This window comes from Prionailurus viverrinus, chromosome C1 (assembly GCF_022837055.1).
Source record: "Prionailurus viverrinus isolate Anna chromosome C1, UM_Priviv_1.0, whole genome shotgun sequence".
Lineage (NCBI taxonomy): Eukaryota > Metazoa > Chordata > Mammalia > Carnivora > Felidae > Prionailurus > Prionailurus viverrinus.
In genome coordinates this window covers 30,784,863-30,856,951 of record NC_062568.1, presented here as the reverse complement: position 1 = coordinate 30,856,951, position 72,089 = coordinate 30,784,863, and the positions used below count along the sequence as shown (strand labels likewise).

Below are 72,089 nucleotides of genomic sequence, written 5' to 3'. Positions count from 1 at the left end.
ATGGAAGCAACCTAAGTGTACATCAATGGATGAATGGATGAAGAAAATGTGGCACATATATATAACAGAATATTATTCAGCCATAAAAAAGAAGGAAATCCTACCATTTGCAACAACATGGATGGATCTTGAGGGCATTATGCTAAGTAAAACAAGTCAGGCAGAAAAAGACAAATATCTCAGTTATATGTGGAATCTAAAAAAAAAAAATTGAAATCATAGATATAGAGAACAGATTGGTGACTGCCCAGAGATGGGGATTTGGGGGTAGGTGAAATGGGTAAAGCTGGTCAAAAGGTACAAACTTCCAGTTATAAAGTAAGTAAGTCCTGGTGATATTATGTCCAGCATGGTGACTATAGCTAATAATACTGTATTGTGTATTTGAAAGTTGCTAAGAGAATAGATTTCTCATTACAAGAAAAAAATTGTAACTATGAATGGCGATGGATGTTAACTAATTTTATTGTGGTGATCATTTCACAATATATACAAATATCAAATCATGATGTTGTGTACCTGAAGCTACTATAATGTTTATGTCAAGCATATCAATAAAAAAAGCAGACACACTTGAATGAGTTTAATCAACTGATCTGTTTTGTAGTCAGCAGTATACTATGGGATTAATATAATCCCATATATATGATAACATTATTATATCTGATAGCTCTTTATGCTAAATTTAAAACAAGTACCATGCCATGGTTCTTAAAATCCAAGGTAATGGAGTCAGACATGGACTTTTCTAGTTACCAGTTGAATGACCTTGGCTCAAACCTAGTTTCTCTACTATAACATGAATATAAGAACTATCTCAATGGATTTTTATAGAATTAAATCAATTAATAACATGTCTATGTAAAAATAGACCACAATACTGGACACACAATATATACACAAAAAGGATTAGTTCCTTCACTGTCTTAGGAAGCAAAGCTAAAATAGAGCAGTGGCTTTTTTCCTCTCTTTTTTTTTCTTTCCTTCATTCCTTCGTTCCTTCATTCCTTCCTTTCTTCTTTCCACTTCTTTCTACCTTTCTTTCTTCCTTTCTTTCTTCCTGCCTTCCTTCTTTCCTTCCTTCCTTCCTTCCTTCCTTGCCTAAGAATGACTTTGGGGTTGTTAAAAATGGAGATTTCTGGGCCTTATCTCCTGAATCTGAATCCTCAGGTCTAGAGCAAAAGAGCATGAAGATGACTTTTGATGCAGATGGTCCCTAGATCCCTCTTGAGAATAAAGTGGTTCGGGTGACAGTGCACCAGGTGTTGGTAGATGCGGGGCAGTTGATCTCTGATCACAGACTTAACATATGGCTTATGGCAAGATATTTCCTTTCTATACCTCCTTTGGCCATCTGTAAACTGTGGGTAATAAATACACCTTTATCATAAAATACTAAATGAGAATTTAGAGATCAAATCTATTGCTTGGTCCCAGGAGAAATTTTTGTAAGTTTCAAATAATAGAATAACTTTTGTGAGTTAATGACTTGTAAAGTTAAAATTTATAAAGTAATAACTTTTGTTAAGTTTTCAAATAATGGCCAAGAAAGGGAGAGTTAAAGTTTTAAAAGGAATAAAACCAAGAGAAAATGTGTTTGGCACAAGGCAGAAAAGTATGTTTGGAATGAGGCAGGACAAAAATTGAAAAGGGACTAGAGACAAGCAAAACAGAGATGCAGCAAAAATATGGGGCAGATTAGCAACCAAATACCAAATCTCATATGTTTATTTTGCAAATTGGAGAATTAATAGTTACACACTCAGAAAAGGGGAGGAGTTCAAAGGAAAAGTAGCGAAAGGTACAGGGAGAAAAAGAATGGATACACGAGGGAGGCAAACTGAAGGTCACACGCAAAAGGAAGGCAGGGGTGTTCTGAAATTTGTCTCTTGCCTAATTATTACTTTAAAATCCATAAAAGAAAATTCTGCCAAAGGAAAAAAACTATGCAGAATTTTTGAAGGGAAGAGCACAGAACTTAGAGCCTAAAGGGCAATTTGTAGTGGGGAGATTTTTGCTTTAAGTCAGCAAATACCCACACAAGGATTTCACTGAGGGAAATTTGATTATAAAGTCACTAGGGATGATTTAAGGCTCTTTCGTTGACTCAGATGCTGGGATGAAAGACTAACTTTCAGGAATAGACCAATTTAAAAAACATTTTGAAAAAATATGTGTGAGAGGAGAAAAGCTTCTGGCTGTTAATACTATTAAAATAGCATATGGCATTTTCAAATGAACATACTATTTATAACACTGATAGGAAGGGATCACATAAATGGTAAAAATCCTGAAAAAAATTGAATGGGGAAAAAGAAATTATAAAAGCGTAATGAAACATCTATAGCAGAGTAACTCAATTTATTAGTTTGTGCTTGTCCTCTCTCTATTTCCCTGTATTTTTCTCTCCCTCCATTTCAAGCAGACAGCTATGCTTTGGATCCCTTTTATCAGGGAAGTTTTGTAGCTACGGTTCCCTTTGTCAGGTGTGATTTAAAGGAAAAAGTTGCATGTATTCAAACTTCTTCCATCTTTTGTAAAAGCTAAAATTCATCAAAAATATTGTGGTAGGGACCCCATTGGGGAGTGGAGAAAGGGCAGCCAGAAAGAAAGGTATGGACTGGGCCAGGTGAGTTTTGAAATGTTCTAAAGTGTTCCTATGCGTGAAGAGGACCCCAGCACTTAACAACTGTTGTGCTTTTTATAGCAGCCAATTTATTCAAGTTGTAAATGTAAAACTAATTTTTCTTAAGCTTTGAGACACAATTTGGAAATCTAATAAATTCACTTTATTTTATTTTACTGTGAGTTTCTAAAATTATGGAGTAGTTCATGCTAACAAAAGAATATATGTATATATAAGTGCAAATACACACATATATAAAATGATACATATAAAATAATATATATGATTTAAAAAAAAATAAACATCCATATAGCTACCACCCAGTTTAAGAAAAGGAACATTACCTTTGAAATCCTTCCAGCCTCTGTGATTATCCTTATCACCTTTTCCAGAAGTAACTACCTATCTTATTATTTATAATTCCTTTTCTTTCCAAAATAGCTTTTAATATAAATGAGTGTGTATATTCCTGAATCACATTTAGTTTGATATGTCTTTGAACTTATATGATATCATACCTTATGTTTGTCTGTAATTTACTTTTTTACTAACATTATATTTCTGACAATCACCTAAGTTATTGCCTTTGGTTATAGTTTTCTTATGTTTCAATGTTGTATAATATTCCATAATTTGAATAAACAAGAATTTATATATCCATCCTTCTGTCAGTGGACATTTTGGAGTAGTGGTTATTTTAGTAGTAAACAGAATGAACCAATAACTTAAATCCAGTTTTCTGGAAGGCTCTCTGAAGCTTTTGTACGATTCTGGGATTGTACAATTTTGTATAATTATTAGGAGCCCCACTAATGATTGAGAATGAATTACTCTCCAGGTTTACTAATCTGAGGGTCAGAGTTAAATTTAAATTGGCTTTAACAAACAGTATGGTACTTTCTGCAGACCTGAGTTAGTGGATAAAGATTCACACTGGTCTCAGCTGGAGCTTTAATACTATTTGCTGATCCTCTTACTATTCCCCCTTTCATCCCACCTACCACCTCAAGCTGCTACTATAAACTTCTACCATTCTCCTCAGGGCCCCGACTCTTACATTTTCAACTGATGGTCTTGTTTCCTTCATGGATTTCCTGTCCATCTGTCTCCTAACATGATCTATGTCCATATGTATCCTTCCCTCCAGGGTCAGAGGAAGAAGTGTTCCTATGTTAGGAGGAGTTAGCTACTCCTCTGAAAGGCTGATTACCCTCCTGCCTCTTGTCTTCTGTAGCTACCTAGACTATCTGTACCATCAATTTCCCTGATATTCTCACCTATAAAACTGGTGAAATATATATTTTTTAATGTCTATTTATTTTAGAGACAGAGAGAGCACAAGTGGGGGAGGGGCAGAGAGAGAAGGAGACAGAATCTGAAGCAGGCTCCAGGCTCTGAGCTGTCGGCACAGAGCCTGATGTGGGGCTTGAACCCACAAACCATTAGATCATGACTTGAGCTGAAGTTGGACACTTAACCTACTGAGCCACCCAGGCGCCCCAAAACTGGTGAAATCTTTAGCAGCCTTCATACTAATTGTTTGGTCCTAAGTTCCCTTCTAGTCATTCTGCTTTACCTTTTTTTCATTGCCAACTTTCCAAAAATATTTATTCTAAATTGGTCCACATCTCTAGTTTAGTCTCCAAGGCACTGTATAATCTGGCTCTGACCCCCATACTTAATGCTAAAATTTCTCTTGCAAAGGTAACAAAGGTCCAGGCCCCAACTTTGGATTCCTTTTGATAGTTTTCAACACTGCTTTTGACACTGTAAACTAAACCTTCCTTAAAGATCTCCCCTCTTCACCTGTCTTAAGGAATTCCTATCTCTCTGACCATTCATTTTCAAGTTCCATCATTGAATTTCTCTTCCTGGAGATAATTCTTACAGACTCTTCAGAGTTTTGATCTTGGCCAACACTGTTTCCACTTATCCAACACTGTTTCCTTGGGCCATCTTATATGCCTCCATATGTCTAAATCCTAATTGGCATATACCTTCTCCTTTGAGATCCAGATCAATATATTCACGTCAAACTCCACAAGAGGCTGAGGTAAGAATAATGGGAGGACAACCACCTACCTTAAATAGTGAAGTCAGGGTAGACTTCTTTAGAGAAGTGTAAGTTGAAACTTGAAAAAATTAAGAGCTCACCAAAAAAAAAAAAAAAAAAAAGGCAGAAAAAAGAGTAAACCAGGTAGAGAAAGGCCACAATCAGTAAGGTTCAAAGAGTTGGTTTTTCTAGGAAATTAAAGACTGGTATGGCTGAAACACCAGGGGCAAAAGAGAAAACAGAAATGAGTTTCCTAATGCTGAACCTGCTCACCCAGAACTGTGCAGCACTGGTCCAGACCAGGCCTCTTCCCATCTTTGCCCAGGGAAAAGCCTGCCTTTAGAGCCTCTTTTTAGGCAGCCTTATCACCAAACGGACAAAGGAAAAATTGAGCTGAGCACAGCCAGTAAAGTCTTCCTAAATTTTCCAATCAGACAAGTTTCTCTACCTCTCCAGGCAGAATGAATAAAGAATCAAAGATAGGTATTCTCAAAGGAGTCATCATAATAATTGCCCATATAATTTAAGCCAGACACAAAAGGTAAAGGGCAAAGGGGATTGATTGATAATGAAAATGGGTGGGATCAGGGTCCTGGGAATCTCAATTAAATTGACAGATTGTGGCTGGGGGAGTTCTACAGGAAAAGAGTATAAAAGGATAAAAGGATAATGGCCCAAAGCCAGATATCAACAGCCCAGATTTCAGTGGTACCAAACTTTGGTTCTGATCGATTCAAAAAAATGACTGTGGTAGTATGGCTGTGATGTAATGGAGGAATAGTTGTTGGAGGTGAGAAGATCCAAAAACTGAGAAAGCAGGTGGATAATGAATTATCCACACGAATGACACAGTTCTAGGGATGGCAAAGAAGGAGATGAAGAGAAAAACTGAATCAACAGCTGAAGTCTTCAGTGGTTAAGATGGGAGGGAGAACATTAAATATTGGTGATGAGGGGAAGAAGTGGGAATGAGTTTTGAAGAAAGAAAAGAAGGGTGTGAAATGGTTCGAAAGAGGCCATGGATACAAAGCCATCTACTCCACCTCTTGGCCCGAGATGCTTTGGGTGTGCGAGATAAGACAGCTTCCACGTGGGCAGGCTGAAATAACAGCAAGGACTTCAGAATTGAGGCAGCTTTCAGTTGTGCAAGGAAGCATTCAAACAAGAAGTTGAGGTTGTAGGACAGTTTGCTGATCACAGAGTAAGACATTCTGGAGGGCATTTTGAAGATCACAGTGAAAGGATTTGGGAGTTAAGGAAGGGACAAGCAGGTCATCATTCATCTTGTACCCTGCGTCCTAGTCACATAGAATACAATGTAAATAGTACTCCCTGAGTCCTGCATCATGAGGGCCCTGGAGCTAGTAACTGAAGAAGTATAAGGGTGGGCGTTTGGGGGAAGCTTGTCCCCAATAGAGATAAACAGAGGTAAACAGAGAACTATTTCTTGCAGTCTGTTAAGAAGGGTGGGATTTTGATTCTAACTTTAAGTTCTTTAAGTTATCAATGTCTTTGTTGGTAATGCAGCTTTGGCAAGGGCTCATAATGGCTTTCCCAAAAGGTACTAAATCCTGATACTCTTACTTTCTAAATATTTCTCAAGTTAATCCTCTTTTCCCTCTCCCCACTTGTCACTGCCTTAGCTGAGGATCTTTTTCTTTTCCCTGGGTTTTTGCAGAAACCAGCATCATTATCAGCCCTGCCCCTATGGAGTCCTGTGTTTCCCCACCCTGTCAATGCATATGGCATTTTTCTACCCATGCTATGCTTTCTCGTCCCTTTGTATTTGCTCTCTTCTCCTGCATTGTCTTTTCTCTCCTCTATGGTTATTCATATTTTGAGACCTATTTTGAGTACCATTCTTTTAATTTTTTGTAATGTTTATTTATTTTTGAGACAGAGAGAGAGCATGAATGGGGGAGTGTCAGAGAGAGAGGGAGACACAGAATCTGAAGCAGGCTCCAGGCTCTGAGCTGTCAGCACACAGCCTGACGCAGGGCTCAAACTCACAGACTGTGATATCATGACCTGAGCTGAAGTCGGATACTTAACCGACTGAGCCACTCAGGTGCCCCAAGTACCATTTTTTAATGCCTTTCCTGACCACCCCCACTATGATCTCACAGACATTACTATTCCCGATTTGTGACTCTGATACCTTGCAGGACTAATTTCTATTTGTCTCCCCAGTTATGCTGTACATTCCTTGGGCCAAGAGTTATTTCTTATATCTATTTCTATCCATAGTGCTTCATACATAGTAAGTTGTCACTAAAAGTTTGTTGCATGGATGATATAATTCATCAAATAACCCATCCATCTACTATGTTTTATACCACAGGGTATCTCTCGATATTTTTCCTTTTTCTTCTTTCATTAACATCAAAGGAACGTGGTCCCCCACTTTCCTCTTATGTTCTGTCACAAAGCCCTACTCCCAGCTCTTTTATGCATCCAAAAGATGCTATCAGTTCTTTCATTCCCTCATTTATCTCCTCACTCTTTTTGAACTGGCTTTTTTCCCCTCTGCCATCAAGTATATTCAGGTTTTAATTATTCATCCCTGATATCACCACCTTTGCTATGCTACTCCTTGTAGACACTTTATTGTCACATCTTCCCACTAATGTGAGTTGCGAAAGTATCTATTTTTCTGCTTAAACAGCAGCAGCTAAGTGTCAAGATTGCACGCGCACACACACACACACACACACAAAACCCCACAAAAACAAAAAATAAAACCCTTAAGAAAGTAAATATTTTCCTAATATTCCATAATTTAGCAAGACTAATGAACAAAAGCGAAGCCAAATTTTAGAAATAACTATTCGTTTTGGCCCATTTAATATTTTAGATAAAGGTTACCTTCTTTTTCAGGCCATGACTTGGTATCTTTGTTGCTCAGAGTCACATAGATAAAGCCCAGAAGGATAGAGAGTTCTTAATCTTTGAATGATGACACTTTGAGAACCTGATAAAAGGTACATAGATCCCTACCCAAGAAAAATGCACGTTGTCATTTTTTGCTTAGTTTCAGAGGTTCACAGATTTTCTGAAGCCCAAACATGGACCTAGTTTTAAAATTCCAGTTTAAAATAGCAGTTATTAGAGATGGTTTAAAGGTTTCCTTTGTGTTCTTTATGTTCTAATTTTCCCAAAATGAAGATATTTTCTGTTGAGATATGTTTTCTAAAAAAAAAAAAAAAAATCCCATACTATCAGTATACTTAAAAAAATCTTGCAAAATAAATATATTAAGTAGTGAACTTGTCCCAGACTGACAGACTTTGAATTAGAAATGGTTGCCATAGGGGTGCCTGGGTGGCTCAGTTGGTTAGGCTTCTGACTTCATCTCGGGTCATGGTCTCACAGTTTGGGTTCGAGCCCCATGTTGGGCTCTATGCTGACAGCCCGGAGCTTGGAGACTGCTTCGGATTCTGTGTCTCCCTTTCTCTCTGCCCCTCCCTTGCTTGCACTCTGTTTCTCTCTCTCTCTCAAAAATAAATAAAAACATTAAAAAAAAAAAAAAAGAAATGGCTGCTATAGGAGGCACTCAGTTTTCCCATCTGTAAAATGGAGTAATTAACATTAATCAATCATTATGTTGTATAGATTAATACTTGCAAAATCCTAATAATTGTGATTTTTCTGTGCTCCCTCTGGGTAGTCTGTTATTTAGGTTGTAGTTTTCTTCTTTAGTCTGAAGCAGATATAATACCACAGCTGTTTCTTCAGCTATTCTGTTTTTTTGTGAAGGAACACCTGCTTAGAATGTACCTAAGGAGTTATTTCTTTGTTTTTTTGATAATTAAAGCACTGCTATGGTGATGGCTGACATCTGGATTCACTTTTAAAGACTTCACTGTGTTTTTCTGGCTCCTGGGAGATTCATGAACTATAATGCATTAGATGGAAATGTGGTGATGTGCTTCATTTTGCAACAGCAATTTTACTCTTGCTTTGTTATTTCCCCACTGCAATGAGTGAGAGCTGCCACTCTGTTACTGCTGCTAAGAGATTAAGGGAACTGAGTTGAGCTCCAGAAATTTAATATGCCATATAATGCCTGATTTATTTTGATTCTGGCTTTGACTCGAATTGATAAACTCACTTGGGACTGCTCTGCAGAATCGACATCCAGGGATTAAATGGGTTTGTTTGTTTGTTTGTTTAATAAACTGGTTCTGAAATAATTTCTTTGGGGGAGCATGAAAATCTAGGTCTCTTAACTATTTCCAACATAACAGAGAAAGAAAAACTTGGTAGAAGTATTCTAATATTATAATTTCCTCAAAAGCTATTCTTCAATCTCCACTCAATTATAGCTCATTACACTTTTCTAAGATTTGCTTTCTAGAACCATGTACTTTTGTTTAAGGTGGCTATACATTACATCATCACTGCTCTATCTTGACATTCTTCTTGGCCTGTTACTTACAGGTGGAAATACCAGTGAAGACACATAGATTAGTCAGGGCTCCCAGTTGTAAGAAACATAAGCTAATTCTGGCTGACAGAGCAGAAAAGAAGTTTAAGAGAAGGATTTAGAGAATGGCTGGGAGGCTGGAGGGACAGTGTGGAGCTGAGCTCCCAACAACAATGCCCACAACTGCTCCATGGAACTGGCCCAGTGAGGTCACAGCCACTACTAACTATTCCAACAAACACTAAAAGCAACTGCTGCCATTTCTACTGCCCACTAGGGCCACTTCTGCACTAGGAATTTAACCTTGCAAACACTCACACTCCCAAATGTCTGATGCCTTTGCCAGCAAATTGGTTTCCAAGCAGAATCTTTCCTTCCTCAAGCTACTAACTTCCAGTCAAGTCTTATGCAGGTGTGCTGGATGTTGAAGCCCAGGTCATATGTCTGCGCTCTAGCTGCGACAGTCTGGAAATTTCATTTTCAGAGCTTACCTTGGGGAAGCAGCACTTACATTAAGACTAGGAATTCCCTAAGCATAACAAGTAAATATTTAAAACAACCTGGGCACCCAGAGAATATGAAAATGTTTTCTACAGGAAAGAATTAGTATTTTGAGAGTGTATGCTAAGAGCCAAGTGCTTTAAATAGATGACACTATTTAATCTTCAACAAAATAGATGTTTTGACCCTGTTTTAATGATGGGAACATTGATGCTCAGAGAAGTTGTTAGTAGCCGCAGATCATTTTGTGGGTAAAATGGAGAACACAGATTCATGTTTAGGCTTTTTTCCTTCAGAATTTTTGTCTTACAACGTACCTTGAATTTCCATTTCCCAACTTCTAATTCATATATAAGCAGCACTGGACCAAGTAGTGAGGTGGAAGGAAGACTAGAAGCAGCAGCTTTAAGAGCAGGCAACAAGGGCTGCATTGGCTGCAAGAAAATTTAAAGATAATAATCAAGCAGGCTAAAAATAGGTCGACTTTATTATCATTAATATTATCATGTGACAGCAATTCCAAAGAATGTCACCAATAAAACATTCCTTCTTGCTGAGGTGAAATGTTCCCTACTCCTAGGTACACCAGTATCTATAAGGAGCCTTCAACTTATTTTTTTTTTAATGTTTTATTTATTTTCTGAGAGAGAGAGAGCATTGAGCAGGGGAGGGGCAGACAGAGAGGAGGACAGAGGATCCAAAGAGGGCTCTGTGCTGACAGGCTGACAGCAGCAAGCCCGATGTGGGGCTTGAGCTCACGAACCCTGGGATTACGACCTGAGCCAAAGTCAGATGCTCAACTGACTGAGCCACCCGGCACCCCAGATGCCTTCAACTTAATTTTCAAGGTTTTTTAAAAAGAAGGTTGTTTAGCAATTGTCATTGAAGTGCCATGAACAGTTATATGTTCCTGGAATAGACCATAAAGGGGCCATTTAACATGTGATGTACCTGAGTACCTATCTTTTAATATTATTCCTAAGACAAAATGAATTCTAATTTTAATTTTAGAAGTATATTTCTCCCAAGTGTGGCAGTGTGAGCAGAGGCTCCTTTACCTTCTGGTAGCACCAGAGGCTCTGATAAGGCAGAACCTTCTTGGAGAGTCCCTTTGGTAGCAGAAACTGTCTTGGCAAAGTTGTTCTTGGTGATAAGAAAGGAGATGGATCCCAGTAATTTATACAGTGGAAGAGGAAGCAGTACTTCTTCTTCTCCTTCTTCTTCTTCTTTTAGTTTTTTTAATGTTTATTTGTTTTTGAGAGAGAGAGAGAGAGAGAGAGAGAGAGAGAGAAAGTGGGGGAGGGGTAGTGACACAGAATCTGAAGCAGGCTCAGAGCTATTAGCACAGACCCCGACACGGGGCTCAAACTCACAAACTACCAGATCATGACCTGAGCCGAAGTCAGATGCTTAACCGACTGAGCCACCAAGGTGCCCCGGAAGCAGTACTTCTTTAAGTTGGCATGAGAAAGACACTGTTTAAATGAATCCCCAGGTGTACAGAATATGAGATCGTAAAGAATTCCTTTACCCCATCACCAAGTCTTATAAATTCTATCTCCTAAATATCTCGCAAATAAGTTCTCTCTTCACCTTGGCCTATTCAGATCCTATTTTATCTAGACTACTGTAGCATTCTGCTACCTGCTCTTCCTTCCTGACATTAGTTTCAGCTAATTCTAATCTTTTATGCACATATCTGTTGGAGTGATCCATCTAAGTATGAGTAAGGTCATGAAATTCCTTGCTTAAAACCTTACAATGACTTTCATGTCCCTCAGGAGATGCCATGCAAATTCCTTTGCAAGACTCAGAAATTTCTTTAAGATGTAGCTGTTCCCTACTTGTATGGTTTCATCCTTAGACATTCTTTAACTCAAACATTTCAGTATAGCTAATCTGAACTACTTGCACTCCAAATGTGATGCTCTCCTAGGCCTCTCTGCTTTTGAATATTCTGTCCATTCAGCAGCCTACCTCCTATTTGTTGACCTCTGATAAGTCTTCTCTTTCCCAGACTCACACTACATTAAGTACTCCATACTCTGTGCTCCATCCTACAGTACTGGAGGTTTACTTTCATATTAGAATGTAATTCACAGAAAAACAATTGTATTCTGGTCTGGCTTCTCCTACTAGACTAGTAGGGCTTTTGTTTGTTTGTTTGTTTTTAAAGTGCTGGCTACGTCTTTTATCTTGGCCATCCCAGCATTCAGTGAAGTTTTTGGTATAGATATATACTCAATCAAATTTTTAAAAAATACATGCCAGGCTCTACACAGTATACAAGCTGCAAAGGTGGTGGCTGTCTGGTAGTAAGAGTGAGTCAAATTCATATAACTAAAACATAAGGCATAAAATATGCCACAAGTGAAGTTTAAATAAAAAGCTGTGATGACTTTAAGGAGAGAGCTCCTAGTTCCAATTTTGAGGTGAGGTGGGGGTACAAAATTAAGAAGGGTCAAGGGAGAAGATGGCATTTGAGATGGATTCTGACAAGAGGAATTGTGATGTTTGGAGATGCAGCAAGTATAAGGAATATGTTAGGTCACATACTGATATAGTAAAGCAGAAGGTATAATACAAGATCACAGAGTAGTCTCACTGAACACGTAAGAGAATATAGGAAAAAAGCTGGAGAAGTAGTTTCGGCTTCAAATGCTAGCTAAGGAGTATTTAATTTAGAAGGCAACTATAGTGTAATTAAAGGCAGTAATTAGCAGAAGAAAACTATTAGAGCAATCATAATAGTCTGAGTGAGGAGTTAAAAGGTCATCTTTAACAGGCGGTATAATATAGACAGGCAGACAGACCTGGGTCACTTATTGGCGATATGATCTTGAACATGTTATTTAAATTCACAAACCCCAAATTTCCTCATTTATTTCAAAAGACTGTTGTGATTAAATTTATGTAAAGAGATTAGCACAGTACTTGGCATGTACTAAGTGCTTGAATTAATCAGTGATATTTCAGCTGCAACTGATAAAAATTCAACTCAAATCAGCATAAGCAAATAAGGGAGATTATTAAAAGGCTACTGACAAGATCAATGGAACAGAATAGAGAGCTCAGAAATAGAACCACACATAGATAATCAAATGATCTTTGACAAAGGAGCGAAGGCAATACAATGGACCAAAGAGTCTTTTTAATAAATGGTGCTAGAACAAGTGCACATCCATATGCAAAAAAAAAAAAAAAATCTAGACATAATTTTACACCCTACACAAAAATTAACTCAAAATGTATCGTAGACCTGGGACACCTAGATGGCTGAGTCAGTTAAGTGTCTGACTCTTGATTTTTGGCTCAGGTCATGATCTAACAGTTTGTGGCATCAAGTCCCATGTTGGGTTCCACGCTGACAGTGCAGAGCTGCTTGGGATTCTCTCTCTCCCTCTCTCTCTGCCCCTCCCCAACTCTCTCTCAAAATAAATAAATAAAATTAAAAATAATGTAAAATGCAAAACTAAAAAACCCCTAAAGATAACATACAAGAAAATCTAGGTGACCTTGGGCTTGGTGATGACTTTTTAGATACAACACCCAAAACACAATCCATGAAAGAAAAAATTGGTAAGTGGGACTTTATGAATATTAAAAAAATATAGAGCTTTGTGAAAAAAACTGAAGAGAATGGAATGACAATCCACAGTCTGGGAGAAAATCTTTGCAAAGCACATATCTGGTAAAGGATTGATATCTGAAATCTATTGAGAACTCTTAAAACTTAGCAATAAGACAACAAACAGTCCAATTTAAAAAGGACAAGAGAGGGGTGCCTGGGTGGCGCAGTCGGTTGAGCGTCCGACTTCAGCCAGGTCACGATCTCGCGGTCCGTGAGTTCGAGCCCCGCGTCGGGCTCTGGGCTGATGGCTCAGAGCCTGGAGCCTGTTTCCGATTCTGTGTCTCCCTCTCTCTCTGCCCCTCCCCAGTTCGTGCTCTGTCTCTCTCTGTCCCAAAAATAAATAAACGTTGAAAAAAAAAAAAAAAATTTAAAAAAAAAAAAAAATAAAAAGGACAAGAGATTTAAGCAGACATCTCAGCAGAAAACATATAGAGATGACAAATAAACTTATGAAAACATAGTCAACATTACACGTCAGCAGAAAAGTGTAAAATAAAATGAGATACCACTACACATCTATTAGAATGGCTGAAAGCCAAAACACTGACAACAAATGCTGGTTAGGACATGGAACAAGAACTCTCATTCACTGCTGGTGGGGATACAGAATGGTGCAGCCACTTTGGAAGACAGTTTGGCAGTTTCTTACCAAACTGAACATACTCTTACCATATGATCCAGCAATCACACTTCTTGGTATTTACCTAAATGACTTGAAAACTTATGTTCATACACACACATAAAAACAGCACACAAGTGTTTATAGTAGCTTTATTTATTATTGCCAAAATGTGGAAGCAACCAAGATGTCCTTCAATAGGTGAATGGATAAACAAACTGTGGTACGTCCATACAAGTCCATACAATGGAACATTATTCAGCAGTGAAAAGAAATGAGCTACTATACCATGAAAAGACACGAAGGAAACTCAAGAGCATATTGCTAAGTGAAAGAGGTCAGTCTGAAAAGCCCACATACTATAGTATTTCAACTATATGATGTTCTGAAAAGGGCAAAACTTGAGACAGTAAAAAGATCAGAGATTGCCAGGGGTTTGGGGTGGGGAGTGATGAAGGGATGAATATGTTGGAGCACAGGAGACGTTTAGGGCAAGGAATTTGTTCAGTATGATACTGTAATGGTCAGTACATGGCATTATACAGTTGACAAAATCCATAAAATGTAAAACACAAAAAGTGAGCCTTAATGTAAACAAACTATAAACTTTAGTTAATAATTATGTAACACTATTGGCTCATCAATGGTAACAAAGTTAGCACACTAATAGAAGATGTTAATACAGGGAAACTAAGGTGGGGAGATAGGGGAAATATGGGAACTCTTTGTACTTTCTATTCAATTTCTCTGTAAACCCGAAACTGTTCTAAAAATAAAGTTATAAATTTAAATTTTTTCTAAGCAGTATATGTAAAATTCATGTAATTGAATATAAATGAAAAGGTTGAGCTTTAAAAAAAAATGTTACTGAGGTGATTCCCAGAAACAAAGACAGCCCAGGGCTTTAGGGACTAGAACTGAGATTTTTTTTTCCAGGATTTTATTTAAATTCAAGTTAGTTAACATATAATGTAGTACTGGTTTCAGGAGTAGAATTCAGGGATTCATCACTTACATATAACACCCAGTGCTCACCACAAATGCTCTCCTTAATGCCCATTACCCATTTAGCCCATCCCCCCACCTGCCTCCCTAAAACTGAGAATTTGATTTCTGTTTTTTTGATTTCTGATAAGTAAGCAGGTTTTTTGAAAACCTGCTTTCTTCATATGTCAGGAATAATGGTATTCCCCACTGCCTCCACCAAGAAAGACATAGATTGATATCTGAGGCTGGTGACAGTGTAAGGAGTCTAGGATACTAAGTCAACTAGGAAATTATATTGAAGGCTTGAAAAATGATGCCCTATGTTACATGATAGCAAACAACTGGCAAAACTGTTGCCTACAATAAGAAGATGAAAAATGAGTCTAATGAAAGTTTTAAAAACTGAACTTATTTTCAAATTGTAGATTCATGTGTCTTCATTCCTGAATGATATTTTCACCAGGTATAGGATTCTGAGTTGACAGTTCTTTTCTTTCAGCACTTGAAGCACGTTATTTCCTTCTGACCTCCATGTGTCTGATAAGAAATTTCCTGTCATTTCAAATTTTTTTTTTCCTATAGGTAAGGTGTGTTGAAGTAAAATGAACAAACCTCTAAATCTCTAAAGGAAAGAAAGTTTTATTCAAGTCCAAGTTAGGACAGCTGAGGGGGTTACACAAACTTCACAAAGAGAGTGCTCCACAGATGAATATTTGGTGTAGGGTTATATACATTTTTTTACATAAAAAGTTACAAATTATTAGACAAAGAACATTTCAGAAAGTTGCAGACCTTATCTTAAGTTGCTAATAGACGTAGGGCTATATGACTTAACTCCTATGGGAATCAGGGAAGTTTCTTCCTTTTCCTTATCTTTTGTTCAGAATGCTCCTTTTTGGTTATTTTAACAACGCAGATGTACAATATGTTCTTGGGGAAGAAATAGAGCCCATGCTTTGAAGTTTTGTCAAGTCACTTTGTCCTTGGCTAGCGTTAAAGTATAGCTTCCCTGGAAGCCCAGTAGCAGAGCCCACAAACGTTAAAAGTTGAAAATTTCCTTTATCAGGTGTCAGCTTTTCCTGGATGCCTTCAAGATTTTTCCTTTGTCTTCAGTTTCCACAAGTTAAACTACAATGTACAGTGGCATAGATTTCTTTTGCTTTATCCTGCTTGAGGTTCATTCAGATTCTTGAATCTGTAGGTTATGTCTCGCTAAATTTGGGAAATTTTTAGCCATTATTTCTTTAAGTGCTTTTTCAACCCTACTCTCTTCCTCTTCTCCTCCCAAACTCTAATGACATGAATATTAGACCTTTTGTGATAGTCTCACTACCCTCTACAGCTGTTTATTTTTAATTTCGTTCAGTCTATTTTCTCTTTGTTATTCAGGTTAGGTAATTTCTATTACTCTACCTCAGGTTCACTGATTCTTTCCTCTATTTCCTACACTGCTTTTGAGCCCATCCACAATGGTTCTTATGTAGGTTCTTTTTTTTTTTTTTTTAAGTTTTTATGTGTTTATTTTGAGAGAGACAGAGACAGCATGAGTGGGGGAGGGGCAGAGAAACAATCCCAAGCAGGCTCTGTGCTGTCAGCGCAGAGCCTGATGTGGGGCTCGAACTCATGAAACTGTGAGATCACGACCTGAGCTGAAACCAAGAGTTGGATACTTAACCAACTGAGCCACTCAGGTGCCTATGTAGGTTCTTTTTTATGTCTTCTATTGCATTGTTGAGACTTTCTCTTTTTCAATTTTGTTTCAAGTGTGTTTGCAATTGTTTGGTGAAACATTTTTATCATTGCTGCTTTAAATTCTTCACCAGAGAATTATAATACCTCTGACACTTCACTGTTGGTATCTATCGTCTTTTTCATTCAGTTTGAGATTTAACTCATTCTTGGTATGACAAGTGGTTTTCAAACAAAACCTGGAATTTTTCATATTATATGATTCTATCTTATTTAAACCTTTGGTTTTAAACTTTGATACCATTCCAGCAGGGGAGAAGGGCTATTAGCTTGCTACTGCCAAGTAGTGATAGAAATCCAGATTCCCTGCATGGCTTGCTTTGACAGTGGATGGGAGGGAAGAGCTTCTCATTACTACTGGGTATAGAGAGATATTCCAGTTCTCCACACAGTCTATAACGACACTGTGGTAGGGGTTGCCTCATTATTGCTGGGCAATGGCAAAAGTCCTGAATTTCCATATCGTATCCACTGACAATGTGGTGGAAGGAGAAGCCTGTACTGGAGATGGAGATAAAAGTCCAGGCTCTCTACTTGAGCCTCTCTGGCACCACCCTAGCAAGGGTGTCAAGATACCTCGTTCAACATGAGGGTAGAAGTCTAGGCTCTCCATTCAGCCTTTGCCTCTTGGGTGGTGCAGTGTTTTCTGTGACATTTTGCTGGAGTAGAGCATTGATTTTCTAAAAGTTTGCTATCTTGCAAGGCTTCCCCTTCCCTCCTGCTGTCCCTACAGACAGCAGCCTTTCCTTGAAACTTTTGTTGTCTGTGCCTAATGGAGTTTCTGAGTTGCTGGATTCTTTAATTCTATAGTATACAAGGCAAAAAGAAAACCCAGTGTATTTACCATCTTATTATTCTTTGAGTCTCAAGGTCCCTGGCCTGTCTGCTTTCTTTTTTCTACCTTTCAGAGTCATCTTATGTTTGTTTTATAGATAATGGCTTAGCCAAGTCTGCTTCCCTTCTTATTTTATTTCCCTTGTGCTTAAGTTCAAAGATCTCTGAATTCTAATACACTAGAGTAGAATCTGGGTGTGGTTGTTTTAAGATATATCCATAAGTTTTGACATTCTTCCCTTCAAGTAGAGCCTAATTCTTCCCTTGAGTGTGGGCTGCACTTAGTGAGTAGTTTTTAACTAGTCTCCCTCCTCCTCAGCTCTATGCAACTACTAATCTACTTCTGTGCTATTTCCAGACACCTCATATAAATGGACTCATACAATATTTGGTCTTTTGTAACTAGTATTTGCCACTTAGCATGATATTTTCAAGGTTAATTGATGTTATAGCATGTATCAGCACTTCACTCTTTTTTATTGCTGAATAATATTTCATTATATGGCTATATCACATGTTATTTATTCATTCATCAGTTAATGGACATTTTATTGTTTCCACTTTTTGGCTGTTTTGAGTAATGCTACTATGAACATTTACAAACAAGTTGCTACCTGGATATGTTTTCATTTTTCTTGAGTATAGATCTAGGAGTGAAATTTCTGGGCCACAGGGCAAATCTACATTTAACATTTTGAAAACTGTTAAACTGTTTCCTCAGCAGCTTCCCCATTTCTACCAACAGGCATTTCTACCAATGCCTGACAGTTCCCCAACTTGTCCACATCACGACCAAGACTAGTTATTATCTATATTTTTTTATTATAGCCATCCTGGTGGGTATAAAGTGGGATCTCTTGTGCTTTTGATCTGCATTTCCCTAGTGGTGAGTTGAGTATTTTTCATGTCTTTTTTTGTCTATTTATAGATCTTCTCTGAAATATCAGATCCTTTGCTCATTTTAAAAATTGGGTTCTTTTTATTGTTAATTGGTAAGTATTCTTTATATATTTTAGATACAAGTTCCTTATCAAGTATGTGATTTTCAAATATTTTCTCACATTCTGTGGGTTGTTTTTTCACTTTTTACTGGTGTTCTTTGAGCCACTGTAAGTTTTTTACTTAGATGAAGTCCAACTTAACTATGTTTTTCTTTTGACTCTTGTGCTTTTGATGTCATGTCTAAAAAGGCTTTAGTTAATGCAAGGTCATTATTTACTATTTTTTTTTTTCCTCAGAGTTTTATAGTCTCAGTGCATACATTTAGGTCTATGATCCATTTTGAGTTAGTCTTTATGTATGGTATAAGAAAGGGGTAACAGCTTCATTCTTTTGCATATGGCTATTCAGTTTCCCTAGCACCACCTGTTGAAAAGACTTCTTTTTTTTTTTTTAATTTTTTTTTTTTCAACGTTTATTTATTTATTTTTGGGACAGAGAGAGACAGAGCATGAACGGGGGAGGGGCAGAGAGAGAGGGAGACACAGAATCGGAAACAGGCTCCAGGCTCTGAGCCATTAGCCCAGAGCCTGACGCGGGGCTCGAACTCCCGGACCGCGAGATCGTGACCTGGCTGAAGCCGGACGCTTAACCGACTGCGCCACCCAGGCGCCCCAAGACTTCTTTTGCCATTGAATTTTCTTGGCACCCATATTGAAAATCAATTCACCATAAATTTAAAGTTTATTTCTGAATTCTCAATTCTACTCCATTGGTCCATATATCTATCCTTATGCCAGTACAACATTGTTTTGATTATCGTACCTTTGTAGTAAGTTTTGAAATGGGAGAATTAGGAGCCTTCCAACTTTGAGCATCTTGTTTCAAGACTATTTTGGCTATTTTGTGTCCCTTGCATTTTCATCTGCATTTTAGGATCAGCATGTACATTTATACAAAGAAGGCAGCTCAGATTTTGATAGGGATTACACTGAATCTGTAAATCAACTTCAAGAGAATTGTCATCTTAATATTTTCTGATCCACAAACATGAGATGTCTTTCCATTTATTTAAGTCTTTAATTTCCTTCAACAACGTTTTGTAGCTTTCAGTATATAAATTCACCTCTTTCATTAAACTTATGCCTATTTATTCTTTTTGATGATATTGTAAATGAAATTTTCTTAATTTCACTTTTGTATTGTTCAATGCTAGTGTACAGAAATATGATTGATAGTTGTATATTGATCTTGCATCCTACATCTTTGCTGAACTTTTTTATTATTCCTAATAGTTTTCAGTGGATTCCTTAGAATTTTCTGTATACGAGATCATGTCATCTGCATGGTTTTACTTCTTCCTTTCCAATCTGATGGTTTTTATTTCCTTTTCTTGCCTAACTGCCCTGGTTAGAACCTCCAGTACAGTGGTGATTGGAAGTGGAAAGAGTAGACATCTTTATCTTGTGTCTGGTTCTTAGGGAGCCATCAGTCTTTCACCATTAAGAATGATGTTAGCTGTGAACTTTTCATAGATATCCTTTATTAGGTTGAAAAAAGTCCCTTCTATTTCATAGTTTGTTGAAAATTTTTTTTTTTTCAGTCATGAAAGGGTGTTGGATTTTTATCAAATGCCTTTTCTGAGTCCATTACGATAATCATGTCACGTTTGTTTTTTCTTCTATTGGTATGGTGTATAATGTTAATTAATTTTCAAATGTGAAACCAACCTTGCATTTCTGGGATAAATCCTACTTTGTGCGTAATTCTTTTTGTGTGTTGCTAAATTTGGCTTGCTAGTATTTTGTTGAAAATTTATTAAGTTTTTAGTTGGTATTTCCTAACTTTTTAATAGTGGATTAAGTATAATGTATGCAAGTACAATTAGTTAAATCATTGCATTTTAGCATTCACTGAGTGTTAAAAATAATCCATAAGGTCTTGACACATAGTGATTATATTTTGCTGAAGCAATGGATTTTGCTGAAGTATATATTTAAACCATATGCTACAAGACCAGTGTAAAGAGTGTCACTTAGCTAGTGAGACTAGCCAAAAAGTAAGCTTCCAAATCCCCAGATGCCTTTATTCTCTAACTTAGTTTTGTTAGGCATTTGGGGGCAAAACTATATGCTAGAGTTGCATACCTCATCTGAAGCCCGTTCCTTTCAGTGTCCAATTTTGGTACAGAGGCATATGAAAGCACGCTAAACACCTGTCCAAAATCGAGAAAAACTGAAAAGATTTAAAACATTATTGGAATCTCTCAAAGAATATCAAATGCGATCTGATTCAAGTTCCATTAAAAAAAAATTTTAGAAACCTTTTTCCATTTCTTTCACATTCAGTCTCCCATAGGAACCCATATTTGAGGTCTTCTTTTTTCCCCCATTCTCTGCTTTCCTGTATCCATTCATTTTACCTTTTAGTAGAGAAACTGCACATTTGTGACCCGTAGGCCAAATTTGGTCTATGTGTGCATTTAATTTGATAAAACATTTTAAATACAAATTTAATTAGTTTGCAAGATTTATAAATTAGGAAATGACACATAAAAATCTATGTATCTGATTTCTCTTGAAAAATTTGAGTTTGAAAAAAAAAGAAAAATTGGAGTTTGGTAAAATGGTGCCTTCATTTTACTACTGGCTGGCAGTGAATAGTGACTGCCTCCTTCAAATATGATTATTTTCTTCTAGTTTGCTGCGGTCTTTACCATTCCCTATTGTATTACACATGGCCAATTTTACTATTTATGATACAGGCTTAGCCTCTGTAGATATTGGAATTTATGACATTTTAATGCTATCCTTTTTAATATATATTAATTACGCTCTCTCAGATTCCTTCCAATTCTGCAACTTTTTCTATTTATTATATTGAATAGTATAACAAAAGTTCTGAAAGCCCCACAGGATCCCCTGAGCAATGTCTAGAGTCCAGAGATAAGCTGTGGCCTTTTGGGCCCTATAAACATGTTAAAATTCCTGTGGAGACCGCTATCTGATAAAAACAAAGGGGAAATCCAAACAACTGGTTACACTAACTTTGTATATGCAAGACCTCTTTCAGGGAAGAAAAGCCCATCTCCAAGAGAGAATAAAGGGGGAAAGTGGTGGACAGTCTGTGCCTACTGCTGTTAGCTAAGTAGAGATTTACAAAATTGGGTCTTCCTGGAAAAAGGAAGAGGAGATAGGGAAAGAAAAGAGATATTACGGTAACATCAATAGGACCAATGAAAAGGAATTATAATGTCAATCACTTAACATAAATGACATACATACCTCAACTAATGAATTAAAAGCTGTTATTTTCTCTGGAAGTGGCTCCTGTAGGGTTATGTAAATCCTTAACTGTGGGGGAAAAAAAACACCTTGTGCTTATTTCAGTCTGTTTCTTTACTTGACCCTTTAAATCTTTATTTGTATTTCTTAAAGACCTCAATTATCTTAGAACAACTGGGACAACTTATAGTATTTAATGTTTACTACAATTAATCTTTCTAGAGCACAAGAACTCCTCACCCTCTTGGTTTTTTTAAGGGAAAGGGCAGAGAGAAAGAGAGAGAGAGAGAGAGAGAGAGAGAGAGAGAGAGAGAATCTTAAGCAGGTTCCATGCTGCGCAGAGCCCAACTCAGGGCTAAATCTCATGACTGTGAGATCATGACCTCAGCTGAAATCAAGAATCAGATGCTTAACCAACTGAGCCACCCACCAGGCACCGTCTCCATCCTCTTCAGTAGTGACCATTTCAGTTAAAAGGTCAACCTAAAGACAAGACTACATAAATCAAAAACTGCATTTGGAGTACATGTACGTGTTTGGGTTACTGGATTACACTTCAGTAATCCTTTACCTAACAAGAGAAAGTAGCAATATGTATGTGATTCACAAAACAGAGTGAAGGCTGGTTTCCTAAACACGATTCTATATTCATAATTATATAATTGGCCTCAGTTTCTTTTTAACCAGTACTCTGTAAAAAAAAAAAAAACCAGACCTACTTAATAACAATAATTAATTCTTGATTGGTTACACTATTATGATGTCAGATAGAACCCAATAATTTGAACCGAAGTAGGTTAGCATAGTACACTTCAATGAAGTCACTATAGTATATATAAGAAAATTATATTTTATCATTTATTCATTTGTGTTCTTACTTCAAGACTATTTGTTAATATTTGAAATGTGGAGAAAACAGTATGTATAAACACAATCATATACAGACTCAGAACAGTTAATAATATGAAGTTCTTAGTTTGTCAAAATGAGCAATCTTTTAGAATTTCTAAAAGAAAGAAAGTTTTATTTCATCCCAAGTTAGGACGGCTTCCCAGGATAAACAATCATCATAGAGAGTCCTCCAGGGAAGGAATATTTTGTGTAGGGTCTACATAAAAAGTTACAAATCATTAGGTAAAAGACATTTCAGAAAATTACCTAATCTTAAGCTTTTGGTACATGCAGGGCTGTATGACCTTAATCTTATGGGAACCAGGGAGGTTTTTGTTTTGTTTTTTTTAAACTCTTTATGATTGAAATGCTCTTTTTTAGGTTGTTTGTAAACAAAGCAGATGTACAATGTGTACTCAAGGCAGAAACAGAGCCCATGCTTTGAGATTTTGCTGACTCTGGTAAATGTATGGCTTCCCTGAGAGCCCGTGAGCAGGACACAAACACTGAAAGTTGAGAATTCCCTTTATTGTATCAACTCCTGACCTACAGTAACGCCCCAGTAAATGTTGGCTGTAATTTTTACAATCATCACTAATATTGTCTTCTATAGGGCTCTTTACAGTGCCTTGCCTCACAGGCACCTGAAGTTTAGAATACTGGACCCATCCCCTTCCCCTCCCTGCCTTTAGCATACATTTGGCCAAATCTTCCTCTTACACAACTGGACACAGATGGTTGTTGGACACCTATCATTTTCCTACTGTCCGAACTGGTTTTTGAAAACCCTAAAACAGCAAATCTTGTTGGCTGCAAACCCCAGGGACAACAATTGTGTAACAGCTAATGCCTTGCCCCATTTTTCCTGTTCCAACTCATGTGCCCTGTTCCCCAGTACCAGTCAAAGGTGCATTAGATTTCGTATCTAACCACAAATTCTCATCAACCTAGAAATCTTAGTTTATCTACAAAGAAAACGAGCTGGTGAGAAAAGGGAGATTCCCTTCATTTAACATTCAAAGAACTACAAAACAAACAAACAAACAAACAACACCTCACCTGCAAGGTGAGCCTACTGAAACGGGAGTATGGCATACTCAAAATTCTACCCAGTTACTGGACAACGACCTTCGAGCCACTCCTGCTGCTGCGAGTACGCTACAACTGCTGCCCTTCTTTCAGAGTCCTTACTACATTCCCTCTTCCTTTGCGCTCCCAACTCTTTCCCAGACTTCCGTTCGAACTTCCCGGGCAAAGCAGAACCCACCAATCACAAACGTCTTTCCTAGGGCCACGCCCCCACCGCCCCCTCTGGGAGCCGAGTCGGATTTCGTGCACACCCCTCCTTCCTTTACGCACGCTGCGCGCGGACGTCGGCCTCTGACGCCGTCGTCGCCCCCGCGCCGAGTCCCGCCCGGGCCGCTCCCGCCGACCGTTGGGCGGCCTGCCGATGTCCCTCCCTCAGGACCTCCCCCTACCCCTGAACTGCTCTCGCGGCAGCGACCCATGTGGGAGTTCAGGCTCCTGCGGTCGCCACCGCTGCTGCTCCTCCTGCCGCAGCTCAGCCTCGGAATCGCCGCGTCCCGCTCGCAGGCCGAAACCATGAACCTGGGCGGCGGCAGCGGTGCGCCGTTCTCCCCGTCGGCGGAGGGGCGCCGGCCGCAGTGCCTGCAGCTGTCCACGGTGCCGGGAGCTGACCCGCAGCGCAGCAACGAGTTGCTCCTGCTGGCGGCGGAGACAGCCGGGGAGGGACCGGAACGGCGGGCCCTCCCTGGGGACCGGGCGAAGGAGGAGCCGCAGCCAGCGCCCCAGCATCACGTTCTCTATTTCCCGGGGGATGTGCAGGTAACCTGGGGCCTGCCTGGACACCTGTTCCTTCCTCGTGTGCATATGCGAATGCCCTCATTTCCCCCTCGTATTAGTGCGCGGTTCCTTGCCTGTCCTGAACACACCCACACATGCGCTCACGGCGTGGCTCTTCCGTTGCTCCACGAAATCCAAAACCGCCCCTGCCACACCCCTGACCCTGTGCTTCTGGAGCCCCAGAGGGAAGGTGTCCTTGGAGGGTTACGACCTCGAAAGAGCCAGCTGTTTAGTGTAGGCTTCGATGGGTTGGAATTTGAGACAGAAGGAATGAGACACATAATGTATATATACATTCGATAACTTCGTTTCTCGGAAGTGTGTGTGTGTGTGTGTGTGTGTGTGTGTGTGTGTGTGTGTGTTAGACAGGAGACAGGAATGACTTGTAAATTAACTTAGCACTTTAGGGTTCCGAAAACGCTGACAGTAATTAAAAAGCAAGCAAGTAAAAAAAAAAAAAAAAATACAAGGGTATGACACTTTCAGTTACCCTAGAAAGGGAGGGTGGGTGGAAGAAAAGGGACAGTAATTAAGCATGTCAATATTTTGATGATCACCTAAATTCTTTACTTTTGTTTTTGTATGTGATTTTATCTTAATTATTATTTTTATAGCTTCAGGCAAATATCTGTGGCTATTTTGTCCTGGAATGCCGGGTCTTAATCTGGATCTTAACTCAGAACCGCGTCGTCTAATACGCTAGCCATTAGGTATATGTGGCTGTTTAAATTAAATAAAAAATCCAGGTTCTCAGTCACACTAGCTACATTTCAAGTGCTCAGTAGCACCTAAGGTTTGTGTGTTTCCTAATGGACAGCACAAATACAAAGCATTTCCACTGAACGTTTCCATCATCATAGAAAGTTCTGTTCGGTAGTGCTGATGTAGATAGCATGGCTTGTCTAGGCAGCATGGCTAGATAGGTTTCTTATACCATGAAACAATATTACTTTATTGTTTTTGAAATTGATGCTTTAAATGATATAGTTACAAACTTTGTGCCTTGTGTCGAGTAATGGTTAAGATATATGTAATTTTTTCTCTCGTTCTTAAAACAATTGACTAGTCTAATTGACTTCTAATAAAAACTCTGAAAAAACTAGTATTTAGATTTAAGACAAGGTACTTAATTTACTCAATTGATGCTCTGTTGCTCAGTTTGGGAAAATAGCATGGCAATGCTGACAGCAGCGACTTCCAGAGATTTGAGGACCAGCTACTGTGTGCATCATAATGATGATGATGATGGTGATGATAGTAATGGATAGTAGATAGTAAAGGATAGTAACTAACCTTTCTTGAGTACCTATTAAATGTTTATAAAGTGTACCAGCCAGAATACAGTATCTTCAGATGAGGTCTAAAAAGTGCTAAATACACTTAGAGTAATACCTCCTTTCGTTTTGACATTATTCACTTCCTAATGTAGCCCGAGATTCCATTAGCTTTTTGGACAGTGATATAGTGTTGATTTATGCAGAATATGAAGTGCTTTAAAAACTCAGGTCCTTTAGAGAAGAATAGGATAATGCATCAAAAGACTTTGAGGCCAGATTGCCTAGGTTTGAACCCTGATTCTGCACTTTTTAGCTATGAAATCTCTGGCCAATTGCAGCTACCTCAACTATAAAATAGGAGTAATAATTTAGAAGGTATCAGTGAGGACTAACTATATGAATACCTAATGACTAACAGTTTCTTCTCATCTTTCTGATGACCTTTTTTATTATTGGGCTACCCTTGGGCTCAGTTTGTGAACTTTTCTACTCTACCTTTATTCCTTTAGTAATCTTTCAGTCTTGTGGTTTTACATACTATCTGTACTCTGATGACCTTCAACACTTTTGTATGTAGCCTAGATTCCTGGAACTTTGGACTTACCAGTCACCTGCACAATATTGCCTTTTGGATATTTAATAGATATCTCAAACATATCTCAAAGCAAACATGAATCTTTGCTTTTAAATCTGTTCTTCTTGCAGTCTTCCTCATCTCAGTTAATAGAATTTCTTTTTTTAGTTGCTCAAGTTAGAAACCTTGAAGTTATTTTTTAGTAACCTCTCTTTCACACTTCATATCTCACTCAATCAACAAAGTTGCTTCTCCTCCTAAATGTATCTGGAAGTGATCAGAATTATCAATTTGAAATGTAAGTCAAATCATGCCATACCACTGCTCAAAACTCTCCAATAGTTTTCCATGTCACTCAGAGTAAAAGCCAGAGAACTTGATGGTTTGTATGGCTCTTCACTACCTTTACGTTTTCCCATTCTGTTGCTTTCCTGTCTCCTTTTTCTGTTTTACTCTGCCATAGCCACACCAGCATTCTAAATGTCATTCATGGTAGCCATACTTCACCCCAAAAGCTTTGCACATACTGCCTGCAACAGTATTCTTCCAGATACCTGTAGGATTCATTACATCACCTGTCTCAAGGCTACTCAAAAGCTGCCTTCACAATGAGGTGTTTTCTGACCAACCTATTTAGTAATCATATATATGCACAGGATTCCTGTCAGTTTTTCTCTTTTATTTTTATCCATTTCATTTACTGTATTAGTTAGTCATTTTGTTTTTCACCTGTCTTCAAACACTACAATGTAAGCTTCATGTCTGTTTTCGTCACTAATATGTTTATGATGCTTACTGACTGGCATGTTGTAAATATTCAGTAGATAATTTTTTGAATGAAATAAATGAATGAATATATGTAAGTTGCTTTGAGCAATGCATGATGAAGTGCTTGATAAATCTTGGCTGTTATTATATGAAATGCTTTTGGGCTAGATTTCCTCATCTGTATCTTTGTACTTGATTCTTCTGAGCCTAATGTTTATCTATATGAAATTTACGCTGTTGAATACAGCTCAGCTTTTTTATTGATCCTTTTATAGAACCATTATTTTGCTTTGTATCATACATAGATTAAATAAGCATTCTTTCTGTATCTTTATTCTTAATTTGGATAAGTACTGAACAAAATAGGGCCAACGGAACTTTGTAGGGTACCATTAAGAGCTTACCTTATGTTAACACAGATTTGGTATCATTTGGATCTGATGGTCCATGTAATTTAAAATTTTAATTATCATTACTTTGTTGATGTTCCTTTTGCAATCATTTTGTCCTTTTTTATTCTATACTTTTTATTTTCTCATATGAATTAACAGATGAGCTGAGAACATAGTAATTCATATTTCTTTAGGTGCTCTGATTTTGGAGGGGGAATCTATTTTTTTTTAAGTAGACACTTTCCAATTTTCTTGAGTTCTCTTGAAGCCTCAGGGTGTCAAATTATACTTATCTGTCTCTCTCTTTTAAGTATAAGCTTACAATTTGATGAATTTTGACAAATGTTACAATTATGTAACCAACATCACAATCATGTTATACAACATTGCATCACCCTAAAAAGTACCCTTGTGTCCTACTTCTGTCAGTCTCTTTTCTCAGCCCCAGGCAACTAGTGATCTGCTTTCTTTCACTATAGTTTTGCCTTTTCTAGATTTTCAATAATTTAGAAGCATAGTATGTAGTCTTGTATCTGGCTTCTTTCAGTTAATATATAATGCTTTTGAAATTCATTATTATTGTTGCCTGTATCATTAGTATGTTCCTTTTTATTACCAAGTCGTTTTCTGTGTATAGATATACAGTTTGTTTACTCATTCAGCGCTTGGTGAACATTTGGTCATTTCCAACCGTTAAAGAAATTTTGTTTTCCTAAAGGCTAGGATACATAGTATGCCCTACATATATGTCCTGGTGAGTAGAAGACTCACTCCTTTACTATGTACACTACTACCACACTCACAGTACTTCTGAAACCTGATATGTGGGGTTTTTCCCCATACCAGGTGATCCTCTCTGACACTAGCTGGATATCCTACAGTTCAATTCTGACAGTATCTACCTGGAGTTATTGTCACATTTCATAAGTTAAGGACTGAGTCCCACAAGACTGCTCCCTCCACTTCAGATGCCCATCCAAGTCCCAGGTTGTCACCTGTACTGCTGACCAACTGGATATAAATTGGGCTTCCCGTGACCCCCTCCGTGGGTTCAGTTAATCTGCAGGAGCAGCTCACAGAATTTATGGAAACAGCTTACTTACTATTTACCCACTTATTATGAAAGGATGTGATAAAGGATACAGATGAATATCTAGATGGAAGAGATGCATAGGATAAGGTATGTGGAAAGGGGTATGGAGCTTCCATTCCCTCTCTCAGGGCACCATTACCCTAGGACCTCCATGTGTTCACCAGCCTAGAAGCTACCCAAACCCATATTTGGGGATTTAAAAAAAATTTTTTTTTAATGTTTATTTCTGAGCGACAGATAGACAAAGCGTGAGCAGGGGAGGGGCAGAGAGAGAAGAACAGAATCTGAAGCAGGCTCCAGGCTCTGAGCTGTCAGCACAGAGCCCAATGTGGGGTTTGAACTCATGGACCGCAAGATCCTGACCTGAGCCAGAGTCGGATGCTTAACCAACTGAGCTACCCAGGAACCCCATATTTGGGAATTTTTTTTTTTTTTTTTTTTTTTTTTTTTTTTTTTTTATGGAGGCTTCATTGCATGGTCATAATCAATCATTAACTCCATTTTCCAGTCTCTCTATTGAGAATGGAGAGTGGGACTGAAAGTTTCAAACTTCTAATCATGTCTTGGGTCTTTCTGGTTGACCACTTCCTATCCAGGAGTCTACCAAGAGTCATCTCATTAGAGCAAAGATGTTCCTGTCACCCAGGAAATTCCAAGGGTTTTAGGAGCTCTGTGCAAGGAGCCAGGGACAGGTGTGTGTATGTATGTATATGTGTGTGTGTGTGTGTGTGTGTGTGTGTGTGTATTCTATTATTTTGCACTTGATCATGTGCTCTGGGGTTTCTTGTGCTTCTTGTTGGGCAGCCTTATTAGGCTATTATGGTCCTTCTAGCTTGCTTACTTGGGATGTCCACTTTATGCTCAATAAAGATGTCCCCTTCCCCCATTTTTGATGGAAGTACAGCTCGTATCCCATATAGTTATCCTTGCTCTGGTGTAAGAATAGCTCGCCTAGCTTAAAACTTTATCTTGAATGTCTCCAAACTATTGGAGACACATGCATGTCAAGCTTTCCTAAAAATCTTTTGTACTTTTACTTCAATAGCAGTATGGGGTGGGCCTATAAGTTTTTGCAGGTCAATCTACCTGTGAAGTAACCACCTCTTAATTGCTCCAAGACATTCTTTTGCCACTTGTCTCACTGGTGATGAAGAGAAGCATGCCCCACTAGAAGCATTCCCCCTTAAAAGGTAAATAAATGCATTGCCTTCCCAACTGGGATGAAAATTCTCAAAAGAAAATGCTCTCTTCCTGCAGTCTTTAGCCTTTTCTGTAGATTGGCCTTGTTTTAATAGCCTGAGTTGCAGAACCAGCTTTGGCTACCTTTAGCAAGTCCTATTGGGATGTCTCTTTTTAGAATATGGGAGTACTTATCCATTGTTTTGAGAGCTGCAAAGGTTTTGACACAACAGTAACCATCCTGTTTTTATGTTTTATGTTTTAGTTTTATGCATTAAAAGCATTTTCCCCCTCTGATCATGTAACCTGGGGCTAATCAAAGAAAATACCAAGTTTTTAGATTTACCACCTCCTATGTGGTAAATTGTGAGAATTGTAAAATCTTGAGTTCATGTTGGCTCATTAACTAAATAACTATATAATATAATAACTGTAGTTTCTAGGATCTCCATTTCCTTAGCTATATAAAGGATTTAGATAAGCCCTTTCAGATCTAAGCTCCTATTTTAATTATATGTCACAAATCAATATGCAGAGTACAGTAGCAGAATCCATAAAAAATTAAGTGATAGCCTTCTGAGAATTAAAAGTTTTTACATGTATGACAAAATAGTCAACATTAATGAGATTACAAACTGTTAAGAAGGACTTGAGCATCTGGGAAAATTATCAAAGGACATGAAACCGAGAACAGAAGAAGAGAAAGAAAATTGCCAATAAACATAGAAAAAAATTCAATCTGATTAGGAATCAAAACATGCAAGTTAAAAGTAAGCTATTTTGAGGTGCTTGGGTAGCTCAGTTGGTTAAGCATCTGACTTTGGCTCAGGTCATGATCTCACAGTTTGTGAGTTCAAGCCCATGTCAGGCTCTGTGCTGACAGCGCAGAGCCTGGAGCCCACTTCAGATTCTGTCTCCCTCTCTCTCTGCCCCTCTCCTGCTCGTGCTCTGTCTCTCTCTCTCAAAAATAAACAAACATTAAAAAAAAATACATATATATATATAATAAAAGATAAAAGTAAGATTTTTTATCATAGTAGAAATTTTTAAAAAATTGATGCTAATAGCCACTGTGGGTAAGGATGTGGGTAAATTCTTATATACTTCCAGTGAAATGTAAATTGATATTAATCTTTTTATGGAAAGTCTAATAATTATGATGCAAATCTGTATTTATGATATGGAACCATGCCTGTAATATATTTTTAAGTGAAAACTGTATGCATAAGCTTGTTGAGGGAGAAATAAAGAATGCTCTTTTTTTTAAATGTTTATTTTGAGAGAGAGAGAGAGTGTGCATGTGTGCAAGTGTGCGAGGGAGGGAGGGGCAGAGAGAGAGGGAGAGAGAGAATCCCAAGCAGGCTCCGTGCTGTCAGTGTAGAGCCTGACTCGCCGCTCAGTCTCAACAACTGCCATCATGACTTGAGCTGAAATCAAGAGTTGGACGCTTAACTGACTAAGCACCTAGGTGCCCCAAGAATGCTCTCTTACATATGTATTTGTATATGTGTATGTATACTAAAGAAAACTGGAATACTAGACTCCAAAGGTTTAATAATGATTACTTCTAATTGATAATTTTATGGAGGATTTTTCTATCTTCCTTATGCCTTTGCATATAGACAGTTTTTATAGTGAGTATTTTATTAGTTTTAGTTTTTTAATAGAAAATATATGCATATTGTTAAAAATTCAGTTTCTTTAAGGTTATACATTGGTAAGTAAATCTCCTTTTCACCCCAGTCTCTCCAATCTCCCATTTCTCTTCACCAAGGCTACCATTGTTACTGATTTATATGTCTTTCCAGAGACATTCTATGCTGATGCAAACTTTTTAAAAAAAGCACAAGTGGTAGCATAGCATACAGTGGATTTTTAGCCCTTATTTTACAACCCGTGTTAGTACTCACACATGTCTATTCTTTTGAAACAAATAACCTTATACATACTTAATTATTCATGCATATATGCAAGTATGCCACTGAGATAAATTCCTAAAAGTGGAGTTACTAGGTCAAAAGAGAAGTTCATTTAAAATTGTTCCACATAGGGGTGCCTGGGTGGCTCAGTCAGTTAAGCATCCAACTTTGGCTCAGGTCATGATCTCATGGCTCGTGAATTCGAGCCCCTCATGGGGTTCTGTGCTGCCAGCTCAGCCTGGAGCCTGCTTTGGATTCTGTCTCCCTCTCTGCCCCTCCCCCACTCATGCTCTGTCTCTCAAAAATGAATAAACGTTAAAAAAAATGTTTTTAATTCTAAAATTGTTCAACATATATAGTTTATGGCTGTTAGAAAAAAAAGGCAAATCACAACTCTGTTTCTCTTTTTCTCACATCTTGTATCCAGTCAGTCAGCAAATGCCATTGACTCTACTTTCGAAATACGTTCAGAGTCTGACCACTTTTTACTGCCTTCATTTCTACTACCACTTTTATTCAAACTACCTTCTTTTCTCAGGATTATCCTTCAGTAGCCCCCTACTGGTCTCCCTGCTTCAACTCCCAACCCTTCAACATAGGAGCCAGAGTAATCATTTCAAGACATAAATTATTTCAGCCCTCTGTTCCAAACCCTACCAAGCAAAACCCACAGCCCTCATACCTCCCCTCCTCCCCAACAATCTCTCTGACTTTGACTTTTCTATTTGTTCCTGATACGGAGCTATGCTAGCCTCATTACTGTATCTTGGCTCTACCAAACATGCTTCCACTTCAGGGCCTTTTGTGGTTGCAGTTCCTTATGCCTGAAATGTCATGATTCACTCCCTTGGTTCCTTCTGTTCCTTCTCAAGTAGCCGCCTTATTGGAGACCACCCTGTGTTTTAAATAAGAATCTTCCACCCTCTCCAAAGCCTTGTATTCTTTTTGCCCTGCTTTTTAAAAATTTTACTCCATTGCACTTAACTACCATCTAATGTTTTGTGCCGACTACTAGCCGCTTGTGGCTATTGACCACTTGAAATGTTAGTCTAATCAAGGAATGAAATTTTTAATTATATTTAACTTTAAATTGAAATCTAAAAACTGATACTCAGTTCAGTTCCTAGAAAACTTTTAAGTATATTTGAACAACTTGGATAAATGAGTCTACTTTTTTGACTGTAAATTTTACGAAATCTAAATTCAGATCTAGTATTTCCAATGAAAATTCAGCATCCAAATTGAGATGTGCTATAAGTGTAAAATACACACTGGATTTCATAGACTTTGTAAGAAAAAGAAATGTAGTAATCTCTCAGTTTTTTATAATGGTTACATGTTGAAATTATAATATTTTACACATCTTGGGCTCAAATACATTATTAAAGATAGTTTCACCTGTTAACTTTTTACTTTTTAAAATGTAGCTACTAGAAATGTGTGGCTCATGTTATATTTCTGTTGGACAGTGTTGCTCTGTTTACTTACACAGTAGTTTATTGTGTATCTCTGTACTAGAATGTGAGCTCCATGTGGGCAGGGGTTTAGTCTGTTCTCATCTATACCCAATCAGTAGGTATCCAATAAATTTCATAAAATAAATGAATAAATCTGAATTTCCTCTTTTTTTAAAAAAGCTACTATGAATACAAATTAAAAGGAAAACAAAATTTATGTGCATATCCTAGAACCTGAGCAAAAAGTTACTACTATATATAGAATGCTTATAAATAAATAAGATCCAAATAAAAAAGGGCCAAAGTTATGAACAAACACAAGTAGAAATCCAGGTCGTTAATAAATATATAAACAAAGTTTCAACTTCATTCAAATTTTCAACAAATCCAAATTAGAATAAGCTATCCTTTGCCTAAGAAATTGCACAAAGATAGAAGAAAAATTATACATATCTCTCTGGAAGACAGTATTGTAGTCTGTATAACTAATCTTAAATTATGGATATTTTTTTACCCTGTTTTTCCATATCCAGGAATTTATTTTTAAAGAGATAATCACAGATATATAAAAAGATGTTTCTATGAACATCCATTGCAGCTTTGTACAGATGAAACCTTGAACAATGCAGGGGTTAGGGGCACTGACCCCCACATAGTTGAAAATCTACATAACTTTTGATTCCCCCCCAAATTTAACTACTAATAGCCTACTGATTAGAATCAGAAGCCTTACCGATAATGTAAATAGTCAATTAATGAATATTTTGTATATGTATTATATGCTGTATTCTTACAATAAAGTGACATTTTTCTTAAGAAAATGTTATTAAGGTGGCATTTGGCTACTCAGTAGGTGGAACATGCAACTCTTGATCTTGGGGTTGTGGTTCGAGCCCCACATTGGGTGTAGACATTACTTAAAAATAAAATCTTTTTTTTAAAAAAGAAAATGTTATTAAAAAAATCATAAGAGAAAATACATTTACAGTATACTGTATGTGTAGGAAAAAACTTGCTTATAAGTGGACCTTCACAGATTGAATGCATGTTGTTGAAGGGTCAACTGTATGTAATACAAAAATGAAATCAAATTTAGCATTCAGTTCATTCCAGTAGTCCAAAGAGGGGTGGGGTTCAGGGTAACAGCTTTAAAGGGAAAATATTTTTAAAGTTCTGTCTTGGTCAAAAAGTCTGCTTAATAAACCAGTTTTTATTTTCAGTTAATATGTTAGGAGTAGGAGATTGTATGTATACTAAATAACATTTATTTAAAATTATTTATAATCCTTTTAAGGTAAGTTTTATTTTTAAATTTCTACTGTGCTATTTAGCTGTATCTCATAACCCTGTCTTTTGATGGTTTTGGGGTTTAAACTGATTAAATGATTTGTTTAAAATTCTATCAGAAAGTAATGACATATTTGTAGTTTTCATTTCTAGCATGTTAACCATGGGTCGGTCATATAACATCCCAATTTTCTCCACAATAAAAATGGGAAACTATTTTGTGGAAATAATTTTATGTAAATGTGTATTTAATGCTTGTTTCATCTTTCTTACCTTTCAGAATTACCATGAAATTATGACTCGTCATCCTGAGAATTATCAGTGGGAAAACTGGAGTCTAGAAAATGTGGCCAACATTTTAGCCCACCGGTTCCCCAATAGTTACATTTGGGTGATAAAGTGTTCTCGAATGCATTTGCACAAATTCAGCTGCTATGATAATTTTGTGAAAAGTAATATGTTTGGTGCTCCAGAACACAATACTGACTTTGGAGCTTTTAAGCACCTTTATATGTTATTAGTTAATGCTTTTAACTTAAGTCAGAACAGTTTGTTATCAAAGAAGAATGTGAAAGATTTGAATCAGGACTCCAAAGCATCTAATTGTAGATCCAGTTCTTCTCACACTACTAATGGTTGCCAGGGAGAAAAAGAGAGGACCTGTGAAAAGTTTGATGAGTCCGCCATGAGTTTTTATCCACCATCACTAAATGGTGCTTCTTTTACTTTGATCGGATTCAGTAAAGGTTGTGTTGTTTTGAACCAATTGCTTTTTGAATTAAAAGAAGCCAAGAAAGACAAGAACATAGATGCTTTTATCAAAAGCATAAGAACAATGTACTGGCTGGATGGTGGTCATTCCGGAGGAAGCAATACTTGGGTTACTTATCCAGAAGTCTTGAAAGAATTTGCACAAACAGGAATTATTGTTCATACCCATGTAACACCTTACCAAGTATGTGATCCAATGAGATCTTGGATTGGAAAGGAGCACAAGAAATTTGTTCAAATACTTGGAGATTTTGGTATGCAGGTGACTAGCCAAATTCATTTTGCAAAGGAAGCTCCTTCCATAGAGAATCACTTCAGGGTTCATGAAGTATTTTGAGACTACAAGAACATTAATGTCCTTGTTCAGTGGAAGAGCAGAAGCACTTTGAGTGTTATAAATTCAGGTAGTGAGATCTAATTCATAGATGCACTGTCAGTTTTTCGGGGGCGGGGGGGTGGGGGGAGGAAGCACACATTCCTAAAGAGTGTAATGTGCAATAGTATTCCTTGCTCGTGAATGTGAACAGTTTTTAATTTGGATTGGGTTAGAATTAGTTCATTTGAAAAGTAAAAGGTGATTTGTGACAACCTTACAAGGAGATACAAGACCCTTAGGAATGAAAGTTATGATATACTCCTTCTAAAAGGTAATGACAATTGTTATTGTTGGAAATAGTTTATTTTCTGAGTACTAATGTTTGGAACTAATTTTGGTGACACTAACGGTTATTAGCTATTTTGGCACTCAGAACTCCATTTTTCTTCAAATAAAGCAAAGGCACACTGATGTTTTCCATAATTCTGGAATAACTATATCCTGCCTCTTATGTTTTATAAACTCATAGTCATCTTTTAATGTGCCACCAAGTGTTTTTTTTCTTGAAAGTCAAAACGTATTTGTTTCCACATTTCCAAAAACATGTAGTAATGTACAGTTGGTTTTTAAAAACATTACACTTAAGCACTGTGGCTTTTAGATAAGACATTTGGGACTTGACTCTTGGCCAAAAACAAGTTCTTTGGCAAAATTGTTTTAATTAGAACATAATTAGGTATACTGCGTAAAAATAGACTACAAATTTAAAATCTTTTCATCATATCAGTCTTTTGAAAGAGATCAACTTAGGTGAAATAAATATATAACACTCGATTTGTTACTGCTCTATTGAAAAGGAGGCAGATTCTATACATCTAAGTCAGTGTTTCTCCAGAAGCTTGATTTTGTCTGCCAAAAGAAAGCAGCTCTCTTTGGCCAAAATGCAAAATTATATTGCTATAAGAAAAGTTACAAGGGAAAGTTTGAAGACACAAATGATTTAGTTTTGGCTCAAAAACTGAATTTGCTTAACACTGCTACATAATTTGGGTGAGGTTTCCTTCTGCCTGTTTTTCTTGACCTAGATAAATACATTTTGAGAAACCAAGATCTAATGAGTGTCAACTAACACTGACAGCTGTATGATTACAATAAAAGGTGAGCGGTCACTTTTTTATTGCTTATTAATAATTAGCTTTTGCAGGTCATGAAATAATTAAGCAGGCATTGCCGCTTTCAAATTGATAAAAAAAAGATACCGAAGCTTAATATCTTAATAACCCAGAGGACCTAAATTTATAAAATACAGAATTAAAATGTTAATCTCTTGGTTTCTTCCCAGATTTATATTTTAATGACTCTATAATACATTCCAAATATTCAAACTTATCAGAATTCTTGCTCACCAAATGCTTAGAAATGACATCCCTTAATTGTATAAAGTACAGAATAGTATCTCAATTTTTTTTAAGGACAAGTTAGTTTATGTTGGTTCAATTTCTTTACCGGCTTTTAAGACGAAAAATTCCCAGTAAGGAAACCAGCAACCTGATTCTAGCATTTTATTACCTAATCTTAAAGTATCATGATTGGTCGGATGGCTTCTTTCAATGTTTAATAATCCTTGGTTAAATTCATGTGTATCTAATGTTAAGTAGCTAAGTTACTGAATGCACTACTGAGGGGGAAGGAAAAGCACTTATTTCACAGGATTAGGTAAAATGGAAAAAAGACTTTTGTAGAAGGATTTATCTTAAAAATCTGAGATATTTAAAAATCTGGGTTCTTTAGCTATCTAGTCATATGACTGCTTAATTATAATTGTTATGTGTTCAATGGATGTTAAGAATAACTCACTGGACACCTGGAACTGCCATTGCAACAGGATGAGAGTGTTGAAAGTAGAAATATTTTCTTGAATGAAAACATATTCCAGCCGATCCATATTCAAATATTTATGACTTCCAATTTGTTCTTTCTCTACATTTGTTTAAAACTATTGTAAATGTTAGTGTATCCTTTTGGATTGTGCCTTTGTGTTTGTGTCATGAGAATCAACTGAGAAGTCATATAGATAATGTGAAAGTTGTTACCGCCACAGCATGAATGTACAATTGTATTAAATTTAATCCAGAGAAGTCTGTTTGGATGTGCTTTATGTTAATAGATTTGTTAAAATTTTTAGATTGTTACTTGGAAGGAAGCTATTTCTATCCACTTTGCTAGTTTAGGTTTGTATATGTCTTCATTAACCTTCCATGTCTTTTCATATGAGCAACTTTGAGTCTTTCCTGTAAAAATACATTTCTTCTCTCCTTTAAGTTGCCCCCCAAAAATTTGCTTTATTTCCATTTCTTTTGCTGAATTTCTTGTGGAAGAAAAACTCTCTCAAGTAAGTAGGTTTTTCCTTTCATGTGCTAATAATTTCAGGTATATGTATTTCTTGTGCTCTCAAGAGTCTTAGTTAAAATATGGTGTGATCTGCTTTTCATTTCACCCATGTAATGATATATATAAGCACCCACCCAGGCAAGAAAGATCTAGGCTCGGACAAACCAGTCTCAAGCATTTGAGTATGGAAATGTGTAATAGACTAAGGCTTCAAAGTGAAAATATGAAACAAAAGGTAGTATTTTTAAAAGAGCTATTCTGTTATACTTCATTTAAGGGCCTCAGAGGATACGATCGACACATAGGTAGACCTCATCTGTAAGTTCAGGTTGGTCTAGTAGCTCTTAGTGGTAGAGACAGGCAGTTGCTTAGGGTGGTCATTTTAGGATCCCATTTAATGGAGCTTTAAAAATAGAATACAACTTAGGCATACTTAAAACACCAAACACTCAGCATGTGTGCTTGCAACAAGACTGAGGTAACAGCAGGGATGTGTGAGTGACTGCCTGTGGACTGGCTCCTCACCACGTCTGGTCTCAGACCTGGAGGAAGGAGTCCAGCAGCACAGCTCTGACCCCACGCATACCTGCACTCCAGCTTCCTGCATTTTGCTTTCCTTCAACTTCTCAGGTTCAGCTTAGATGTCTGTTGGCAACTTCAGATAGGTGAGAGAAAAGCCTCCTTACCAAGATTCTTTCCAAATGTTCCCATAGCCGCTCTTCAAAAGGGTGGAAAGATACAAAATAAGCCTTGTTGAATTTATTTCCCTTTTTAAAACTGTAAGTGACAAGTTTTAAATCAATTACTGAATAAGTAGAATTCCAATGTAATTATGTGCCAAGACAAATACTGTTAGTGTTCGTGAAAAACTAATACAGTCTAACACATGTATTTAAAAAAGTTGTTTTGAAAGAATGATAGAGGGGCCAAAAAAAAAAGTCAAAATATACAACTGCAGATTCCAGTCTGCACACCTAAATTGTCTAACTTCTTCCCAAAGGCAATCACTATCACTGGTTTCTTGTATATTCCAGCAGAGATAATTCTATACATATACAAATATAAATGTTTACTTACAGCAAACCTTTGTTTTACACAAACGGCAGTATACTATATCCATAGTTTCCAACCTTTTTCTCATTTAATTACTCATTTGATTACCTTGAAAACTTTCTTGCCAGTACTACAATACCTCTGTCTCATTGTTTGACTGCATAGTATTCCATTTTCTCTTACACTCTGTTGTTTACTTGTTAGTCTTACTTTGTATTCCTTGTCTATGTGGTACAGTGAGTGGTACAGTGACAAGTTTTGCTGACAGAGAAGAAAAATTCCTTTGTGTATCAGGTCAAGCCCCCAAACTGTAGTCAAAGAATAACAAGAGATGTGCTGCACCTAAGGGACAAAGCGTAGACAATTACTGACCTGGTCACCACAGCTGTAATTCCAGTTTCTGTCACAAGCCTGGACAATCACTTAGGCGATGTGGATTGATAAAATGATTTCTAAGATCCCTTTCAGCAATAAAGTTCTAAGATTTGGAATTCCTGAGACATTGCAGCTAACACATACTGTTTAATATGTTATATATTAAAAATATCTCATTTGGTCTCAATCAGGTCAGCAAAAAAGATAAATGCAAAATTAAGACTCTAACATTAAAAAATATGACCAAGGAAATCATTTTAAAATTTCCCTAAGGGTTCACTTCTAGTTTTGTAGGCATTATAATTTAATACTGCCACAAGAGCCACCCCAAATCTCAAAGCTAGCACCAGCCATCACTGTCCCTGCCCTGGAATTATCTCTGTAATTTTGTAGCAACCGTATAAAGTACAAGTTTAAAGATGAGGAAAATAAGCTAGAGAAAGATTTAACTTGCCTAAGGTCATGCAGTGTGCTTCCCAAATAAACAATTAAAATGAATATTCATTGGGAAGATTATAATCTGTTTTACTTCCAAGTTTTCTACATGACTCTGGATATATACTTTGCACTGATTCTCTTTGTGTTGTTGTTTTTTTTAAAGAGGCAAAATCCAGGAGGTTTATTAAAGAGCTGAGCATAAATACTGTTCAAACTAACAGAGGTTGTTTTTTTTTTTTTCTTCCCAAAGGAAAAGGAATCATTAAAGAATTTCTTTGCTTAATCTAAGAACTAAAGATAATTAAAAAAAAAAAAACTAGTAATTAAATCAGGCTAATGTGACAATTGCTTTTATAACAGACCGTCTTTTTACTTTTGTTGACCTGAGTAACTTCAATATCTCTTCCCAAAGGCACCTAGGGAGTTCAGAATGATTTTTTATATACTTTTCCGTTATTTATCGTAATGTTTTTTATACCTGAAATTAATCAAACTCCAAACACAGGATATGAACAGACGAATTACTTTAACAGAAAATTATTTTGTCCATAATTAAAACGCACCAACTTGATGCACTCAGATTGCTTTAGATGAACACATTTGTGTTCAGTAAATATATCTGGTCTTTCTTCAATGAAATTGCAATATAATTACAAAGAATGGCACAGATCCACATACAATGGCTCATTGTCTTCAATGATGACAACATTATTGGGATCTCTCCTGTATTTGTTCTTAAAAAAAGAATTTTTCTCTTTAAAAAGAGGTGGAAAATCATTTAGTGGGGAAAACTAATTGGGCTGAGATTTAGCTGAAAGTATAAATTAAAACAGATTTGAACATTTTCTGACGTTGAATAACTGAAAAAAGGGGCAGATCTGACTTATATTGGGTGCCAAAAAACCCCAGGATCAGATTAAACTTTTTGGACAAATCACAAAACCAATAATCCAAATTACTATCATTTAATCCAGTTTTTCTCAATCCTGATTATACATCAAAACAACCTATGAGGTCTACCAGATACAGATACTATACCAAACCCTAAACATACCGAATAAAGTCTACAAAGTTGGTGCCTAGACAACTGTATGTTTTAAAAAGCTCAAAGGAAAAATGTAGTAGACATCGTTGGTTGCTCATCTTCTTTTCCTAACCTGAATCCTAATTTTAAAAATTATCCATGCTGTCCGCATGTATACCTCATGTACCTCAGAGGAAGAGGATTCTACTTATAAGCTCCAGGAGACCCAGTTGTTCTAAGGGTTATTCCATACCGTTTCCCAGTGACTGGCTCAGCGGTAGACAGGTCTAAGCCACTTTAGATCAATGAGACCCTGGGAAAGCTTTTGCATATTAAGAGAAGGCCCTTGGAATCCAGCCTGACTTCTCCACTGCATGTAAATGAAGAAGCACATGGCTCCAACTGCCATTGGCAATCATCCCGTGACCACGAGGGTAGCCAGCCTTAGGATGATGCCAATGCTGCATTTGAAAATGGGAGAAAAACCTAGAGGTTCTTGGTGACACTACTGAATCACTGGATCAGAAATACTGAAGCTCGTTTATCGGTTGACTTCATGTATAATGATTCAGTATATTTTATTAAGTCATTTTATTTTTTTAAGTTTGAGAGGGAGACCGCACACATACAGGGGAGAAGAACAGAGAGAGCACAAGCGGGGGAGAAGAACAGAGAGGGACAGAGCATTCCAAGCAGGCTCGCCACTGTCAGCATGGAGCCTGATACAGGGCTCGATCCCACAAACAGATCATGACCTGAGCCACTTAACTGATTGAGCCAACCAATGTATTTTATTAAGTCATTTTAAGTTGGATTTTTAATTATTTGCATCTGAAAGCTAGAGTGGTCCCACCCAGTACAACATTCTTTCAACCTACTGTATTAAATAGAAACCATATAAATACAAATTCATATTTAATCTATAAGTCTGAGATTGATTTATCTTTCCTATTTTAACAAAGAATCAATCTTTAAAAAATATTTTATGTTATACTTTTCTAATATTTGAGTTGAACTGTATTGCAAAGTTTATATTCATTGCATTCACTTCATTATTTACTCAAAGTTTTTACTATAGGCTTTATCTTGAATGTGTAAGACCATTCGCCGTGCATAGAAGTCCCTGTATTCCTCTGGTAATTCAGACAGTGTTTTTAAAGCTCTGTCCAGAATCTGTGCAGCTCTTGATGCTGCCGTAGGGTCTTTGTTTCCATAGGTATCCGTTTTATCATAGCATTCAGACGGAAGGTGCTTCCAAAAAACATTCACTCCCACTCCAAACTCTTCAGAGATTACGTTATGGAACCATAAAGCTAGAGAAAGTTAAAAAAAAAAACAAAAAACAACCAAGTTAAAAATAAAACCTAGAGTAAAAAAAAAAACAAAAAAAAAAAAACACCAAAATGTCAGTGAAATATCACAAATTGCATATAGCCAATGTAAGAAATTCTTGTAACTAGATGCCTTCGTTAGCACACTCCCAGCTTTTAACAGAATCATTTTAACTTTTATGAACTGCCAACCAATTTAAAGTGTCAATAACACAACCCTACGCTTAAAACCTTTGGAAATAGCAATTTTCCCTTTTAACTTGAAAGACATAATAAAGTTGTATTTGTTTTGTAGTTCTGTAATTTGGGGCTATGTTTTGTGTTACTTGTTTACACTTCCTGAGTCCTACAACCACATCAAAAGTGTTTATTTTTTGTACACAGAACATTTCAATTATTTGAGGAGTATCTTTGACCTTTTCTGCCTCAGCACAGTACTTTTGTTCTCAAAGACTTCCTATTCAAGCTGTATATTTGGTTTTCTAACTTGCTTAAATTTGCATTCATTGTAGCCTCCTTAGTTTCATATTTCTAATTAAATTAATTATAATTTTCTTATATTTCTTTCAGCTCCTTTACAATATATAAAACTAAAGCACATATCTGGTGGTGGAGATGATGAGTAAACTTTGTCAAATGATATAGCTAATTAATTTTTCACTTCCTCTAGAACATTTCTTTGTTTTCCATTGAGTCTAAACATTTTCAAACTTACAGGTGCTATAGGAATATGAAAGCAACATCACAATATAATAAAGATGAAATACTAGTCACATCAAAAAATGTTTAATCTTGTGAATGGGAGAAAGTAAGATTTACAAGATGCTAAATTTTACAAACAAACTCATTCTAAGAGTGCTCTAGGAAAAACAAAGCTTAAAATATTTTGATTTGCAAAACTAGTTTCAAACATGGATTTAATCTTAATTATTCTTTAAGAATCTTTTTGCCTTATTCAGTATAACAGGGAAAAAAAGCTAACCATTCTGTTAAATTTGAATGCAAAGATGGGGGTTTTGCTTTTATTTCAAAATATATGCAAATGTTCAGTATTTCTGGCTTTTTTTTTTTTTAACTTGTATATAGAATAAGGGAAAACTGCATAGCTCCTAACCATTGTCTAAAGATATAAAACCCCAAGATTTAAATAATGGCAATAGATTTAAAGACTAGTATGCTGGTTGTTTACAGAGAACATAAGAATAAATAAGTCAATGTATCAAATCAGTATTATGTTAAGGACATGGTAACAGGCCCCTTGGAGAATACAAAAATTACCAAAACATGGTTACTTATCCTCAAGCAGTGTATAATGTAGCCCCAAATGAAATCATCATATTAAAAAAAATTTTTTTTAATGTTTGAGAGCGAGAGCGAGAGAGAGAGAGAAGGACAGAATATGAGTGGGGGGTGGGCAGAGAGAGGGAGACAGAATCTGAAGCAGGCTCCAGGCTCTGAACTGTCAGCACAGAGCTGGATGCGGGGCTTAAACTCAGGAACTGTGAGATTATGGCCTGAGCTGAAGTTGGACGCTTAACCGACTGAGCCACCCAACTGACTGAGCCACCCAGACACCCCTCATCATATTTTTACTAACACTTTTTTACTTAATTCTGTCCCTGAAAAAGAGGTATTAATGATTAAAAATATATTAAATATGGGAAATAGGACTATATAAACAGAATTTGTTAATGGACTCCTTTAATCTTAATTATGATTTTTTTATCTTCAGGTATTCACTTTTGAATAATAATTACAGATATTAATTACATCACTAACTACAACTAATGCCTATTTATTGTACAAAGAAATTAAGCGACACTAATTCAGACCTTAGAATATAATGCACAAAAAAGACATCATAGGTGTTAAGATTATAATAATTTGATACTTAATAAAATTTCTAATCTCCTTTGGCTTTGAGAATATATTTACCATTTCTTTGTAAATGCTTAAGTGACATAATTCTAAAATATATAAATATTTTAGAAATGAAGTGATTAAAAAGAACGAATCTTTTCCCAGATAGAAATCTATTGCTTGATATCATTAAATAATTAAGAGTATTATATTAATTAATAATATATTTATAGGTTGCCTTTGAAAAACAAGATTATTAATTTTATAAGAATTTGCTTAAGCATACTTTAAACACACATACACAGTTGTATATAAAAATCAACTTGTATAGGACAGAACATATAATAAATATACTTTTGTACTAAAAAAAATATCATATAATGGATGAGTGACAGAGTACAGAGTTTATAAACAGCAAATTAATGAGGTCTAGAAATCTTACCAGGAATGAATAATACATCTCCAGCTTTAAGGGAACATTCATACCTTCTAGCTTTGCAAAACAGTGGATATTTAGCTAAGTCTGGATTATCTATATTCAGTACTTCCGATTTAGTACCTGAAAAGTTGCAAAAAAGGATAATAAAGATTAAGCAAAGTTAGCATTTCTTAAAAGGTAATCGCAAATATAAACTTGAAAGTGTATTCTTTTCTGTACAATTATTTATTTTATCCACACTGTGAGAACAATTACTATTCTGAAACCTAAGCCAGTTTTCAGTGACCCACCCTTTATGACCATGGACATCCATGTAATATAATAAAGAAAATTTGAAAATTTCATTGTTCACACAGCCTATTACCTATATACACATGCACAGTGAACACAAATACATCATAATTAGGAAGAAGCCCTAAGATATTTTTCTATGAAAATAGAATTCTTAAAAAGAGAAACTGAATAGACCAGACCACCTTAGAAATATAAACTTAAAAAAAAGTACCTGATAAATATAGATACTGGGCATCTCGAGGACTGAATAGTACAACACGTTTTTTTCCTGTCACTTGTATCAAGAAGTTATCCATTACCTGAAGGCCAATAAGAACTTATGGATAAGCAATATCTAAAATTCAAATAAATAGAACCAGTGGTATTCCAAACAGTTAAATGTAAACCCTATCCTTTAGTAAGACTTGCCTCACATTATCTAAAACTCTTACAGTAATATTCTAATCTAACAAAGAAAACATTTGTATTCTAAATACAACTGTCCCTTTATTAGAGGTATTCCAGCAGCATTGCCTTAAAATGGTAAGGACTGGCAAGCCATTAGGAAATCTGAGGACTATTTGCCCTTGCCCCAGTATTCTGACAGAGAAGGTAGTTACATCTATTTGAGGCTCCCCTTGGTTAGTACTTATTTTACTTGTCAGGGGATGCTGTGCAATGAACATTGGACAACAGATTGAAAAGCACTTAGAAAAATTAGGTGCTGGAAAAACACAAAGTATTGCTGTAATCAACCACTACTAAACTCTTATATAGCCAACCATAATTTAGTTACGGCATCCTGATTTCCAAATTATTTCTACCAGACTATAACTTGGCAAATGTTCTTTATGTACTTACTAATGGAGTAATCTTGATTTCTGCCTATGCAAGGATATACTTTGTTGGTACACATTGTGGAAAATGTTAAAAGGTGGAGATACATAATTCTTAGCCAAGGAATTAAAATATATACTAAGCAAGATATATTCATAATTATTTACATTTTGCTTCTACCTAAGCATTTCTCCTTTCACTAACCCTTTTCTTATGTAAACCTTAACTATATAACAAGCACTCCTTTGACTTATTTTTAATTTAAGAAAAGATTTATCAAATTTCATTATAAATCCAGATAAAAGTGATACTAGTTAAAATTTAAAATAGTCACATAATACAATTAAAAATATATTTCAGTTACCATATCATTTTCTCACCATATCATTTATGTAAAACATTTAAAAACTAAGCTAAGAATTTGTCTACCTCATTTAATTAGAGTTATTATGTTACAATCCTCCCAAGAGATCCTCAGCTGAATTATAATACATTTATTATAGCTTGATTTAGAACTTGATTTAGAACAATATAGCTTGATTTAGAACTTAAAAAAATTTATTTTATCCTTATTTATTTTTAAAGTTTATTTATTCTGAGAGAGAAAGAGAGAAAGTGGACACATGAGTGAGAGCAGAGGGAGGGACAGAGAGAGAGGAGAGAGAATTCCAAGTAGGCTCTGCAGTGCCAGCGCAGAGCCCAACATGGGGCCAGAACCCACGAACCACGAGATCATGACCTGAGCCGAAACCAAGAGTCGGACGCTGAACAACTGAGCCACCAAGGCACCCCCAAAATTATTTTATGTTTAGAAACTTATTAGGTATTGCTTTAGCTTCCTAAATTTCTCCACCCAACAACAAACCATACACAATCCTACACATTTAACGTGTAGGATTAATGTGTTTAAAATATTTATATGCATATATTTAAGCAAGTAAAATTATAATACCATGATATGATCAGGGACAATATTCTATACATCTTGCTGCTCAACCAATACAGTTGACATTTCACATTCTCAAGGGATATATAATCTAAGATCTTCAGATATCCCCAAATTCTTACAACTGGAAATGGCTCTCCACAAACTTCTGCCTTTCTCTTGAAAAATAGTTCCACCTAGTCACATGTGTCATCTTCACATCCTCATATCATAACCTTATGACTTTTGCCATTTGTGCAACTTTCCCCCCTCATCTGGTGGCCATTTTTCACAAAAAAAAAAAAAAAAAAAAAAAAAAAAAGCTGCACAAAACTTACATACACACAATGTAACAAGACCACAGAGAAATGCAAATATGAGAAACTAGGCACCAACTTGCAGAGCACCTGTTTTCAAAGCTCATGTTTCAGCAAATTATATCTCCAAGATCTTTAGGGTAGTCTACAGAACGTTAAAACTGTAAATGTTATATCTATAAGTGCGAAAGATTGACTATAGCTTCAGATTTCTCATTTACGTAGCATACATCATAGTGGGTCCAAAGTTGTAATCCTGGTGAGCTAATTCGAAAAACACTGGAAAAGAACTGCTCCTCTTTGAAAAAATTTGGAAACTTAATATCTCCTTCCAGTAAAGGAAACTGCTTTCTGATATCTGCAACATCCTGCATTGAGAGAAACATGGTAAAAAATTTTAATAATAAATGCAATATTGGTGTAATGCTTGTTTTACTTCAGTCTGCCATCAGAGCCCAAGATATCAAGGAGGAATGGGGCAAAAGTCTGTTCATTGCTTTAAAATACTAGTAGGTGACCACAGCCAACACATACTCTTTCAAATGAAGTAATAACAGACTGTGTAACAAGACTGCAGATTCAACAATATCAGTACTGTTAAGCTTTATATGCTTAATTAATAGAGAGGTTCTTCCTATTTAAACAACAATCATACAATTGCCATCTACTCCAACATTAAGTATTTAAAATCTATGAGTCAACAATTTGAACATTATCAACTATGTAAAACCTGTGGGCTTTACTAAGGGAGGAAACTAAAAGAAAGTAAAGAATGAAATGGGAAATAAAAGGAAAAACCAGAATCTTACTTGATCGTTTTATTTTTTAATTTTTTTAATGTTTATTTTTGAGAGAGAGTGAGCGAGAGCGAGCATAAGCAGGGGAAGGACAGAGAGCGAGGAAGACACAGGATCTGAAGCAGGCTCCAGGCTTCTGAGCTGTCAGCACAGAGCCCGATGTGGGGCTCGAACCCATGAACTATGAGATCATGACTTGAGCTTAAGTTGGATGCTTAACCGATTGAGCCACCCAAGCGCCCCTTACTTGATCATTTTAGGCAGCCATATTAATTTGACTCTGAATACATGTCAAAACTTATATAATGAATTATTCAGAATGTTTATAATTATTTTAGATTATATTTTATTAGTTGAATGGCCATCTGTAAAATATATTGTTGAAAGGATTTCTTAATTATATAGAGATTAGAGTAGATGACTTTAAACACTAAGATACTATGGTCCTGCCTAAGAACTAAGTAACCAACTTTTAATAATTTTATCTTATTCAAGAGCACAAATCATTGAGAAAAGAATGGAAAAAGATGAAACAAGTCATGTGTCAGGCACTAAGTATAAAACTACAGTGCCAATTAAAAAATATATATCCATTTAGGTTTTAAGCATTTGTTTTACATTCAGAATTCTTACCTTTCTAGGGTCTTCCCCAAGTGACCGTAAGTAGTACTTCTCATCCTTAAATATTGCAAAGAAAAATAACATAAATATTCACTTAAAAATACTAGAAAGTAAAGACAGAAGGAAATGAGTCTTAAAATCTAACCCAGTTAAGTTGTTTTCGAAACAGTTCTGTTTTCTTACCCTTTCTACTAATGCTCTCTGGTGGCCATATGAAGAAATAGCTTTATAGGCCGCTTATTAGAAGGACTAGATCCACAAAATGTTATATGAAATAAATTTGAAAGGCAACACATACCTACTATGTCTAAAACACAATGCTTAATTTATTTTTTAATGTTTATTTATTTTTGAGAGAGAGAGATAGAGCACGAGCAGGAAAGGGGCAGAGAGAGAGGGAAACACAGAATCCAAAGCAGGCTCCAGGCTCTGAGCGCTCAGCGCAGAAACCCACACAGGGCTCAAACTCACAGACCACAAGATCATGACCTGAGCCGAAACTGGAAGCTTAACTGATTGAGCCACCCAGGTGTCCCGACAATGCTTAGTTTAGATTTTATGCTCTAAATTACTTAGACTCTTAACAGTTTATAAGACTGAAAAGAATTCTCATTTGTATAACACACATGATCTCAACGTATTGTGGAAGCTAACAACAAACTTCTTCATGTAATGCAAATGTAGAATAGGAGATAAATATAACAATTTATATTTTCAGTAATAAATATTTTAAAAATCCGGAACACTGCATTTTCTCAAGGTAAGCCTTATAACTGATCATATAAATTCTCAAGCCAAATCCTTTAGAGTCAGCTCATGTATGAATTAGAAATACGTCATATCAGAGTAGTAAATTTATGTTGATACTTTAAAAAACTGTCAACTACCCTTCACTGAGTAGCTAGAGTAGAGAAGTGTTTGAATTATAAAACACTACTGTTGCTTGCATTTCCTCTAAAAATTAAAGAACTGAGATACTGGGTCAAGTACAGGGGCAATCCAACTCAGGAATTCTGCCTCTTTTATACCTACACCTTACCATCATAACACAAAATTCAAAATCTACATTATTTATCTTAACAACATATTATAAATCTAGGACCAAAAATTTAACTCAGCTCTCAGATCCAGTGTTTTCAATTTTTTTTTTAACATTTATTAATTTTTGAAAGATAGAGAGAGACAGGGTGTGAATGGGGGAGGAGCAGAGAGAGAGGGAGACACAGAATCCAAAGCAGGCTCCAGGCTTCAAGCTGTCAGTACAGAGCCCGCCGCGGGGCCCAAACTCACGGACCGTGAGATCATAACCTGAGCCGAAGTCGGCCGCCCAACCGACTGAGCCACCCAGGCGCCCCTCAGATCCAGTGTTTTTATGTTTTTAACTAGCGTCATATAATTTCTATAAATTTCTTACTGGGTAAATAGGTTTCAAAGTATGGTTTTCGGAATTCTAAGTTTTCTGTCCGTTCTAATATTTCAGGATTGAAAAAAATAAATTCAGCCTTTCAAGGTCACGCTCTTGTCGGGGTAGCCCCAACCACTGACTGAGCAAGATGGAAAAGGACTAGATAGACACTGTCACCCACCCACACAGGACTCCTCTAACAGGCAGTCTTTGCTGAGGAGTTCCACCTTGAGCTGGCAGAGATGCTGTCTTCCCCCACCTAACCCTTCCCTTTCTTTTCAGAAGTATTACTCCCCAATAAACTTTTTTGCACTCCTAAGCCCATCTGTGCACCTGCTTCCTGGAGGACTGAGTTGATAGTCTATATTCATCTTACACCTAAAAATTATGGATTTATGTCTAAAAATTATGGAAAGTTGTAAATAAGATGAATATATACTGTTAGTTCAGGTAAAGCTAATGGATTCAGTTTTAGTAGACAATCTAATCATATCATAGAATCACAGCCCTGCAGAGTATGGAGGGATCCTGGTGATAATCTAGTGTAACCACTACCTGCTGAAACAACTGTGAACAGGCAGCACCCATCACAACCAAACTGGCCACCAGCCCAGCTGGCTCAAATGCAGACAACAGCTTTATTCAAAACTTAACAAGCAGTTTATTTTTAAAATGTGCTTTAGAGATAACAGTGAATTTGTTAAAAATGTATTTCTATATAAGCCGCAATGTCTTATCTCAAGATATTTAAATTGAATTATTTAAAACTGGATTATAATGTAAATAAGTAGAATTCTTCTGCATTTAATCCTGAACAAATGTTACAGCAAATACAACAGCAATCACATTGATAATAACTAACAATAATAAAATATAGAAACAGTCTAACAGTCAATAAGATACGAAAATAAAGTTCTCTTTTAGCATTTGGACTTTGCATATCAGACCAAAGCATTTTTCTTAAAGCATTTTTTTTTTTTTAGTTTGTTTATTTTGAGAGAGAGAGCATGAGTGGGTGAGGGGCAGAGACGGGGAGAGAGATTCCCAAGCAGGCTCCACACTGTCAGCATGGAGCCTGATGTGGGGCTTGAACTCACAAACCGTGAGATCATAACCTGAGCTGAAGTCAGACACTTAACTGACTGAGCCACCTAGGTGCCCACACACCAAAGCATCTTCTAAGAAAGTATTATTAATAGCTAACATTTAGTGAGTAGTTTCTATATGTCAGGCATTGATTTTATTTAGTTAACTATCACAAAAACTTTATCAAATAGGTACTATTATTGTTCCTGTTTTATAGATGTATATCAAAGCACAGAAAAATAACATGGCCAAGGTTTGAGATCTAATAAATAGCAAAACTAGATCTATGGCATATACAACCAAACCTTAAAAACAGCTATCAGAGAAGGCGACAACTCTGGTATATCTAATGTTCTTGTACAAGAAAATCCACCTAGTATACAGATATTAATGCTTTCTAAAGAAAATAATGTTCAAAGCAGTTACCTCTGAAATAAAGAATTCTTCATGCTTTTCTTCAGCTGCCCTTTGAACCAACTTATCAAAAGGTAAAGTTCTGAAATAAACACAAAAGAAGCCTTAGACTTAATAAATCAAAAGGTAAAGTTCTGAAATAAACAAAAAAGTAGCCTTAGACTTAATAATAAATCAACCAGTAATATTCTATAGGTATATATATAGGTTTGTTGGAGTTGTATGATCTTCTGTTTTACAGTATCCATAATTTTTATTATATCTATTATGTGCAATTTTTCAAAATTCATTTAACAGTGTGCTTATTTGACCTAGATTGTCTAAAATTTTGATTTCAAACATTAAAGGTTTTTAAATCTATGGTGCAAATGAATCATTCTAATGTCAATATCCTCCTATTCCAAGTTACTGTTAGCAAAATGTTTCTGTGGTATCTGGTTATCTCTCCATATACACAAACTTTCAAACTTGCTACTTATTTTCAAGTGTCATGGCAAAACAAGTCTTGTGACTGACAAATGGAACAAACTCCTAGTGCTACTTTGGAAGAGATAGTAAGCGAATGGTCCAGTGAAGATCAAGTCCTTCCCTCTCTCACTGATCTTCCTGCCTTTAGGCACTACCACAGAAAACAGAGGCCCATAACACTGCTCTCAGTCTCCTTCACTACTATGTCATTTAAAAAAAAAATTTTTTTTAGTGTTTATTTATTTTTGAGAGGGAGAGAGAGACAGAGCATGAATGGTGGAGGGGCAGAGAGAGAGAGAGAGAGAGAGAGAGAGAGAGAAAATCCAAAGCAGGCTCCAGGCTCCAGGCTCCGAGCTGTCAGTACAGAGCCCAACGCGGGGCTTGAACCCATGATCCATGAGATCACGACCTAAGCCAAAGTCAGATGCTCAACTGACTGAGCCACCCAGGCGCCCCACCACCACTCTGTCATTTTAAAGATCCTGAGGTGGGGCGCCTGGGTGGCTCAGTCAGTTGAGCATCTGACTTCAGCTTAGGTCATGATTTCATAGCTTGTGAGTTCGAGCCCATGTCGGGCTCTGTGCTGACAGCTCAGAGCCTGCAGCCTGTTTCAGATTCTGTGCCTCCCTCTCTCTCTGCCCCAACCCATTTGCATTCTGTGTCTGTCTCCCTCAAAAATAAATAAACATTAAAAAAAATTTTTTAAGATCCTGAGGAATACCTCAAGAAGAATTCAGTGAAGTGACCAAATTTTATTCTTCTTCAATATTTCTGTTTAAATGGCTATCTCCTTCCACCCTTATTAACAGAGATGAACATCACAGAAGCAGTTTGTTTCCTTTTGTCTTACTCTTGAGCCTGGAAGGCTACCATTTCTCTGGGTCCCATCCTATCTATTCAACATTCTAGAATCAAAAGTACTGACCCCCACATGAAGATGACAACAGTAACATCAAGAAAATGAAGTCTTCAAAAGCATCTGGGTCAAAAGCCTCTCCTCCACCCCTCCACTGCACTCCAACCTCCAAAAGTCCAATTAAGAGTTGTAATCTTTTCATTCTTCCTACCTAATATCTTCCCACTTAAATGTGTACTGAGGAGGTGGGGACAAAGGGTTAGCAAAAACCCTTTCTCCTTCTCTATAAGAAGATGACCGTGGGCCTACCTTCTCCTAGCAATGTTTTCATAAAAACTTACTGATTTAAGATAAATGTGGAATGTTAGCTGTGATATCAGGTAACATTGTGTATTGTAAAAATGACCCTTGATTGATAAACTATGTCTGAACTAAAAGGCTGATGAGTGGACTGTAAATATTTGTTAAGAAGCAAAAGATTTGGCTTCCCTGTGTGCAGTGTAACTCTTGTAACTGAGTTTGTCCCTTGGTGGAACCTAGAAGCTAAATTCACGGGGCCATTTCATGTCACTGGTTTCTGTGGATTCTGTGGCTTGACTAAACTAAGGTGTTTCTGTACCCACCTATATAGTCTTGTTCCCTTACAACTAAGCTGTCGCTTGGTGAGCCAAAAAATGCCTACTGTATTGGAATAAAGACTCCCACTGATCCTATACTGCTAGAATGTGGTTTCCCGCCTTGTATCCTTTTGTAAAGCTAAGTGAATCTGATGCCAGATTACGAACTAGTGAGTCCTGTGGCTATGAATGTCAGTCTGAACTTGAGGACATTGCTGATAATTATGTACAAGAGTGAGCACTGCCAAGAAAGAAGAAAGGAGTCTGCCATTTGCTCAGACCAATTTCCTACTACAGTTTCTGGCTAATTATATCAACAAATTTACTTGGAATCCCCCTATGCAATGTTTTCCTCTCTGACCTCATCACATACCCTTATTCCTACTAAAGCATCTTTGAAGAGTTTGGGGAAAATGTAGAAGCTTCTCTGGTCCAGAGCTACCCCTGTCATTGGCACAGTAGCCCAGGCTTATCTTTTTACTAGGAAAACTCAGAAGGGTTTTAAGACCTGCACGAGAACAGGGCAAGGAAGAAAAGCAGAACTTGGGTGCTATCAGCAATCTTTTCCCTCATGTAGTGGTGCCTGTCAGAGCGTCTATGTAAGCAAAGCTGAGACAGGGGGAAATGAGGTATGAATTAGGAAGTTCCTTGGTCTACAGATTTTATCTATCTTATGCATGTTTCAAAAAAAAGGACACCTGCTATTTAAATTCCATTTGTCTGGACTGGTAGACAGACCAGTAAGGGAGATAGTATCAAAGAGGGGTTAGTCTCATGGGCTCTGTGGAGTCAGGCAAATTTGGGTATAGATTTGGTTCATTATTTCAAGGTATATGATCTTGGGTAAGTTATTTAATGTTTTTAAGCCTCTGTTTTCTCAACTGTGTAATCATAAACAACAACAACAAACAACGAAAACTACCTCACAGACAGTTTCCAAACTAAATGACTAATATAATCTAGGATGCTTGGCACAGCACCTCATATATAGTAAGTGCTCAGGAAAGGACAGATGGTAGGGTGAACAACAATGATAATGTACCCATTAGCAGCATGAAAGTAGTTACCAACATTTTAAAAAAGAAAAAGAAATCTTCACTGTCCTGGTCCCCATTTGCAAAGGCTGCTTTGCAAAATCAAGATCAGGATTAATAAAAGTATAAGTAAGAGCAGGATGATGACAGGAATTAGATGACGTGATAGACAGAAGCAGTTAAATAAAGCTTATGTAAGAGTCAGACTTATTTATTTTTTTGAACGCCCAGAAAAATACCAACAATATTCTTTCACCACACAAGACTCTCCTCATACTACCCTGATTCTAGAGGAACAATGAAAGGCACCAAGAAGGAAGAAGTAAAAGCTAAGACTTGGGAATGTATTGCTTTTCAAATATTTAATAAGCAGAAATGCAACCTTAAACTGAAGTGGTAACAATGATACATGTGTGTAGGATTTCTTACTTTCTAGACTCCTTTTGACCTAGATGCCTCCCTTCTTTCCTACTCCCTGGTTGGTAACTGCCAAAAATGACTGCATCTATTTTTTTCTTGCACTAAGAAAATAATCTTGCAACTCTTTAGTAGTTCTAGTGAAAGGCTTGGAGAAAGCTGGGATAAGAACTATTACATAATGTATGTGCTTCAAAACAAGTTTTGAAAAGTTTATGGAACATGACAAAACATCAAAGCAATTCAAGATGAAGTTTCAATGCCCATTTGTTATGGTTTTGGACTCTCTGGAAAATAAACATCATTAATTGCTGGCTTAAAAATGTTCATCATTCCAGCACTTTCTTCCACTTTTCTGGTTTAATAAAAAATGAAAAGTTCTTGCACTTATTAAAACTTATGGCAATTAAATTCAATTCATGGCCTACTAAACACCAAAACTATAATGGTGAATATTCAAAGGCTCAAAAACTAAGAAATACTTTGGCAAGCTGCTATATGAGCTTGGATATTTCTAATGAGAAAGGAATGGCTCTGGACATTAGAAGCTCTGTTTAACTCATCTCTAAACTCTGGAAGGAACAGTGAGAACCACCTTTCTTTAAAAATCAGTCTTTTGTGAACTACATGGTTTTTCAACTGAATTTGCTGGAAACTGCATGTGCACAGAATATAAAAATTTGTGTTTTTTTAAACATTTTTAATGAAACTTATGGGAATAAATAGCATATTAAATCTGTAAGATTATAGCATTTAAAACATTGAAGTTTGGACATTCAGCAGCTTTTAACTATCTTACTTACTTTTAAGACATCTCAAGCATAAAATGATAAACACAAGGGAAATTAAAAGCATCTAAGGTTATTGTGTCAGAAAAGAAAATTATGATTTTTTAAGTTATCCAAGTTGATGAAAACCTATAGCAAACATAGCAACTACCTGACCTATATTTCTGGAGGGAGCAGAAAAAAGAAAACATGGGCTTATGCTTTTCTAACAATGAAGAATTAGAAAATCTTTTAAAAATAAGGGCATTAAAAATCAAGCTAGGTTATGAAGGGAAACTTTAGAATTCATTACTCTAGATAACAATTACTAATGAGGTAGGATCAATTAATTAATGAAGCACTGAATGACTACAGCAGACCCAATTTGGGGGTTAATCTAACTCAAGTTATAGAAATCTGGTTCCTTCTAGAGTTCCAGAAGGTAGCAGGCATATACCCTATTTAAAAAATGGTCTTTGAAAATATCTCTATATAATTATGTAAATTTAGAATTTAAAAATTAGTAAGCTATTCCATGACTGTATCAAACTAGCCAAAAGATGAAATGCAGTATGGTCTTTGTATAATAATACAAAACTATTTTATAAAGGTTTAAAAGCTATTTGTAATCCCAGAGTAAGCCTCAGAAGAAAATACCTATATACAAAGTTCTTACTAATGAAGTCCATCTGGGCAACTGCAGCAACATGAATCTTTACTTCTTTTTTCCCTCCAACTTGGCTCAGGTAATCCACTGTCCATTTGCTTGTACATGCCCCCAAATCGATTCCTTCCAACACTAGAGGTTTTCTCTGTAAGTGGCAAAAACATACAACAAAAAATTAGGGAAAATGAATAATATATGAGGAGTTATATTTGGCAATACAGGGACAAAAACAGTAAGAAATGATTCTTGATCCTAAGGTGCTCAGACTCAGACCTTTTGACAATTCATGCTGTAACTGAAACAGGAAGAGCAACAATGTAATACACTTAGAACAAAATTTAACATTAGGAAAACAAACCAAACAAAACAGCAGTGCCATCACTAGCTAGGAACAACAAATCTGAACATTACTTACAGCATTTTCACAAGTGCTATTTATAACAAAAATATAAATAATTAAAATGTGTACTTTACAGTCAATATTGTTTGTAACTTTTTATTTTGATACTATTTCAAACTTGTGAAAAAGTTGCAAGAACATTACAAAGAACTCCCATATCCTCTTTACTCTGATTCACCAATTGTTAATTTAACATTTTGCCGCATTTACTTCACCATTTGCTCTCATGTTCACTATGTGTATAGAGAGGAACATATTATTAAAAATAAATTAACTTCAAGGTAAGTTGCTGACATCACACTTCTTTATCTCCAAAAACATGAGTATAGTTTCTGAGAACAAAGACGTTTTCTTACATAGCCACAGAATAATTATCAAAATTAGATTTAACACTGATAAAAATACTACTACTTTACAATCCATATCCAATTTGCTAATTGTCCTATTATCTCTTATAGCTTTTTTTTTTTTTTTTTGTCTATTTCTGAAATCCCACATTGCATTTAGTTGCCATGTCTCTTTTAATCTGGAACAGTTCCTCAGCCTTTTTCTTCCATTACCTTGACATTTTTGAAAAGTACAGGCCAATTATTTTGTAGGATGCCCTTCTATTTCAGTTTATCTCATGTTCCTCCGTGATTAGATTCAGGTCATACATTTTTGGAAGAAATGTACCACAGAAGCAATGCTGTGTCCTCCTCAGTGCAACACATCAGGTAGCACATATTTTGCTCTATTATTTGTCATGTTAATTTTGAGCAACTGGTAATTCCTGCCTGAATCAAGTATTACTATGATGAATACAAAAATCATGATTTTTAAAAAATTTCATCATTTTCTACATTAGGTAGCATTCTAATGTCAAAATGAGCTCTAACATCTCCATTTATTTATTTTATTCACTTGGTTTAATCTACTGATTTGATGCTTGAAATATGTCACATTTGGCCAGTAGGATCCAATCAAGCTGGCTCTTGTGAATTTTTACCTGAACACATCCTTTCTTTATAGCAAAAAACCACAATCCAGAATCCTTTTATGCTTTTTCTGTCCCAGCCCTACAGTCATTTCATATTTAGAAACCATGATCTTGGTATTAGGTGTGTTCATTGCTATTGGGGTGTCATTACTTCTAGGCCTTCTCAGTGGACAGAGCTAAGAAATGTGTGAAAGTCTGTATATATTCATTTCTCCTTTTCCCAAAGACACACACATAATCACACATAGCCCACATATGTATATACCTATATCCTTATTTCTCTCTCTCCAAGCATACATATACACTATATACACATATGCACTTAATAGATGTATGTATGAACAAACTAAAATACCACCAACACTGAAACCCCAATACCGAACTTACACAAGGTTCATTTTAAATTTCATTGTTTATATATTTGTAACTCTCTTCTGTTAACAGTGAGAAACCTTGTTGCTATCATCTTCAATGTTTAATCAATTGCATAGTCCCAGAATTCACAATAAATACTTTCGCGATTGCTAAGTCATATCACTGTAAAAAGCAAGTCTATTAACTAGAGTTCAGTATTTGTTTACAGTTCTTTTTGTCTTTAGACTGAAGACATACCAAGTACTGTGCTCAAAAGTGATTTGGGTTACTTATCTCCCTCTCCCTTACTTAAGTTCACTTGTTATTTTTTTAAATTCTACATTAGAGTTTCAGTTTTTTTAATCACTACTCACCATTAATTTTATTATGAGTATTACTTTAGAATGTAAAACATTAATGTGATCCCCAGAGTCAAAACTATGCGAAGAGGTCATCCCATCCATATTCTTCCACTTCCTGCTCACTCATCCCTTATAGATAACCAGTCTCATTTTTGTCTTATCGTTCCTGGTTTTGTTTGTTTGTTTGGCAGAGAACAGAAACACATATACTTCCTTATTTCCCCTTCTTTTTTACAAAAAAAAAAAAAAAAAGTGGCATGTTTTGTGAGGTTTTTTTTTGGTAATTTGATTTTTTTTTAATTTAAAAATATATCCTGGAAATCGCTGCTATCAGTTCAGATTATCTCCCTCATTCTTTTTTACTGCTTTGTACACCATAATGTAAATGAACAATTTAACCAATCACTCTCCTGTGCATAGTATTTTTAGATTATTTGCAATAATCCCCAAAGTAAACTCCTCAAAGAGGGATTGCTGGGTTATAAAGTAAACACACATAGTTTTGTTAGATATGCCAAATTCCTCTCCACAAGGGTTGTACCACTTGGCATAAAGTGTGAGAGTTCCAGTTCCTTCACAGCCTCACCAAGAGTATTATTAAAGCCATAGATAAGAAATGGTGTATCAGTGTAGCTTTAAGTTCTCTTATGAGTAAAGTTGAACATCTTTTCATGTGTAGAGGCTATTTTTTATCTTTTTTTTTTTGGTCAACTGCTCACATTTTATCAGATTTTTGGCCTTTCACACCCCACCCCTTTAATTTTTAGAAGTTCTTTATATACATGGCCTTTTCTGCCCTTTTATGAAACATGTTGCAAATACTTTCTTCCCCAGCTTGTATTTTATGTATTCAAATTTTAATCTGTTACCACACCTGAATTTTCAGTCACAGTTAGACTGTCCACTGACCTAGATTATGGAGGAATTTATCCATGTTTTCTTCTAACACCATGTAGTTTAATTTTTCTACATTTATGTCTCTGATCCATTTAGAGATTTGATTATTCTTGTGTATGATGTCAGATATAAATCTAATTTTATCATTTTTTAAAATGACTAGTTGCCCCCGCATCACTTATTTAAAAGTTCCTTTTCCCCAGTGATTTTTTAAATATTTTTTTAACGTTTTATTTATTTTTGAGACAGGGAGAGACAGAGCATGAACAGGGGAGGGTCAGAGAGAGGGAGACACAGAATCTGAAACAGGCTCCAGGCTCTGAGCTGTCAGCACAGAGCCCGACGCGGGTCTCGAACTCACGGACCGCGAGATCATGACCTGAGCCGAAGTCGGCCGCTTAACGGACTGAGCCACCCAGGCGCCCCTGCCCCAGTGATTTTTAACACATCATGGTCATCACATACTAAATGCCCATATGAATGGAAATTTATTTCTAGATGTACACCTCCAGACTTTCTATTCTGTTTCTCTGGTCTATCTATTCATGCACCTATATCACACTGTTAATTATTAAAACATGTTAATCTGAGGACTATGCCCCCTCATCGATTTTCTTTAGTGTTTCCAAGTAGAAAGGTCTTGTTTCACAGTTTTATTAGTTTCTACTTTATTACATCGTGGCCAGGGTATTGTTTGCAATATTCCACTTTAGGAAACTTAAGTATGTCCACTTTGTGACATATTATATGTATCTTGTCTGTAAAGATTACGTTACAAAATACTCTTTGCCATGCATCTTAGAAAGCATTTTCACATACATTGTTTCTCCACAATCGTGCCCTACAAGCATCTTATGCGAGCACATCCTGAGGTGGGAGTAGGGAGGGCAACAACAACCCATCCAGCACTAGACCCACAAATAAATGAAGGCTTAGATCTTCGCTCTAGATTGCTAACTCCTAAAAGCAAACAAACAAACAAACAAGCAAACAAGCAAAAAACTTCGTTCCTGACTTTTTTCATACTGAGAACTGTAGGTCTGTGACCACCCTTCTAAATATCAAGTAAAATTGCTGAGGGAGAGTTTTACCATAAGCATACTAACTGTAAGCTTGTGGATTATATTTTTTCTTTTAAGTACCTGCTGGACTCTTTAGTCTGTTCTGAAGCCTGGATTCCCTTACAAAGCACCGCGAGTCAAAACACTTCTCTTTAATATTATCCTCTTGAGTATTCTCTTAAGGAACTGAGGTTCGAATTACACATATAAGAGGTTCCAACGTCTGAACTGGAATTCAGGTTAGTTAGAACCCAAGACCAGGGGAAGTCAGTTTCCCGAGGGATTCCCATTGCTTTCCCTTTTGGCTCGATGCAGTGAAAAATTGCTCTTCTGAACCCAGTCAGTGGAGTAGACTAACACGCGCCTTTCACGCAACCAGTGGGGCGACGAAACCTCTAAACTTTAAGAAACCCAACGCAACTCCCTTCGTTGCCATGGTAACGGAGGAAGACAAAATAATAGAGTCCTTCCAGAGCCACCCTTCGCAGCGAGCAGCGCTTATTAGGCAAGCTATTTCTCGCACTCCTGGCTCCGCTGTCACCCTGCTCCCCGAAAACGTGGCGCTGTTCTCCCTGGAAAACTTGACAGATGATCCATTCGACATTCCCCATGTGCTCTCTCGACCCTGGCCACAGAGCCAACAAGCCATCTTCAGCCGCCTGCCGCCTCCTCCCCATACCCTGGGTCTCCAGAAACCAGTTCGGAGCCGCCCGAGTGGCAGGGACAGGTATTCCCTGGCTCCCTGCGGTTCGGCCTGCCCGAAGGCCTCACCTGCGGGTAGAGCTGCTGCGTGAACTGTTCCTGCGAAACGCCCTCCAGCCGGGCTACCGGGATGCTTTGCCAGGCCATGGTCGCTCACGCTTGTCCCGCTCGAGTCCCAGGAACCCCGGCCCGAAACGTCCGTCAGCGCTCCATCCGCCCGGAAACGCGACCCGGAGAGAAAAGGTCCGCGGGGCCGCTCGACTCGCTAGAGCGGCTGGTCGGAGATCCGGGCCCGGGGCCACAGGGCCTCCGCGTGAGCTGCGTGCCGGAGAGCCGGAGTGAGGCCGACTCACCAGAGGTGGCAGCAACAGGCCAGATTCACTCTCTAGTCTCCTCCGGATGCGGCCAAGCTGGTTTCCCACCGACTTTCATTCGACACGGCACAGACAGGGACTGGGGTGAAAAGCCATAAAGATGGCGCTGGCTGTTCGTCTTTTTCCCCGATTGCTGCTCGCTCCGCCGCTGCCCGGCGGGGCCGGCCGACCCCGGACTCCCCGTGGAGCCGAGGTGAGACCGCCGTTGGCTGAACTCTGCCGCTTCTGCCGCCGCCGCCTCGGCTCCGGACCGGTCCCGCTTCCTCGAGTCACTTGGGCCTCGGCGCTGCCCGCTCGGGGCCCGCAGCGTCCCCTGCTCAGCCCTCCGGGACTACCCGCAGCCCTCTCCGCTTTCCCTGCCTACCCCCGGCGCAGCTACAGCGCCGAGGAGCAGCCCCAGCCGCGCCAGAAAACCAAGATGATCATTCTGGGATTCTCCAACCCCATCAACTGGGTTCGGACTCGAATTTACGCTTTCCTGATCTGGGCCTATTTCGACCAAGAGTTCAGCATCGCAGAATTCTCTGAGGGAGCGAAGCAGGTTTGTTCATTTGCTTGGGGGTGACCTGTTCGCCTCTCCTGCATTCAGCGGTTCCATGCAAAAAGTGTTTAGCGATGAGGTTTCCTCACTGGGTCCCAAGGTATCCAAAGTGGGTAGTGACCCAGACACAGCCCTCCGCTACTTCTTGACTAAAATTCAGCTGCTTCTTACGTTTGCACGGTTGCCGAGGAGGAAGAGGGGTTCGATTGAGACACCAGTTCCACCAGCTGAAGTCCTCCAATTCCTTTTTCTGCTCTACAGGTTTTGAATCCGATAGAAATGAATTCGATTCAAAGCCCATTTCTGCTACCTAAAAGCTACATGGTTTTATCTTTCTGAACATCACTTTCTGCAAAATTAAGAAGACCATGCCTGGAACATAGCAGGCGCTCCACAAATGTTAGTTGAATAAATGAATGAGTAGATGCGATCGTTTTGAAGAGTAAATAAGGTAGCATTTTCAAATGCAATAATGTAATTTTAGGTAGAAAAACAAAACTTCCTGCTAGCCATTTGGCAGAGCTCCCCAGCCCATCTCCCTACCCCCGAATTCTCCCCCATCATACTCTTTAAAGACTAATTTAGAGATAAGGAGTTTTACCCTTTCAAAGAATTTGCTGAGCAACCTGGTCGCTAATAAGTGCATAACATCCTACACACTGAGAAATAGCCTTTGGTGATTCATAACCCTGACCCCTTCCCTTTTCTTCCTCTTTCTTTCTGAGTGGCTGATAATACCTTGCCTTACCCTTGTCCCATAACAGTCACTTTGGGTCCTGAGATTATTTACGGATTTTTTTGTGTACATGCACTTTTCTAGGATGAAAGTCCATCTATAAATGTCTTTCGAATCCCTCGGAGAGTTTGTCATTCCCAAACATTTCAGAACTGTTGATAAATAGAAGTCATAGTTTATTTCCCAGTTCATACTGCCATATACCTTAAACTTATACTATAACTGTAATTATTTTGCAGTACTGATTGTATAAATAAATGTTTCCAACTTCATATAATCAGTGTCAATATTAACTCCTGCCTCCTGCTTCCCTGAATCAACTCTTGACTGATTTATGTGTTTATAAAAAAGTTAAAAAGCAAAAGGCAGGCTTGATTAATAGCGTTATCAGTGGTAAACCTCTGCTCATATCAGTTCTCAAACTCTTTTGTCATGTAGAGGTAAATTGGTGTGATTCTACTATCCTCCACAATGCCCACTGAGGACACATGAACTTGTGTGCCTCATAACATATTAAATGACTGTACCAGCTCATTTATGTGTCAGTGAGGAATGGAAACCCTCTCCCCTTCTTGGGCAGGAATCAGGTTTTACACCCCATGTCCTCTGAACACAGAGGAGCATGGGACACTTTTTAGCCACTCTCTGATCCAAATCACTCTCTGGTCTCCAGCTATTAGCTATTTTTGCCCTCATCCTTGCTATTAAGTAGCATCAGCCAGTCTGTATACACATTTTGCCTCATCTAAGTCGGTTTTTGTGCATTTAACCATTGTGATTTCCAAAAGGAATGTTGGGCCATCCATGGCAAATATTTATCAATTCCTTTAAACCAGTGCTTACTTATAACATACCTTTTATATCAAGCAAATCAGTTATTTAACACCTAAGATTTAAGAGGACATGGCCAAAAAACCTTCACCCTACTAGATCTCTTTATGCAATAATGCAACTGTGTCTTCTTTGCATGGGTTTAAAAGTCTAGGGCTTAGGAATAATCTGGTGCAAAAGCCTTAGCTAGTTCATCTACTCTCATGGGCTCCACTTGCCCTTTCTCCTTAATCTAACCTCTCAGCAATAAAATGTTATCTTGGGTTGTGAATATCAAGTTATCATTAGAGCACGTTCATTCAGATTTTTTTTTTATATCAGAGAACATGAAAACAAAAAGGCATCTTCAGGACCATTCTAGCCTAATTCTCCTTTACAGATGATAAAACAGTTGGCTCAAGGATGCATTGTAAGCAATGTCTTGTGACCCTGTCTATAAGCAGTCTTGGTCCTCCAGTCACTAGAAATTGAGAAGGTTAATTATGGTCTGAATAAGCTTTTATTCATCACATGAGCCAGGGAAATATGTGGTCCAGTGCTATAGCTTTATTAGCTCCACAGACCCTGCTTTCCATTAATATGTACATATAATATGGAATCTTCCCTCTTACTGCCATCAAACAGCAGTAATCATATACTGTATGTTTTCTTATATATCTTAAGTTTTGTCCTTTTCTATGAAAAAGAGGGCTATTTCTTAGAAGCCTCTCTAGGTTAGATACTCTTTGTCATCAATACCTCATCAGGGCAGCTTACGACAGTTCTGACACTAACTCCCTGGAGTTAATACAGATCCTACAGGTTAAGGGCTCAGTCCCACATGACTGACTCCACTTCAGATGCTAATTACAAGTCTAGGCCTCCATTTAACTGGCCAGTTATAAATGGAGGGTTCCCACATTCCCCTTCCTCAAGTTCCATGATTTGCCAAAACAGCTCATAGAACTAAGGAGTGCACTTTACTTGCTATTTTCAGTTTTTTAGAAAGAATACAATTCAGGAGCAGCCAGATGGAAGAGATGCATAGGGCAAGGCATGTGGGAAGGGTATGGAGCTCCCCTGCTTTCTGGGTGCACCACTTTCCCAGCATCTCCACATGTTCACCAACCTGGAAGCTCTTCTAATTCCTTCGTTAGGGTTTTTAATGGAGGTTCCATTATTTAGCCACGAATGATTAAATCATTGGCCATTCGTGATTAATTCAATCCCCAGCCCCTCTTCCCTTCCTGAGTCTAGGGGTGGAGCTGAAAGTTTCAACCCTCTGATCACGTGGTTGGTTCTTCTGACAACAGTCACCTCATTAGCTTGAACTCCAGTATGGTTGAAAGGGGCTTGTTTTAGGAACTCTGTGCCAGGAGGTGGAACAGAGAACAAGTGTATATTTTCTTCTTATATCACAATGTCACACTATGGATATGTGCATGTGATCCATCTTCCCTATTACTGCCATCAAACTACATTAATCATATAGTGTTTATTTTCCTGTATCTTCCTGTATCTTCTTGCATGTTGTATAGGCTATTTCCTAGCCTCTTTAGGTTAGACACTCCTGTATCATCTAAGCCTTCTCAGAGCAGCCTCCTGATCGTTATTATCTGATCAGATAGTTTGCTCAGGTGTGATCTTCTTAGGCCACACAAACATCACACCTTGGCCATACAAACTAGAATGTAGTGGTTGGTTTCACCATGATCGTTATGGTCTTTTTTCTTCTTACCTAAATACCACCCGCCTTCCTCACGAAGGCTTATTAATACAGATAGTGTCTTTGAACCCTGAGGGCCTCTCACATGTTTGCAAGGCATCCTGGAATCCATTTGGATATATGCATTTTCTGAAAATTCAACAACTCTTATTATTGTCTGTTTGCCAGGGCTGCCGTAGCAAAATACCACAGTCTGGGGCACAGAACTTTATTTCCTCACAGTTCTAGAGGATAGAAGTCCAAGATCCAGGTATTGATAGGTTTGGTTTCTTCTGAAGTCTCTCTCCTTTGCTTGCAGATGGCTGTCTTCTGTGTCCTCACTCTTGTTCCCCCCACCCCCTCCGTGTGCATGTGCCCCTGGTGCTTTGTGTGTCAGTATTTCCTCTTATAAGGACACTAGTCAGGTTGGGCTAAGGCCCCCCCTCATCTTACTTAATCACTTCTTTAAAGACCCTGTCTCCAAATTCAGTCCTGAGGTACTGGGAGTTAGGGTTTCAACATATGAATTTGGGGGAAACAGTTCATCCCATAACATTCCATCCCAAACAATTATTGTCTGTCTGACATGCCTTTGCATCTGCTTTGTCTTGCCAGTTCTTCGCATTTCATCTGAGATGTTCCTTCCTTTAAGAGGCCCTCTCTGGTCCTCCCAGATTGACTTAAGTGGTGCTTCTGCTCAAGTCATCCTGTTCTTGCCCCTGTCATAATTCTTGAACTTGTCCGTTTACTTGCCTCCCTTCTCAAGTAGACTGAAAGCTACTTGAAAACAGGTAGGTCTTATACAGAGTTTCGTTTCTCATGGCTAAAAATATGGAGGATTGTAGTCGGTTCCTCCCTACTTTAAAATGGGGTATCGGGGCACCTGGGTAGTTCATTTGGTTAAACATCCAACTCTTGGTTTTGGCTCAGGTCATGATCTCGCAGTTCATGAGTTCAAGCCCTGCATTGGTCTCTGCACTGATAGAGTGGAGCCTCCTTGGGATTCTCTGTGTCTCTCTCTGCCCCTTCTCTGCTCATAATCTCTCTCTCTCTCTCTCTCTCTCTCTCTCAAAAATAAATAAAATATTTTTTTAAATGGGATCTCATACATCTCACTGTATTAGACTGTGTAAACTCATTATATTTTCTCCCACTTTCCCAAACCTGCCTTCCCTATCTTAATGAGGTTCAGATTGCAGCCCAGATCTCCAGACTCCCATTACAATCTAGAATGTACTACTTACAAAATTCTTTGGGTTCTTGGGGAAGGGGGAGGGGTCATATAATAGTCATTACAGTGATAACAGTGATTACTTCATTATTATTTTAAAAGGAATTCTGTAGGAGGATTTTTATGTGAAGAGTTATGTTTATACACATACCATCTTTTCCCAGGTCCTAAGAGTGGTTACCTAATTGGCAATCAGCTCACTACTGTATATGTGGGAAGGCCATATGAGAAGAGACAAGCCAAGCAACTTTGAAGCATATCATAGTATTTGACATTGTTTATCCTTTATCATAAAATAGTCTTTGTGATATTAAGCTAATTAAGTATGAGCATTGTATGTTGTATGGTATTTTGCATGATGTTTTGAAATAATGATTACCACTCCTCACCTTTTTTTTTTAAAAAGGCTTTTGCTCATGTGTCCAAGTTGCTGTCACAATGCAAATTTGATCTATTGGAAGAACTTGTGGCCAAAGAGGTAAAGTATACTTTTAATTTTCCTTTAAAAATAAGTGTATTACTCTCTTGCAATAGAATGATATGCATTACCCTTATTTATGCTTAAAAGTAGTATGTGTGCCATCAGCCAAAGTAGAGTCCTTGTATCTTTACTTTTGGGTACTTTGGGTCATATAAAAGTATAGAATGCTTGCTACTTAAGGTATAGCTAAGTAAATACGATGTCTTACACTTGTTTTTGTACTGAATGTTCTGTAGGAATTACCTGTTGAACAATTAGATGCCTTTCAGGATTGCTTTTGAATATGAGTAAATGTAGTAAATTTAAAAATACATTTAGGGGTGCTGGGGTGGCTCAGTTAAGCATCCGACATCAGCTCAGGTCATGATCTTGCGGTTCGTGGGTTTGAGCCTCACGTCGGGCTCTGTGCTGACCGCTCAGAGCCTGGAGCCTACTTTGGATTCTGTGTCTCCCTCTCTCTTTGCTCCTCTCCTGCTCATGCTCTCTCTCTAAAATAAATAAACATTAAAAAAAGTAGGTTTAGAAAAATTCATTCCATAAAGAATTCATCTGCTTACTGAAAGGCTTTTGAAAATTCAGTAGGTGAACTATGGTTTGCTTTTTTCCATACTTAGGTGCTACATGTATTGAAGGAAAAGGTTACTTCATTACCTGATAACCATAAAAATGCCCTTGCTGCTGACATAGATGAGATTGTATACACATCAACAGGAGACATCTCCATTTACTATGATGAGAAAGGTACTGCTGGGACATAGTCAACTTTAAATGATAAATAATTGCCCAGATAGGCTAAACTAGTGGATAATCATGAAATAGTGGGGTTTTGTTGGTACAGTGGATATGTTTAGAAATTCAAGAAAAATAATACGTTCATTCTTTAAGGACCTACCTACGAAAGAGTTAAGATATGGTAATAGTTATTTAAGCCCTTCTATCTAAGCACCTTCCTCTACTATTATTTCATCCACAAGAGAAGATATTGTCACTTAAGTTGATGACGATTGTCTAAGGCTGCTATCATGTCTCAAATAGAAAATATGTTTCAGATTTCCTAATTTGAAGGAAACAATTGAACATTTTAAATGTCTAGCTGTAGATTAAATAAGAGTGAGGAGTAAAAAGTAAAAAATATCAGTTAAAGACTGTTTTGAAAGTAAGATTAACTGTGGAACTCCCAAATTGGATTTATTTGGAGATAATGAAAAAGATTGAAAGGAACTTTACTGGTTATCTCATTTTTCTCCTTGTCCAATGCAAACATTTTCCCCTATACTATTCCCCAAAATTTGACTCATTTGTTCCTTTTACAAATATTTGCAAATGTATTATGTGCCAGGCACACAGGAAATCTAGCCTTTGCTTACATACTTTCCAAGGCAGTTCTGACATAGGACTCTTTAATAGTTAAACATTTTTCATACGCATGTTAACTTGAAACATTTTTATAGGTACTTCTAGTGATAAATATTTTCTTCTCCCTAACATTTCAAATTAAATCTCAGCACCATGGTCACTACTTGATTTTAACCCAGGACCTTGTTAGAATCACTAGGCACATAGCAGAGTGAATGAAGGTAAATAGTACATGTTCAATAAATCATAACTATTATTTCTGAGATACAGAGAAGGTAAATATGTCATAAACCCCAGGAGAATTTTCTAAAAATAAGAAGAAATCAATGTAAGTATCTTACTTTGTTATTCTAGTTAGACTAGAATACGTACAAAATAGGATCTATACAAACTCGTGTAGCTACTGCCACTTTCTAATTTCATTTTGAATATATGGATGATAGATTATTGTGATTTGTATTTGTATGTGTGTGTGTGTGTTTTTTCTCTAAGGAAGGAAGTTTGTTAACATCCTGATGTGCTTTTGGTATCTAACCAGTGCCAACATCCCCAGTGAAACTTTAAGTGGAGCCAGTGTATTCCAGGTTAAATTGGGAGATCAGAACGTGGAAACTAAACAACTTCTTAGTGCAAGCTATGAGTAAGTCTAATCCCATCTCATTGTTTCCTTTCTCTAGAAAATGGAAGGTAGTATGAAGGAAGTATGAAGGGATGAAAGCTAAAGGGAGCTTTAGGAAGAAAAGCATTGAAATTTGGCAAGTTATTTAAGAAGAGAGAAAGTCATAAAGGCATACTGGATATGAAACAGAAGTGTTGAGAAATTAGAAAGAGGTAATGCTGCTGAATGTAATTAAAAGGTGTTTCAGCTGTCTATCGATGCGTCATAAACCACTCCCGAACTCAGTAACTTTAAGCAGCCATTTATTTTGTCTGCTGCTTTACTGCTCAGGAATTTTGGAAAGGCACAGCCATGAGGTTTTCGTTGCTTCACCTGCCATCAACCAGGGTGGCAAGGGCTGGAGAAATCATTTCCACGATGGCTTCTTCACTCACACGTGCCCCGCTTGGTGCTCCTTGACTTCCGCACATAATGTCTCATTCCCCAGGGCCTCTCTTCATGGCTTGGGCCTGTGGCAGTCTCCAGCTGTTCACATGTTTTACCAGGTGGTCAGCTAGTCTGGTAAAGGGCTATCCCAGGATCGGAACATCGTTTCCACCTTAGTCTACCTGTCAAAGCAGTCATAGGACCTACACAGTTGAAAGGACATGGAGAGATTCCACTTTTTATCGGGCAATAGCAGGGTCCCATTGCAGAAGAGCATGTGGGATGGGCGTATGGTTATAACCTTACTCGGGAAATAAAATCTGCCACAGGTGGCACATGGGTGATTCACTCACTAGACATTTACTGATCATTCCCTCTTTATCAAGTACCCTGTTAGGGTTTCAGATACAAAAATGAAGAGTTCCTGCCTGTAAAGAGGTACTATCTAGTAGGTTAGCAATGTATTTAAAAGAGACACTATCGTGTATTTTTTGCTAATAAAATTTAGAACAGTGAACCAGTCAAGCAGGTTACTGGAGACATAATTTAATATTTAAAAGAGAATACTATTACGTTGCCGAAAGTATATAAACCTAATTTAAAATAACAAATCCCAAAAATGACCTAAGAAAATCTGTTCTGTTTCAGTAAGGTAAAAGGGAATTGTATCCTTATTTTTTCACTTTATTTGAAAGAAATGTGCTTTTTTTCTTTTTTTAAATTTTGCTTTATTTGTAATTATATAAAATATATATTTAAATACTTCAATCTACAGAATCATCTCCTTTTAAAGATATCACTTGTAATTAAAGAACAATATAATCAATACTCACCTTTGATTCCTCTGATATTCCCTACTAAGGCCATGGGCAGCTCATAAACACTGTTATTTTCAAGATTGATCTAATGTATATAAACCAAATTCCACTAAAATACCCTTTCCATCACCATAACCCAACTTATTTTTCCTCATATTAGGCATATGTTCTAGCTAGTATTTAACAACAGAATAATACCCAAGTTTCTCTCAAGGACTGGTAGATGTTGGAGTATATATCAGTTCATTAAAAATACTCATTTTAGGGGCACCTAGGTAGGTCGGGTGGTTAAATGTCTGACTCTTGATTTCAGCTCGGGTTATGATCTCACCATCATGAGTCTGAGCCCCACATTGGGCTCTACTGGGCGTGCAGCCTGCTTGAGATTCTCTCTCCTTCTCCCTCTGCCCCTCCTCTGTGCATGCTCTCATTTTAGTGGAAAATGTTCTAATTTTGTGACGATACTTTTCCTGATTGAATTGGTAAACTGTTTTGTTTTGATTTTTATTTATGATTAACCATTAGCTTGTTGCTAAAAATTGCCTCTAATGTACATTTGGAAATGATATAGTTATCCAAGAAGTATTTGGACTAATGTAAGATTCATATTATTTGTAATTTTTTTCCCTAGATTTCAGAGGGAGTTTACACAAGGAGTAAAGCCTGACTGGACCATCGCACGGATTGAACACTCAAAGTTATTAGAATGATCTTTCTTGAAAAATCAGCTTGTTGGACTTTTGGCAATTACTAGGAAAAATTAAGGAAAAAACCATTTTGGATCAGTTGATCTTCACATAGTCAAGTCTGTGGATCACTTTTGTATTATTTTGAAATATTCCTTGTAGTATATTGGCATGGTACAGTAAAGCCTTTTCCACAGATTATTATCACCTTCTATAAAAGAGATCAAAGTAAAAAAACTACAACAGCTCATTGTTGGTGTCATATTCAGTATCATTTCTTTTTTTGTTTTAAATTAAAAAAATTTTTTTTTGTTAATGTTTATTCATTTTTGAGAGACAGAGGGAGACAGAGTGTGATTGACGGAGGGAGACAGAGAATCTGAAGCAGGCTCCATGCTCGGAGCCGTCAGCACAGAGCCCGACCTGGGGCTCGAATTCATATGCCGCGAGATCATGACTTGAGCCGAAGTCAGATGCCCAAACAACTGAGCCACCCAGGCACCCCTTCAGTATCTTTCCTTTCCCTTTCCCTTTCCCTTTCCCTTTCCCTTTCCCTTTTTCTTTCCTTTTCTTTTCTTTTCTTTTCTTTTCTTTTCTTTTCCTTTCCTTTTCTTTTCTTTTGTTATATTTGTGTGTCTTTTATTTTTATTTTATATTTACTTTTTTTTTAATTTACATCCAAATTAGCATATAGTGCAACAATGATTTCAGGAGTAGATTCCTTAGTGCCCCTTACCCATTTAGCCCATCCCCCCTGCTACCACCCTTCCAGCAACCCTCAGTTTTTTCTCCATATTTATGAGTCTCTTCTGTTTTGTCCCCCTCCCTGTTTTTATGTTATTTTTGTTTCCCTTCCTTTATGTTCATCTGTTTTGTCTCTTAAAGTCTTCATATGAGTGAGGTCATATGATTTTTGTCTTTCTCTGAATTTCACTTAAGGATAATACCCTCCAGTTCCTTCCACATAGTTGCAAATGACAAGATTTCATTCTTTTTGATTGACAAGTAATACTCCATTGTATATAACACATCTTCTTTATCCATTTATCCATCGATGGACATTTGGGCTCTTTCCATACTATGGCTATTGTTGATAGTGCTTTTATAAACATGGGGGTGCATGTGTCCCTTCAAAACAGCACACCTGTATCCCTTGAATAAATGCCTAGTAGCGCAATTGCTGGGTCATAGGGTAGTTCTATTTTTAGTTCTTTGAGGAACCTCCATACTGTTTTCCCAGAGTGGCTGCACCAGCTTGCATTCCCACCAGCAGTACAAAAGAGATCCTCTTTCTCTGCATCCTCGCCAACATCTGTAGTTGCCTGAGATGTTCATGTTAGCCATTCTGACAGGTATGAGGTGGAATCTCATTGTGGTTTTGATTTGTATTTCCCTGATGAGGAGTGATGTTGAGCATTTCTTCATGTGTCGGTTGGCCATCTGGATGTCTTCTTTGGAGAAGTGTCTATTCATGTCTTTTACCCATTTATTCACGGGAATATTTGCTTTTGGGGTGTTGAGTTTGATAAATTCTTTGTAGATTTTGGATACTAACCCTTCATATGATATGTTGTTTGCAAATATCTTCTCCCATTCTGTCGGTTGCCTTTTAGTTTTGCTGATTGTTTCCTTCACTGTGCAGAAGCTTTTTATTTTGATGAGGTCGCTAGAGTTCACATTTTTGCTTTTGTTTCCCTTGCTTC

The 72,089-nt window shown here is 37.2% G+C and overlaps 3 protein-coding genes across 5 annotated transcripts; 2 read left to right on the top strand and 1 right to left on the bottom strand.

Moving 5' to 3' along the window:
• Positions 1–23,943: 23,943 nt before the first annotated feature.
• Positions 23,944–37,574, top strand: CC1H2orf69 (chromosome C1 C2orf69 homolog). Its single transcript, XM_047872563.1, has 2 exons — positions 23,944–24,385; positions 34,630–37,574. The coding sequence occupies exons 1-2, from the start codon at positions 24,047–24,049 to the stop codon at positions 35,455–35,457; spliced, it is 1,167 nt and encodes a 388-aa protein (XP_047728519.1). The 5' UTR covers positions 23,944–24,046; the 3' UTR covers positions 35,458–37,574.
• A 1,879-nt stretch (positions 37,575–39,453) lies between these two features.
• TYW5 (tRNA-yW synthesizing protein 5) lies at positions 39,454–60,888 on the bottom strand. 2 transcript variants are annotated; one of them, XM_047872564.1, is made up of 8 exons: positions 60,673–60,886; positions 55,839–55,993; positions 51,035–51,104; positions 48,130–48,174; positions 46,930–47,067; positions 44,853–44,940; positions 44,351–44,467; positions 39,454–42,030 (listed from the first exon to the last, which is right to left on the bottom strand). In XM_047872564.1, the coding sequence occupies exons 1-8, from the start codon at positions 60,748–60,750 to the stop codon at positions 41,774–41,776; spliced, it is 948 nt and encodes a 315-aa protein (XP_047728520.1). In that variant the 5' UTR covers positions 60,751–60,886; the 3' UTR covers positions 39,454–41,773. The 2 variants fall into 2 exon arrangements, with proteins under 2 accessions (XP_047728520.1, XP_047728521.1); XM_047872565.1 differs by lacking the exon at positions 46,930–47,067 and having other exon boundaries at positions 60,673–60,888.
• A 3-nt stretch (positions 60,889–60,891) lies between these two features.
• On the top strand, positions 60,892–70,636 carry MAIP1 (matrix AAA peptidase interacting protein 1). 2 transcript variants are annotated; one of them, XR_007155020.1, is made up of 5 exons: positions 60,892–61,518; positions 66,407–66,478; positions 67,096–67,222; positions 68,376–68,477; positions 70,332–70,636. XR_007155020.1 is itself a non-coding variant. In XM_047872566.1 (5 exons), the coding sequence occupies exons 1-5, from the start codon at positions 61,078–61,080 to the stop codon at positions 70,408–70,410; spliced, it is 867 nt and encodes a 288-aa protein (XP_047728522.1). In that variant the 5' UTR covers positions 60,905–61,077; the 3' UTR covers positions 70,411–70,636. The 2 variants fall into 2 exon arrangements, 1 of the variants encoding a protein (XP_047728522.1); XM_047872566.1 differs by having other exon boundaries at positions 60,905–61,518; positions 68,330–68,477.
• The last annotated feature ends 1,453 nt before the right edge of the window (positions 70,637–72,089 follow it).

Coding starts and splice junctions, on each gene's coding strand:
- CC1H2orf69 (XM_047872563.1), top strand. CDS start 24,047: ATGTGGGAGTTCAGGCTCCTGCGGTCGCCACCGCTGCTGCTCCTCCTG. Junction 24,386..34,629: donor ATTTCCCGGGGGATGTGCAG/GTAACCTGGGGC, acceptor CTTACCTTTCAG/AATTACCATGAAATTATGAC.
- TYW5 (XM_047872564.1), bottom strand. CDS start 60,750: ATGGCCTGGCAAAGCATCCCGGTAGCCCGGCTGGAGGGCGTTTCGCAG. Junction 55,994..60,672: donor CGCAGCAGCTCTACCCGCAG/GTGAGGCCTTCG, acceptor TGCCACTTACAG/AGAAAACCTCTAGTGTTGGA. Junction 44,468..44,852: donor CCAGTATCTATATTTATCAG/GTACTTTTTTTT, acceptor GCAACTTTTCAG/GTACTAAATCGGAAGTACTG.
- MAIP1 (XM_047872566.1), top strand. CDS start 61,078: ATGGCGCTGGCTGTTCGTCTTTTTCCCCGATTGCTGCTCGCTCCGCCG. Junction 61,519..66,406: donor TCTCTGAGGGAGCGAAGCAG/GTTTGTTCATTT, acceptor TTTTTTAAAAAG/GCTTTTGCTCATGTGTCCAA. Junction 68,478..70,331: donor CTTCTTAGTGCAAGCTATGA/GTAAGTCTAATC, acceptor TTTTTTCCCTAG/ATTTCAGAGGGAGTTTACAC.